At 49.0% G+C, this 71,835-nt stretch overlaps 1 protein-coding gene across 1 annotated transcript; it reads left to right on the forward strand.

Annotated features, from left to right (window-relative positions):
* Positions 1-10,893: 10,893 nt before the first annotated feature.
* Positions 10,894-44,662, forward strand: LOC130023312 (patatin-like phospholipase domain-containing protein 4). The gene is made up of 5 exons (XM_056113787.1): positions 10,894-11,076; positions 11,938-12,032; positions 12,152-12,287; positions 13,613-13,678; positions 44,486-44,662. Exons 1-5 carry the CDS (start codon positions 10,894-10,896, stop codon positions 44,660-44,662), a joined length of 657 nt encoding a protein of 218 aa, XP_055969762.1.
* Positions 44,663-71,835: the final 27,173 nt, after the last annotated feature.

The following is a 71,835-nucleotide window of genomic DNA, read 5'->3' on the forward strand; positions in this document are numbered from 1 at the left end:
TATGTCTGTGTCTGTGTGCATATGTTTATCTGCAAGTTTGTGTATCTGTCTATATGTCTGTGTCAGTGTGTGTGCATGTGTTTCTGTGTGTGCCTGTGTATGTCTGTGCATTTCTGTGTGTCTATGCATATATCTGTGTGTCTGTGTGTGCATGTTTATGTCTGTGTATGTCTTTGTGTCTGTGTGTATATACGTCTGTGTCTGAAAATTTTGTCTGTGTCTATATCTCCGTGTGTATCTGTGTGCATGTGCATGTGGATGTTTGTCTGTCTCGATGTATATCTGCATCTGTCTGTGTGGGAATATGTCTGTGTATCTGTATCAGCATGTGTGTTTGTATCTGGGTATCTTTCTGTGTGTTTGTGTGTATCTATGTATGTGCATATGTCTGTGGGTCTCTGTCTAAATGTGTATTTGTGTCTGGGCATATTTGTATCTCTCTGTGTGTATGTGTCTACTTGTATGTTTATGTCTCTGTGTGTGCATGTGTGAATGTCTGTGTGTTTGCATGTGTTGTTGTAAGGCCGGAGATAGAAATGTAAGGGTCGCCCGGGCTAATAGTCATGAAAGAGTTAAGTGGTAGGAAAGAGTTAACCAGAAAACTGTAAAAGCTGTGAAAGCTAGAGTTGCAAAAGCTGGCTCGAAAGGGTCACAATGCAGCTCCCAACTACACCCTGCTATAACCTTGTGGTTCGGCCAGATATGGGGACATGTGCTCAGATGTTCTGAAGAAGTTAATCTTGTGCAAGTGTTGTGCTGTTCTTGGTAAAGCTGCAGATTGCTGTACTGTAAGATTCCCTTGTTTATTCTTTGTTATAAAAACCCACCGTGCTTTGGTTCGGGGCTCTCTGCCTCTTTTCTGTTTTTGAGACATGTAGTGAGCCCCAGCATGCTCAGACAATAAACCCTGTGCGTGTTGCATGAGAAAGTCTCTTGGAGTCTTCCTTCATGGGCAGCGAGCGTCTTGACCCTAACATTGTGTCTATGTATGTCTCTGTGTCTGTTTGTATGTCTCTGTGTGTGCATTGTCTGCATGCGTGCATGTGTTTTTCTGTGCAAATGTCTGTATATGTCTAAATGCATGTCTGTATATATGTGTGTCTGTGTGTGCATATGTCTCTGTATAGATCTATGTCTCTCTGTGTGCATGAGTATCTGTATTTGTGTCTCTCTGTGTATGCATGTTTCATAGTGCATGTCTCTCTGTGGGCATAAGTGTTGCTGTGTGTGTATGTCTCTGTGTGTGCATGGATGTGTCTGGTGTGTGCATGTGTGTGCATCTGTGTGTTTATGTCTTGTGTATGCATGTGTAGGTGCCTCTATATATATATATCTGTGTGTCTCTGTGTGTATGCTATGTCTGTGCTTAAAGTCTGTGTATCTGAGTATGCATTTGTGTTTGTGTATATCTGTGTCTGCATGGTGTATTTGTGTTCTGTGTCTTGAGTGTATGTCTGTGTGTGTGTCTGCATATATGTCTGTGTGCATTTGGGAAGAGGGTGAGCAACTCTGTAAAATCTCTGCAGAAGAGTCCCAAGAGCAGGGCAGAGGTAGGTGTGGTCAGTGTGCTCCAGTCAGAGCTGCAAATGGACGGAGGGCACGGACACTGTCCCCCAGCTTACCAGCAGCAGACACACATGGACACACACAGACACACAGACACACACACATGTTCCAGGGCCGCTGTGGTGTTCCTCTGGATTATGACATCACAGCCTTCCTCACTGCTGCTCAGGAAACGCCGGCGCCTACATGCAGAGAGCAAGGCCCGAGGGGCTGTACCCCTTTCTCCCTGTATGGGCCAAACACAGCAACGGCCCTTGCAGGACAGAGACGCAGACCAGGGTCAACCCACTGACCTGGGCTCACACCCCGGCACCCGCCAAGATAACCTGAGCCCTGCCAGGGATGATCTATGAGCTCAGAGCCCATAATAAGCCCTGCGCAACACCAAATGTGACCCAGAACCACCCCCCTCCCCCCACACTTAAAGAAAACACAACCATCTCTTGAGGAAGAAGAGATGTTTCTACCTACCTTCTGAGTCAAGGCAGGAGAAGAAAGATTCCTTCAGGGGACCCAAAGGACCGGGGCTCCTGTGACAAGGAAACGGCTGCCTCTTTTCTAAACACACTGCCATGAGGTGTTCCTGCAGTCAGGGGAGAAAGCACAGAGACTCAGATGCAGTCAAGTGTACAGATCGGGACCAGGGCAAGAGCCAAAGTACAGTGGGGAAGGCGTCTGTCTGTCCTATATGCAACAGACCCAGGTTCAATCCCCAACACCCCCCCCAGGCCCCCTTCTTACCAGGAGTGTCTTCTGAGCAGAGCCAAGAGTAAGCCCTGAGCACCACCACAGGAGCCAAAAAACCTGAAATAATAGTAATATTAAAATGTGCAAATTATTCTTTAAAATCAATGTGCAAGACATGTGAGTGGAAAACGGAGCCAAAATTCAGACTAGAGATGCCAACGCGGAGTGAGAAAGAGAGAAGATTGCAGGACCCAGGAGACACACGTTGCTGTCAGCAGGGCAGACTGCCGGTTCTTCTGTGGAACGCTCCGGAACCCCAGTGGCAAGACACACTCCGGGCCTGCCCATGAGGCAGAGGGGAACTGGAAACCCAAGACTGGATGGCAGGGGAGTATAGACTCACGAGGGCACACACACACACACACAGTGACTGCCTCGAGGCTGCAAGGGTCCAAAACTCCGCTGTGTCACGGGCTGGTGTGGACACAGAAGGGACCACTAGAACAGTGACAGCTGGAAATGGTCACTCTGGACAAGAACTGAGTGCTGAAAGGAGGGAAAGGGATATGCCGACCTGGGAAAGGAGAAGGAAATAGGTGTGGGTGAGTCTCTGTCTTTGGGGGTTTGGTTTGCTTAGGAGGCCACACCCGGCAGTACTCAGGACTCACTCCTGGCAGGCTTGGGGGAGCACACGGGGTGCCAGGGATTGCACATCTGCAAAGCCTCCCCGTGTCCTACTGCTCTGGCCCCGGTGGCCTGTAGCACCCCCAGCAGTGAAGTCTGTTTGATCAGTTGCAATGAGAGCAGCAGCAAAGAGCTGGAGAGACCTGGGTTCATTTCCTTGTGACGTTCCATTTCCCCTTAAAATGTGTCACTATCTTCACTGTCTTCTCTGCACCTATGGTCCCCCGGGTCCTGCCTGTGGCCCTGAGTCCCTGCCTCCAAGTTCAAATAGTCACCGAAGAAGAAAGGAGCCACGATGAGAAGAAAAACATGCTCACACTGTGAGCAACAAGGAACGGTCAATCACAGCAAAACTGGGGGACAGTAAGCCTGAGAACAGTGTGAAAGCCTGCGGTGGCCAGGCACCGTGTGTCGGCCCTTCCTCTCACTCAGAGCCTGTGTGCCGAGTGCTGCCAGGAACGGCTGCAACTGAACACAGCCGCCTTCCCCACACTCCAGTCTGCAGGCAGCAGAGCTGCCCCCCAAGAAGCCCCCACCACGCATGGCGGTCGGGGCCAACAGGCATCTCTCCTCGCAGCCTCAGCGTCTTCCCTCCTCTCGTTTCCGCTTGGTCGTGGTGTGGCTCTTGGACGCAAGCCCTGTTCACATTCCCTGCCCTCCCCGCCCTGGCCCCGGGAGTCCCCCGGCCGCACCTGTGTTTACCTTCGCGTGGATTAATATTTGCCAGGGACCTGTTTGTGTGCCACACACAGAAAGCTCCGTTTCTCAACTAGGAACCAAGGCGGGATATTTTTTTTATGAGCCAAGTTCATAGGAATGTTGCTGGGAGAATTTGGATGAGAAGAGTTCAAGCAAGTCTCGGGGGTGAAAACTTTAAAATAATAATCTTTAAAAAAATGCTGAGCTCATGTATTTTCTTTAACAGGACAGGATCTTGGTGACGGACTTTGTCATGATCTATTGTCCCCTACACAGATGTTCCCAAGGACCCAGAACTGTCCGTCATCAGGAGACAATCTGCCTGCACCTGGGAGATGAGGTCTGGGCGTGTGCTGGCTGGGACGTTGCGCTCAGTTGCCGACGGAAACCTGGGATGCTCTCGCAGCGGGAAGTATGGGGCCTGTGTCTGCACTGCAGCGCCGATGAATGAGCCGACAGACAGACGGGGCACACACCTGGCAAGGCCTGCAGACAGCCAACGGGGCGTGTGGCCATTCCGGAGCAGCTGCTCTGCCCACAGCCACCCAGGCCTTCCTACACCCCGCGCCGAGACACCAAAGGCCCCTGCCAACATGAGCTCAGTCCCCAGAGCCGCCACTGTAGCTGGGATACAGAGAGAAGGACAGACACACACAGGGCAGCTGCGCTGCCATAGGATCCCCCCGCCGCACTCGGTGGCCACCTCCTCACTGCAGTGTCGGGAGTGGGCCAGCAGTATGCGTGGGCATAGCAGCGCCGGCGGGTCTAGTCAGGCCAGTCTCCCATTTGATGCTGGCCCCTGCTGCCCTGAACACCTGCCATACTGCTGCTGGCCGTGTTTGTGGTTCTCTGTGCTCGACTTCTGTCCTTCCTGCGATCTATCTGTCCCCAGGGCCCGGGACCCCAAGGACGACTGTACTGAAAGTCTTTCGCCCAGGAGACTCTACATTCTGGGGCAGAGCAGAGAGAGCGGAGACAGAATGGAAGCAGACAGAGCTTGACTGAGAGAAGAGAAGCTGAGAGAGAGCAAAGCAAACAGGAGGACAGAGATAGGAGACAGGAGAGAGAGATGAAGAGAAGAGAGGAGAAAGAGGAGAATGGGAGAACACAGAGTCTAAGAGAAAATACAGAGAGGAGAGAGAGCTCAAAAGACTAGACAGGAGAGAGAGGGAGAGAAAGGAGAGAGCACAAGAGACTAGGGAGAAGAGAGAGGAGAGACAGGAGAGAGGTACATAGGAGACAGCATGAGAGAATAGAGAGACGGAAGAGAGGAAAAGAGAGTGCAAGAAAACAGAGAGGAACGGGGAGAGAGGAATAGAGACAGGAGAGCGTGAGAGCAGAGAGACTGTGTGGTGGCGAGTGAGCCCGGAGCGAGCCCACAGGAGCAGTGCTGAGTAGCAGCCCGCATTACGGCCAGCCGACACAGTGCCAATCTTGCCCCAGTGAGCAGCAGAAAGACCAGCTCTGTTCCTGGCAGGGCAGGGCAGGCTGTTGGGCAGGGCAGCTCCTTTCCTGGGAGCATGGCGCCCCCTGACGGCACCGCACACACCTGGGTCAGGCACAGAGGGGAGGACTCAAACAGGCATGGGGAGCTGTTGCCTTTTACACACACAGCTCTGCCCATCCCTGGCCCAGCAGGAAGCCGGGGGCCTGGAGGTGGACAGGGCTGGACAGGCACAGTCAGGATGCTGAGGACAGTCCCAGGCGGTCCGACCACCCCGGTAGGCTCTGTGGGGAGCCCGCAGAACACGTAGAGCTTCCCACACGCAACCCAACGCCCACTTATACCCTAGTGCAGAAAGAAGTAACTACATATACATGTACGTGGGTACACACATGCATGTACATGGGTATGAATATCTACACACATATAATATGTGTATGCATGCATGTGTACATGTGTATATGTTTGTATATGTGTGTTTATGTAATTCTTAAATTTTGGATCCTGAGAGGCTATTACATCATGATTTCCTAAAATGGTACTTATTTGGAAAAATGTTGTTGCAGAGTTACACGAGAGAACCGAGTTAAATGTATTTCTTGAAGAGTGCCTTTGACACAAAGCCCAGAAAAAGTGATTATGGATCATATTCTATTCATGGTATCTCTGTTTTGCAAATTAAATTTGTGATGGCACGTTAGCTCAGAGATATGAATATTTTAATAACGCCAGATGCATAAATTGCAAGGAAAATGAATTAGGGTTCAAAAATGTATTCAGTTCCAAGGAATTGGATTTCACGTAGATCTATTTTTCCTCCACAGACAGGAGAGATGTTCTAGTTTACTGCAGTTCTACTTTAACCACTTAGTGTTCTTATTTTGGCAAATTGTAGTTCCAACACATTTAAGATATTAAAAATCATCTGAAGTGTTGCACTACCTCGGAAACTATTTTCACGCAGAAGAGGACCTACCTTGAGATGTCAATCTGACTAGGTTGATTCAGGCTCTGTTAGGAATGAAATAGGCAAGCAGGGAACAAACACTCTTCTTTGGGTTTTGCATATATATGCATACACACATATACACACACATATACCTATGTCTACATTATTTGGCCTCAGCATGGGCCGTGTGCACAGCAGGTGCTGACTTTCCGAGTCCCTGCTCCGTGTGGTGATCGCCGGTGTACTCACCTGGCCAGAGTCCCAGCCGAGGTCTCCACGCGGTGTTCACCCGGCCTGTCCCCAGGGTGAGTCTCAGGATGGTGCTGGAGGCCACCGAGCCCAGAACCTGGTGCCTGGCACGCTGACGACGCAAGCAGCAAGCAAGGAAGCCAGCAGCTTCCAGGAAGCCACAGAGAACAGCATTAGTGAAGCAAGCCTCCTAACCCTGGCCACCACTCCCAGTCCTACAAACAGCTGCTATGACAGGCAGGGCTGGGCGTATCCCCTTCTGCTTGGGGTCAATCCCCCCCCCCCCCCCCCCCGCACTGTCTTTGCATATGGATTTCCTGATGGAATATCCTGAGCACAGAGCCAAGAGTAAGCCTCAGGCACACAGCCCCCAAAGAAATTTTAAAACTGTAGGGCTTCCAGACAGTGCCCTGAGATGGGAATCTGGTGGGAATCTTGCGGGGGTCGTCACTTACCAGCAGGTAGACAAGGGGGCTCTGCCTGAGGCCAGGACCCACATTGGCCCTGTCTTCGCTCCTTCTGTGTTCCAAGATTTGTGCACGCCATGAAGACCCGGCACCTGGAACATGAAGGAAAGGGCTCAGGGGTGAGTGCAAGAGAAAGCCTCCGTTTCCTGTCTTCAGCAGCTGCATTTTAGCTATCTCCGCTCCACATACTTTTAAAAAATAATTTTCTATGAAAAACACCCTGATTTGTGAAGTTGTTCATCATACAGCTGTTCCAGCACCAGCAGAAGGACCTTCCCTTCACCGAGATCCCTAGTTTCCCTCCCCACACAGAGCTGCTGAGAGAGCCTCCCTTTCAGCTCCAGCCCCAGGGAGCAGGCTCATCCTACATTCTTGACTTCCTGCAAATTCCACACCCTTTTCTAATGAACAGGGAGTTAGCCACTGTCCACGCAAATATTCTGCCCTAGAGCATGGGCTCATGGAGGGCTGAGAAAATGGGCAATACCTAGGGCAAATAGCCAGACAGGCACCTGCCAAGAACCCAATTTCCATTTGAAAGGGTCTGCAGGAAACCCTGCTTACCTTGAAAGTCTGCAGCCCCCGTAAAACAAAGAGTGGTTTCCCTATGAACCCCCCCACCAAATAAACTACATTCCTTCCCACTTGGGGACTTTCTTTTGTCTTTCTCTGCTACTTTTTTTTCCTTTGGTACTTATGCTTTACTTTAAAATGGTTTAATTGAAATTCTGTGGCTTGCCATACTATGAATAATGTGGAGATATGCACATAATTCCAACACCACATAACTCATCACCAGTGCAATCCTTCCCTATCTCTTTTTTCTTTCCGTCCCTAGTTTCTAGTAAATGAGCCTATTAGCTAGTAGGCTAACAAACTGAGACTCTCTACTTTCCAACAATGAGTCTGAGCGTCCTCAGGACTCCCAATTTCCATTCATGAAAATACTGGAAAGCTGGGAGAGACCCTCCGTCCTGCCTCATCTGCCTCACAGCCCCCCTAGGCACAGTGAGAAATGGGGTTCCCTCTGGCTTGTGCCAACCAAACTTTAAGAACTGGCAAAAGGTTAATGCTCAGAAAATGCTAAGAGCCAGTACAATGATCACTCTACCCCGTTTTGCCATCAGAAAATTAACCCCCCGGAATAGGACAAAATAGATTCAAACGCCCCTCCTCGTTTCCATGTAGAATAAAACACAATCGACCAACCCCTCTCGTTTTCCTCTATGCCTTTTGACCTCAGGAGCCCGAAGTGCATTGCGCTTTCGGCTCTGCTTGGGACCTGCGTGGGCTAGCGCCCGGGGTGGGATGAGGGGATGTGGGGATGCTGCCGGGCGGCCTCCCCAGAGCATCCCGCCCCGCGTCCGCCCTCCTCCCGGGCTCCGAAGTCACAGGCGCGGAGCAGGACCTGGGCCCAGGGCCAAGCCGACAGCCACAGAGGCACCAGGCCAGCAGCTGGCGGGCGGGCGGTGCGAGCTCACCCTCCGGCAGGGGGCGCAGCCGCTCAGTGTTTGCCCCCGCTGCCAGGGGCAACGCGAAAGCCGGCCACAGAGAAGCACTTCCAGGGTCGCCAGGCAGCGGGAAGAACCACTTCCGGGGTGCAGCCCAGGAGCGGCGTTCGGGATCAGCCGGCTTGCCAAGGGAGGACCGAAACGTGGCCCTTCGGTTTCCGGATACACAAAAGGGCTGGGACGAGTCTAGTACAAAGCGCTGGCTGATCCTTTATCAAACACCCACGTGACAGGGGGCGTGGGCACGCTTGGTCCAGCGACCGAGCCCCCTACCACCAGGCGAGCGGGCTGGGCCGCCAGTCGCAATGACGTCACACAAACGCGACCCCAGCGACCACTCTTCCCTTCCAGGGCGGGCCGCGCAGCTTTAACTCGTCACAAAGTCTCGCAGGCGGCCTCTCCTGGCCACGCCCCCTCCGCCACACCTTTCCCCTTCTGGACCTATTGGAGGAGGCGCACGGCGCGGGGAGGCGGAGTCGGCCTGGCCCCGCCTTCCGGGTCCGGGCACTAGGCCGGCTGCAAGGCGGCGGGCGGTACGGAAGGGGTCCGCGCTCCGATTGGCCGGGCGGAGCGCGGGAGAGGCGGGCCTTGCCGGGTCCGGGGGCTGCGATAGGCGGGGCGCGCTTGAGTGGCGGCCCGGCGGCCCCGCGCTGGAAGCCAGGCCGTGTTCGTTGCGGAAAGGGACTCGGGCCCCCCAGGGGTAGGGCTTAAAGCGCGGCCCGGGTGGGCTCCGGGCGGCCGGGGGAAGGCGGGCACGGCGCCCCCAGCCCCAGGGCCCCCAGACCTGGTTCTCCTTGAACATGTCACCCCGACCCGGGAGTCAGCGACACGGCCGGGGACTTAGGGCGCACACCCCAAAGGTTCCGCCCCGAACCCAGGGGCTCCGCAGAGGCCGGCGGCCCCTGCACCCCGGGGAGCCCCAGGCACCTGCTCTGGGCGCGCGGCTACAACGGCACACTGGCACCCAGCGGAGTGTGTGTGTGTGTGTGTGTACACGTATGCACAATGGAAAGAGCTCAGAATTGTTGCAGGATGGCAGTTTGCAGGATTGCATGGTGAAGTGCCCTGGGGAGAGGGGTGTGTGTGTGTGTGTGTGTGCGCGCGTGTGTGCGTATGTGCACAATGGAAAGAGTTCAGGATTGGGGGGGTGTGTATGCATGTATGCACAATGAAAAGAGTTCGGAATGGTTGCAGGATGGCAATTGCAGAGTTGCATGGTGAAGCACCCTGCGGAGAGGTGTGCGTGTGTGTGCGCGCGCGCGTACATGTGTGCGTGCATGTGCACGTATGCACAATGGAAAGAGTTCAGGATTGTTGCAGGATGGCAGTTTGCAGGATTGTGTGGTGAAGCGCCCCAGGGAGAGGGGTGTGCACACAATGGAAAGAGTTCAGGATTGGGGGGGGGGGGGTGTATGTGTGCACGTGTGCACAATGGAAAGAGTTCAGAATGTTTGCAGGATTGCATGGTGCAGCGCCGTGGGGAGAGTATGTGCGTGTGCACGTGCATGTGCACGTATGCACAATGGAAAAAGTTCCGGATTGTTGCAACATGGTGGTTTGCAGGATTGAGTGATGCAGCACCCCAAGGAGGGGTGTGTATATGTGTGTGTGTTTGTGTGTACATGTCCACACTGGAAAGAGTTCAGGATTCGGGTGTGTGTGTGTGTGCATGTATGCACAATGGAAAGTGTTCAAGATAGTTGCAGGATGGCAGTCTGCAGGATAGCATGGTACAGAACCGCAGGGAGGGGTGTGTGTGTGTATGTGTGTGCACAATGGAAAGAGTTCAGGAATGGTGTGTGTGTGTGTATGTGTGTGTGTGTGTGTACAATGGAAAGGGTTCAGGATTGTCCCAGGATGGCAGTTTGCAGGATTGCATGGTGAAGTGCCCTGGAAACAGTGTGTGTGTGTGTGTGTGTGTGTGTGTGTGTGCGCATGTAAACACAATGGAAAGAGTTCAGGATTGCTGCAGATGGGCAGTTTGCAGGGTTGCATGGTGAAGCACCGCTGGGAGAGGGTTATATCGATTATGTAGATACAGCCTCACCCTGGCCAGGCCTGGGGGTTAGGGGCCGCTGTTTTAAATCTGCTAAAGCATCACGTTGCTATCGAGACAGTAACATTGAGCTTTAGGACTGTGGCCCCCACCGACCCCTGTGCTGTTGGCAAACTGGGATGCATTCCATTGGGATCCTCGGGAATTCGGATCTCTGCAGATGTTACATTTTTTAGCATCTGGAATTCTGATCTCAGCAGATGTTATTTTTCTCTACTCTCTCTCCAACCCCCCCCCCCCAAAGTTCCATAAAAATCTAGGGAAAATAATAAAATCAGAACAGGGAGGGGGGGAAAATATCTTGGGCCTTATCCGTGTTTCTGGTCAAGGAATAAAGAATACAAAAATTAGCACCAATATAGCCATAGCAGATGCATCCTCAGGGGTCAGTTATGGGTCTGTTGTAGCTTTGTGTCTCTCCTGACACTACTGGGTCCAGGTGAGAGAGGAGAAAGAAAATGTTCCCTGCAAAGGTGTGTGTGTGTGTGTGTGTGTGGAGGGGGCAGGGAGTTGGCAGCTGGGGGCTTCCCAGAGAGTCTTAGTTATTAATTGGGTAGCCTGGGGATGACATTCCCCTGGGTATGACAGCTTGTAGCAAAAGATCCCAGTTTCACAGTGGGGTCCTGGGCATCTACCACTTGGGGGCAGCGTCTGCCCTTTGCAAGCACGGCAGGAAGCTGCTGAAGGACGTGAAGGCCTTTGCAGGCGCCTCTGCGGGCTCCTTGGTGGCCAAGGTCCTGCTGACAGCACCGCAGAAATTGGAGGTAATTCAGTGAGAACGAAGGCCGCTCCTGGCCTGGCCATTCAGAAGGGAGGACAGAAACCTCCTCTTGCAGGAAAACCGGCCAGCAAACCTCCCCCCCCACCCCACCCCCCACCCCCGGGCTGGGCATCAGGCTCAGCCGCAGAGTGTTTGGATTACATGCAGACGCTCCGGATTCAGTTCCTGCCCACAGCCCCCCCCACACACACACACAGAAACACAAAGATACACATAGGCACACACACATAGACATACACACAGACACACACATAGAAGTGCACAGAGTTACAGACACACATAGAAATACACAGAGACATCTACACAGACTCGCACACAGACACATATGTAGAAATACACAGTCACACACTAATACAGAGACACACAGATGTACACCCAGAGACAGACACAGCATATAGAAATGCACAGACACATACACAGACAATACAGCGACACATACTTAGAAATACACAGAGGCACATACACAGATTCACACAGACACATAGAAATACACACACACACATCGTCCCCATCCCTTATCAGGGTGGCGAGGATGAGGGAGAAAGCAGAAGAAAGTTCTAGATTAGACATGAGATGTTTCCCAGGTTCCCCACGTGTGAGCCAGCCAGGGCCAGGACAGTTTCAGAACCCAGGGGGTGAGGGGTAGAGACTGGAAGTCAGAGAAGCCTTCTTGCCTGGGTCCAGAGTGGGGTGGCAGAGAGTCAGAAGTTGGGGCTCCAGCCAGATGGGGGTGGGGGCAGAGTGCAGGTGCTTTTCACAGAGAACACGACTGCGTCCAGAATCCAACGCATCCGTCTGGACACCCCCGCCCCGCGGGCAGTCACTCTTCATGGGTCCCTCTCAGGAATGTAAAGCATTCACCTACACGTTTGCTGAAGAAATCCACGGGCAGTTCTTTGGGGCCATGACGCCCTGCTACGACTTCATGGCCCGACTCAGGTCAGTGGCCCCCACAGCCAGCCCCGCCCCGCCCCCTCCAGCCCACTTTCTGCCAAGGCCCTGCCTCAGGCCTGCGGGCATGCGGGGGGGCTCACGCAGCACCCATTTGTGCCCTGCAGGTGTGGGATGGAGTCCATCCTCCCCGCCAATGCCCACCAGCTGGCCCACCGCCGACTTCATGTGTCCATCACTAACACCAGGACCAGGCAGAACTACTTGGTGTTCAGCTTCAGCTCCTGGGAGGACCTCATCAAGGTACGGTGGTGCCCGCACTGGCTCCTGACACCTCTGCCCGGCGCTCGGCCACCCTCCCTGTGCCCTGGCCTCACTCGGGTCCTGTTGGCTCACTGTCCCCACGTGTGTGGGACACACCGTCCTGCTATAGCTCACTGGCCCCATGTGCATGGGACACACCGTCGTGCTATAGCTCACTGTCCCCCCATGTGTGGTACACACTGTCCTGCTATAGTTTACTGTCCCCACGTGTGTGTATACGCCATCCTGCTATAGCTCACTGTCCCCATGTGCGTGGTACACACAGTCCACATACGCACGGAGACATGCAGGCAAGGGCACGCACGGAGAGTTTGTCTGGGAAGAGCTGCGGGGGATAGGCCGAGATGATTGGGTACAGCAGACGCTTGGATGTGGCACTTGGATGTCACCTGCAGCTGCCCCTGTGCACGAAGGCTATGACCACAGCTTCCCGAGGAAACGGACCCCCAGGAGAAATAAGTCCATGGCTTCCTAGGTTCCAGCATCACTCGGCGCCCCTCAGGCCCAGGCTCCTTCTACTCTGGCACCCCGCCTTAGAGAAAAACGTTTCCCCATCCTCTTCTTACCGTCAGCCGTGGACTAGCAAACTGCAAAGGGAGAAGCTGCCCAGCCATGCCCGATTCGTCCCTGCAGAGCAGAACTCAGAATGGGGGATGAGCCCCCGGAGGGACGGTCAGTGTGGCTCCTCTGAGCTCGGGGACAGCCGCTGAATTTCCTGGGGTCCAGGGGATGCCCATGGGTGGCTGGGAGCATGTCCAGCTGCTGGAGTGGCCTGCGCAGTCTCTCCATCCCAGGCAGAGCTCAGGCCTTTTGGCCACCACACCCCGCATTTCCTGGCCCCCACCAGAAGCTCTTCGCTGCACCTGTGGCTCATTGTGCCAGCGAAGGGTTACACACAGCCAGTGTGCGTCAGCCACGGCCGTCTTGGGACCCCGGGGAGATGTTCCAATGTGCTGCCAACTTGGCTCAAGAGGTGCCAGGGGCTCCAGATCTACCAGCCCGCATGAGATGAACAGGGCCCGGAGTGATGGTCCAGCGGGGAGGGCCTGTGCCTTGCACGAGGCACCCGGGTTCTATTCCCAGGGCCCCATAGTGTACCCGAAGCCCACCGGGAGTCATTCCCGAGTGCCTCTTCGGGCAGGTGACATTGCAGTGCTCGCTTTTAGTCCAGTTCCTTTTGCCTCCATGTGGCACGCCACCTTCCTGCTCCCAAGTGCCAGCTCCCACTGGCTGGCCTGAGGTCAGAGAGCAAGGGCGTGTGCGGGCCCCGAGGCTCACCCGCCGTCTCTTCTCCGCCCACCTAGGTGCTGCTGGCTAGCAGCTTTGTGCCCATCTACACTGGGCTGACACTGGTTAAGTACAAAGGGCAGGTAGGTGCTTCCCTGGCAAGGACTGGGAGGTCCCGACAGTTCGTGGCCTTGGGAAGTCATGCACGAGAAGTATTTGCACAAGAAGTCAGCCAGCGGTATGCGGTTTCCTCCAGGAATAGTGTGGTTTTTGTTTGATCACTTGATCACTTGACTTCCCGTTAATCATCGATTTGCTCGAGCGGGCACCAGTGACATCTCCATTTGTCCCTGTCGCGTGCTACTGTAGCCCAATGGTGTCTGTTCATTCTAGGAACACGAAGAGCCTCAAACAGATCGTTCAGGATCTTGATGAAGAAGTCTGACCATCTGGTAGGTGGGCAGCCATGTGGTCTTTTGACTAATGGCTCTAGTCCAGCAGTCATCTCCAAATCTCCTTACGTGTCCAGCCCATCTGATTTTTGACGCCTTGGCAAATGAGACAGCGTCCCTGATTCCTGATTGTCGACTGAGGTCAGAACTCTGGATTCTTTCCCTCATTTGAGTGAAATGTGATACTCCATGCATAGCTCTTTCGATTCCTCTTTGGGAGACCCGAAGAGCGTTCTCATCCTGTTTGCATAGGGCCCAGGTCTCTGAGGCGTATGTTAATGCAGGAAGAACAGTGGAATCAAAGAGATGTGCCCGGAGCCGGAGGTTCTTTGTCCTCTTAGCTATTTCTTTGATGCTTTTGAAGGCGTTCCAAGTCGCTCTCTTCCTCCTGCGCAACTCAGGTGCCAGGTCATTTGGCATGTTGACTTCTTCACCTAGGTACACGTAACTGTTGCATTCAGAGATGGACGTTCTATTGAGAGTGAATGGAGTGTCAGGAACGAGGATGTTTCTCATAAACATTGTCTTTGTAAGATTCAGCTATAGTCCGACCTTTCTACACTACGGTACAAGTCCTCCTCTACCTCCACTACCCAGCCGCCACCACGCTCCAGGATGCTTTCTGGACCGCGCAGCCGCGAAGCGGCCATGTGACACATTATAAGACACTTAATATCCATCTTCCAGAATTGCCGTACCATATTTGATAGGGTTCAATTATGGTTTGAACCATGGGAACACCTAAAAGGGTGATAAGAGGCCACCCCCAAAGCCTCTATCCCTCTCGGAGAGCCTGGCAAGTTACCGAGAGTGTTCCGCCCGCACGGCAGAGCCTCGCAAGCTATCCGTTGTATATTTGATATGCCAATACCAGTAATTACAATGGGATTCATTCCCCTGACCCTGAAGGCATCACCAATATGGCAGTCTTGAGAAGGTTGAAGAAGGAAAGGCTGATAAAATCTCAAGGCCAAACTAGGCTGCCAAAACGAAGGAAGACAAAAATGATTGTCTGTACTTTCAATGCACGTATGCTAGCATCAGATGCATCCATTGAGGACCTGATGGTAAAAGCGCAAAAGATCAAGTACGACAACATTGGTCTGACTGAGACAAGAAGGCATCAATCACATCACGCCATTTTCGACACTGGAGAAGAATTATTCCTCAGAACTTGTGATAAAAGAGGCGTTAGAGGCGTTGATGTCCTTGGCAACAAGAACTTGGCCATAAGCATTGATTCATTCAAATGCCTAACAACCCGAATCGGACATTTACACTTGAATAGATGTGGCTCACTGCTGGCAGTTTCTATCTTCATTATCTATGCACCAACATCCAATTATGATGAAGGAGAAAATGAGAAGTTCTACATGGAGCTGGAGAAGTTCTATAAAGAAGACCACACCTTCTACAAGATCACTGTCGGTGATTTTAATGCCAAGATAGGACTGAGAAGATCAGCCAAAGAACTCCACATCGGGACCCATGGCCTAGAATGGAACGAACAGGGTGAGAGACTGTCTGAGTTCATCATGTCAACCAAGACCATCCATGGTAACTCACAGTTCCAGAAGGCCGAATCTAAACGTTGGACATGGGAGTCTCCCAGTGGACGGTTCCACAACGAAATAGACCACATCATATTCAATCAACGGTTTTCCCTGACTGATGTTGCTGTTGTCCCAAAATTCCAAATAGGATTGGACCACCATCTCCTTCATGCAAAATTCTACTTTACAGAGCGGGGGAAAGGGCTAAAAATGTTTAAGAAGAGAACACCCAGAACGACCACCAACTAGAAGGAAGCTCTTTGGCACTAATTCTGCCACATGGGAAGATGCCATTGTTGAACAAAATTGACAAGGAATAAGATCAACTGGTTCAGCGCCTCCATGATTGTGCGAGGAATGCCAAGAGACAGATAGCCACAAAAAGATGACTGTCTTCGAAAACTCTTGAACTTATTCACCAATGTGTTTTGGCGCATGCCTCAAGCAACCGCAAGCGAATGTCTGAGCTCGCAAAGCAGTGCAGAGATGCGATCAAGGAAGACCTCAAAGAGAGAGCAGAAGTACTGGTAGATGCGGCAGAAGCCAGGAAAAGCATTTGTAACACCCGCCTGTCCTTTGCCAACTACAAGATCAAGATGACTACCTTACGACGTCTTGATGGATCTATCACATCTTCCAGAAGGCAATGGAGAAGATTATCCATGACTTCTACTCAGATCTCTTCGATAGCCATGTCCACCTGCCCACATACCAAATTCCACAGGATGGATATGTCATTCCCAATATTTTCCCTTCCGAAATCTGACACGCCATTTCGTCGGTAAAGAAACGAACAGCACCCGGCCCAGACAAGGTCAGACCTGAACACCTGAAGAACTTGCCGTCAGAACTCATCAATACGCTGGCTTGGCTCTTTACACGCTACCTGTCTGAATGCAAGTTTCCGTCCCAATGAAAAACCAGCAGGACTGTACTACTGTACAAGAAGGGAGACATCTATGACATTGGCAACTATCACCCGATCTGCCTATTTTCCATCATCTACAAGCTGTTCACTCGAGTCATCCTGAATAGGATTGGCAGAACACTAGATGAAGGACAACCATGCGAGCAAGCTGGGTTCCGCAAAGGATACAGTACCATTGACCATATCTACACATTAACCAAGCTCATTGAGGTTTCTCGGGAGTTCAAGATGCCGCTCTGTCTAATGTTCATTGATTTAAAGAAGGCCTTTGATTCTGTTGAGATGGAAGCAGTCATTGAAGCCCTATTCAATCAGGGCATTCAAACTCAATACATCAGGATCCTCCGTGAGCTGTATTACAGATTCACTACCAGGATCTCAAAGAAGTAATCATCGATGTCAAGAGAAGGGTTTGGCAGGGTGGCACCATTTCACCAAAACTCTTCAGTCCCACCCTCGAGAACATCATACGACAACTGGAATGTATTTCATTGTGTCTATAGATCATGGAACTTCTTTATCCGTTCCTCTGTGCGTTGGGAAGACAATTCCCCAAAGAAGGCATACAGGTGGCCAACAGGCACATGCTTGCGTACTGGGGAGTTCTGGGACACAGCACCAGAATCGCGTTTCTGATGTAGTCGGACCCAGTCTTTCTGCCTACAGGATCCAGAGCTTTCCCCTCTCATGACGAGAATGAGCTATCACAGCATGACTGAAGCCAAGACACGATCTTTCCTTCTACGTCACATCCCATCCGATCTGCTATGCCCTTACTGATTTTCTTCCCATCATTTCACTTGTTACTTCTTCAAGTTTTGTTGGAACAAGCAATATAAAGTCAATTTGGTATGTGCTCGCGGGGAGAGCTTGGGACCGGGAGGCAAAGTGGGATTATTGATGGAAGGAAGGTCACACTGGTGGGGTTGGAACACCAAATGCTGGAAACAATTGTACAATGAGCAACTTTATAAATCACAATGTTTTTAATGAAAATCAATAATAATAATAAAAGACACATTCTTTCTTACTCTCTGAGCTGTTGCATGGGGACAAGGTGTTATCCCATGATTTACAGAGGACAGACAGGGACATTCTGCCCCCAGAACCACGGTGCTATGATTACTTGTGACCGAGTGGAGACATTACTAGTGCCCACTCGAGCAAATCCATGAACAAGTGACAAGTGAATCCCCTCCCTAAAGAAGGGGATTACAATTTTTTTTTAAAATCCCAATGTTTGGATAGCCCGTGTTCTCTCTTGAGTATGTTTCTCTCTCTCTCTCTCTCTCTCTCTCTCTCTCTCTCTCTCTCTCTCTCTCCCCTTCTTCCTCCGTTCTTTTCCCTCCGTCCTCTCTGCTTCTCTCCCTCCTCCCCCTCTCTGTTTCTCTGTGTCTCTCTCTTCTTCCCCTCTCTGTCTCCTTCTTCATTCCCCTCTCTGCCTCTCCCTCCCTCTCGTTCTGTCTCTTTCTCCCTCTCCTTCCCCTCTATCTCCTCCCTCGCCCCTCTCTCTCAGTCTCTTTCTGTCTCTCTTTCCCTGCTTCATCCTCCCCCCTCTATCTGTCTCTCTGTCTCTCTCTATCTCTCTCTCCCTCTTTCTCTCTTCCCTCCCTCCCCTTCCTTAAAACCTCCCAACACCATCTATTTTTTCGCTTGACTGCTGTGTCCTTCTGGAATCCCTTAGAGCAGAGAGGCCTGGGGGAGCTTGAGGACTTACTTCCTTTGCTGTAGAGCTGTGGCTGGCTGCAGCCTGAGCCCGTGGCCCCCGAGAAATTGGGTGCTGGGAGTAACTCCCATGCAGCAACCAACAAGGAGATGTCAGGTGTAGTCAGTGTCTGCCTAGCGGGGCTGGCAGGACGTAAGGTGAGTGCCATGCAGGGGCTCATCGCAGACGTCACCAGTTGGAGTCTTCCCAGCTGGTCCCAGGGTGGCAGAGGCTAATGGGGAGAAAGTGGCAGGTCCCCTTCTCAAGGCTGTCGTCTGTCTTCTCCAATGGATATAAGTCACCTGGGCACCCCATTGGCATCATAATCATGGGATTCTGCATCCAGCTGGGTGGACACTGGCCTGGAGAGTGTGCACTCTGGCCAGCTGATACTTCGGCCAACCTCAAAGTCCACAGGAAGTTGCTGGGCCACAAACAAAGGATCTTGCTGAGCAGAGAAGATTCCAGCAAACTTGAGCAACGTCGTGCGAGATCAAAAGCTCCTTGCTCAGGTCCAGAAGCTCCGTGGGCAAAGAGGCTTCCAGATATTCCAAAGTGGTTGTCTTGGCAGCTGATAAACCCGAGACGGGTTGCCATCTTCACACAGAACCGCTGAGCTCACCATGGCCAGGCCATGGTGTTGACACATCACTTAATCACTTAATCACTTAACTTCCCGTTAGTCGTCGATTTGCTCGAGTGGGCGCCAGTAACGTCTCCATTTGTCCCTGTCGCGTGCTAGTGTAGCCCAATGGCATCTGTTCGCTCTGGGATCATGAAGAGCCTCAAACCGATCGTTCATGATCTTGACGAAGAAGTCTGACCATCTGGTAGGTGGGCGGCCACGCGGTCTCTTGACATCCCGTGGAATCCAATCAGTAACAGCTCTAGTCCAACGGTCGTCTTTAAATCTCATTAAGTGACCAGCCCATCTGATTTTCGACACCTTGGCAAATGAGACAGCGTCCCTGATCTTTGATCGTCGACGGATGTCAGAACTCCGGATTCGTTCTCTCATTTGAGTGAAACGTGATATTCCAAGCATAGCTCTTTCTATTCTTCTTTGGGAGACCTGAATGGCGTTCTCATCTTGTTTACGTAGGGCCCAGGTCTCTGAGGCATATGTTAATGCAGGAAGAACAGGTTGACACATCAACAGAAAAAAATCCAGAAGATTCAAAGCAGAAGGGGAGAAAACGGGTGAAGAGTTAAATGTTAATGCTGACATTGAAAAACAAAATCCCTCAAATAAAATTGCATTCCACGTTATTAACATGCCATGCACCATTAATCCTGTGGAATACACAGGAAAACCTGCTTCCTTCAGTGAGGACTGACCTTGCATCCGGGGCAGCAAGTGAGTGTGCAGGAAAGACTTCAACTATCTTGTGCCATGCTCAGAGGGCACTGCTGAGGTAAAGGGGCAGGAATACATGGTAAGAAATAATGACTCTTCAAGTGCAGTCTCCCTGCCTTCTCCAGATGGAATCCCGGTGATCATGAGCTTCTACAAGCAAGGCTCCCGTATGTGGGTTTCAGGACTAACTCTCCAAACCACATGGCAGCACTGGAACCAGGCAATTTCATCCTGGCTTCCTGTTCGCTCCCGATGCCTGGAGTCATGCCCTCAACCTGCCTCCAGGAACCATCTTGCCGCACATAGCAGTGACGATCCCAGAAGGCATCACATCCCTGGAGATTTCTCCAGACCCGATACCAAGCTGACTTCACCGGGATGTCCCAGATGGAGCAGGTGCAGTCTCCTGCCTTCTCTAGGTGGAATCCCAGCGACTATGAGCATACAAGCAACACTCTGGTATGCAACTGTCGGGACTAATTCTCCAAACCACATTGGAATAGCTCCCTATAGCAATGTCTCTGGAACCAACCAATTATAATTTAGAATCTTAGAAGCACACAGTCACTTATGCAGCCACATGATCTTTCATGATACATAAAATGTGCAAGGGAAAATAAATGATCTAGTACACACAAATAAATCTCACATCCAAGCGACTTGCTGCAGAGATGGCTCTGGATGTTGCTATTGCAGAGTTTTTTGCCGGGCCACTCCAGTTGGGGGCAAGTGCCGTCCCTCCACCTGCCCTCTAGGAACCCCAGCAGACACCATCTTCTAGAACACAGCGAAAACCTCCAGGTATGGGTGGTGGTGGCAGGAAACGCCAGGCTTCACAGGATCGGAGAGGAGTCGGTCCTTCTCCTTCTCCCCGCCCCCATGGAACTCTGAGAATACGTCCACACACACAGCCACCATCTACTTAAGCTCCCACACGGCCATGATCCAGAGACACAAAAATGAATCTTGGACCTGAGCAACTTGCTGCAGCGATCCTCCAGAACCTAATTATTAAAATGTTGGAACTGCGAGAGTGCATGGCTGCAAGAGTAGCTGCATGGCATTATATTGTATCCATAGCAAGCAATACAAAACACATTGTCTAGCATTATATTTTTGGCAAGAATGAGTGGTGCTGGAACTAGACACAAATATCGAAGTTAACCAAAGTAGAGAAAGACAGTTGATAGTTGTAAATGGTCTGCCACACAGGCGGGGTAGGTGGTGAATGTGGGGACGGGGTTGGGGAGATACCAGGGACTTTGGTGGTGGAAAACGTGCACTCTTTTTTTTTGTATTAGAGAACCAGCAAGAGGTGCAGTTGTAGACTTACAAACTTTCATGCTTGGGTTTCAGTTATACAATGATCAAGTACCCATCCCTCCACCAGTGCCCATTGTCCACCACCAATGATCCCAGTTGCCCTCCCATCTCAACCGCCCCGCCTTTGTGGCAGGTCATTCCCTTTTGCTCTTTCTTTCCTTTAGGTTGTTGTGGTTTGCAATAGAGGTATTGAATGGCCATCATGTTCAGTCTATAGTCTACTTTCAGCACGCATCTCGCATCCCGAGCGAATCCTCCAAACATCCTTTACTTGGTGTTCCCTTCTCTATCTGAGCTGCCTTTTACCCCCAGCATGTGCTGCCAGCTTCCAAGCTATGGAGCAGACATCCTGGTACTTATCTCAACTATTCTTGAGTGTTCGTCTCCCATTCTGTTACTTTATATTCCCGAGATAAGTGCACACTTTCTATGTCTGTCCCTCTCTCATTTCACTTAGCATGATACTTTCCATGTAGAACCACTCGTATGTAAATTTCATGACTTCATCTTTTCTAACAGTTAACCAGTATTCCATTGTGTAGATATACCAAAGTTTCTTTAACCAGTAATCTGTTCTTGGGCACTCGGGTTTTTTTTCCAAATTTTGGCTATTGTGAACAGTGCAGCAATGAACATACAAGTGCAGATGTCATTTCAACTGTACTTTTTTGCCTCTCTGGGATATATTCCCAGGAGTGGTACTGCTGGGTCAAATTGGAGCTCAATTTCTAATTTTTTGAGAAGCGTCCATACTGTTTTCCAAAAGGGCTGAACCAGTTGTCATTCCCACCAGCAGTGAAGGAGGGTCCCTTTCTCACCACATCTGCACCAACACCCGTTGCTTTTGTTCTTTTGAATGTAGGCCAGTCTCTGTGGTGTGAGATGATATCTCATTGTTGTTTTGATCTCAGCTCTCTGATGATTAGTGATATAGAGCATTTCCTCATGTGCCTTTTAGCCATTCGGATTTTTTCTTTGGAAAAGTTTCTGTTCACTTCATCACCCCATTTTTTGTTGGGGTTGGATATTTTCTTCTTATGGAGTTCAACCAGTGCTTTGTATATCCTTGATATCGACCCCTTATCGGATGGGTATTGGGTGAATATCCTTTCCCATTCTGTCGACTGTCTTTGTATAAAGTATACAGGACTTTATATCCCTCCAAAAAAGAATACACATTCTTTTCCAGTGCACATGGAACATTTTCTAGAATAGACCATGTGCTGGGCCACAAAGCATACCTCAACAGAATCAGGAAGATAGACATTGTATCAACTATCTTTTCAGACCATGATGCACTGAATATAGAAGTTAATCATATACAGACGCAGAAAACCAAATCAAACACCTGGAAATTAAACAACTCAATGTTGAACAAGGAGTGGGGCAGGAAAGAAATCCAGGAAGAAATCAAAAGATACCTGGAAACAAATGAGAATGAAGACACAAGCTACCAGAACCTGTGGGATGCAACTAAAGCCATGTTAAGGGGAAATTTTACATCTCTGCAAGCATTTCTCACGAAGGAAGAAAGGGCCCACATAAACAACTTGACTTCACAGCTAAAGGTCTTAGAAAAGGACAAACAAAAGGAGCCCAAACCAGGCAGAAGGAAAGAGATCATAAAAGTTAGAGCAGAAATCAACTACATGGAAAGCCAAAAAAAAAAAAAAATCAGAAAGATCAATGAAACCAAAAGCTTGTTCTTTGAGAAAATAAACAAAATTAATAAAACACTAGCAAAACTCACAAAGAAAGAGAGAGAACTCTAATAAACCAAATCAGAAATGAAAAGGGGGACATAACAACGGAAACCAAAGAAATTCAGAAGATCATCAAAGACTGTATGCCACAAAACAAGAGACCCTAGAAAAAAATAGATAAATTCCTGGATTCCTGTAATCTCCCAAAGTTGAACCAAGAAGATCTGGAATACCTGAATAGACCTATTAATATCAAGGAAATTGAAACTGTAATCAAAAGTCATCCCAAAAACCAAATCCCAGGTCCAGATGGATTCACTAGCGAATTTTTCCAAACATTTAAAGAAGACCTATTGCCAGTTCTTCTCAAGCTTTTACAGGAAATTGAAGAAACAGAAACTCTCCCAGACAGTTTCTATGAGGCTCATATCTCTCTAGTACCAAAAGGAAACAAAGACACCACAAGAAAAGAAAACTACAGGCCGATCTCCCTGATGAACACGGATGTAAAGATTCTCAACAAAATACTAGCAAATAGAATTCAACAACTCATGAAAAAGATCATACACCACAACCAAGTGGGATTCATCCCAGGGATACAAGGATGGTTTCACATTCGGAAATCAATCAACATAATCCATCATATCAACAAAAGAAAAGATAAAAACCATGTGATCATATCAATAGATGCAGAGAAAGCATTTGACAAGATCTAGCACCCATTTATGATGAAAACCCTCGCCAAAATGGGTATAGAAGGGACTTCCCTCAATACAGTAAAATCCATCTACCACAAGCCTATGGAAAGCATCAGCCTCAATGGGGAAAATCTAAGAGCCTTCCGTCTAAGATCAGGGATGAGACATGGATGCCCACTCTCTCCACTGCTGTTCAATATAGTACTGGAAGTACTTGCAATAGCAGTTGGGCAAGAAAACGATATTAAGAGCATTCAGTTAGGAAAGGAAGACATCAAGCTCTCACTGTTATCAGATGATCTGATACTATACTTAGAGAACCCTAAAACCTCTACCAAGAAAACCCTAGAAACAATAGACTTGTATAGTAAAGATGCAGGCTATAAAATCAATATCCAAAAGTTCGTGGCTTTCCTATATGCAAATAATGAGAGAGAAGAAAGTGACATGGTAAAAACAATCCCATTCACAATTGTGCCTCAGAATATCAAGTTCCTAGGAATCAGCTTAACTAAGGATGTAAAAGACCTCTACAAAGAAAACTACAAAACGCTACTTCAGGAACTAAAACAGAACACGGGGAAATGGAAAGATATCCCCTGCTCATGGATGGGAGAATTAGCATTGTTAAAATGGCAATACACACCAAAGCACTGTACAAAATTAAATGTGATTCCTATAAGGATACCCATGACATTCTTCAAAGAAATGGAGCAAACACTCCGGAAATTCATATGGAACAATAAACCCCCACGAATAGGTAAAGCAATTCTTGGGAAAAAGAAAATGGGTGGAATCAACCTCCCCAACCTCAAACTCAACTACAAAGCAGTAATAATTAAAACAGCATGGTACTGGAACAAAGTTAGAACCGCAGACCAATACAACAGGGTTGAATATACTGACTCCCCCCCCCCCCAATATATGATCAGCTAATCTTTGATAAGGGAACAAGAAATGTGAAGTGGAGCCAGGAAAGCCTCTTTAACAAATGGTGCTGGCAAAACTGGACAGCTACATGAAAAAAAAATGGGCTCATACCTCTACCTAACATCATGTACAAAAGTAAGATCAAAATGGATTAAAGACCTCAACATCAGACCGGAATCCATAATGAACACTGAAGACAAGGTTGGCAAAACCCTCCATGACATTGAAGCTAATGGTATCTTCAAGATGACGCGCCACTGGCCAAGCAAGTGAAAACAGAGATAGACAAATGGGACTATCTTAAACTAAGAAGCTTCTGCACCTCAAAAGAAACAGTGACCAAAATACGAAAATGTGTCCTCTTGAAAGGATGGGTGTTTGATGATTGTATGATCGAAGCTCAAACATGAAAGCTTTGTTACTACACCTCACGGTGAATCAGTAAAGAAAAAAAAAACAGTTGGGGAAGAGGGCAGCTGGGTTAGAGAAGGAACCTCTATGACAAGGATAACTGGAGGAATCGTTCGGGATGGGAGATGTGTGCTGAAAGTGTTTGGTAAAAGACCAAACGTGATGACTCTTGGTGTTTGTATTGCAAACCATAATGCACAAATGGGGGTGGGGGGGTGGAGAAAGACATACAGACAGAGACAGAGACAGACAAAAGAGACAGAGCAGAAGAGTGCCTGCCATAGAGGCAGGCTGGGGCAGAGAGGGGATGGCAGGAGGGAAGCTGAGGACACTGGTGAAGGGACGGTTGTTGGAGCATTGTATGACTGAAACCCGATCATAAACAGCTTTGTAACTGTATCTCATGGTAATTCAATATAGTAATAAGAAAAATTAAAATAAAACACAATGACGTTGGGCCTGGAGCAACAGTCCACTGGAGAGAACACTTGTCATGCGTGTGGCTGCTCTGGACATCCCCGGGACCCAGCAGGTTCCCCCAAGCCTCGCCCATGAGTGTAGAGACAGGAGTAAACCCTGAACACCACCGGGTGTGGCCTCCAACAAATCTGGCATGTTGGGGCCAAGAGGGACGGTGCAGGGCCTAAGGCAACGCCTTGCCCATGGCTGCGTCCCTGATTCAGTCTCAGGCTTCTCATGGTCCCTGAGCATCACAGCGACTCTGTTCCACACTTCACTTAATCACTTAACTTCCCGTTAGTCGTCGATTTGCTCGAGCGGGCGCCAGTAACGTCTCCATTTGTCCCTGTCGCGTGCTAGTGTAGCCCAATGGCATCTGTTCGCTCCGGGAACATGAAGGGCCTCAAACCGATCGTTCATGATCTTGACGAAGAAGTCTGACCATCTGGCAGGTGGGCGGCCACGCGGTCTTTTGACATCCCGTGGAATCCAATCAGTAACAGCTCTAGTCCAACGGTCGTCTTTAAATCTCATTACGTGACCAGCCCATCTGATTTTCGACACCTTGGCATATGAGACAGCGTCCCTGATCCTTGATCGTCGACGGATGTCAGAACTCCGGATTCGTTCTCTCATTTGAGTGAAACGTGATATTCCAAGCATAGCTCTTTCTATTCTTCTTTGGGAGACCTGAATGGCGTTCTCATCTTGTTTGCGTAGGGCCCAGGTCTCCGAGGCATATGTTAATGCAGGAAGAACAGTGGAATCAAAGAGATGTGCCCGGAGCCGGAGGTTCTTCGTCCTCTTAGCTATTTCTTCGACATTCTTGAAGGCGTTCCAAGCCACTCTCTTCCTCCTGCGCAGCTCGGGTGCCAGGTCATTTGTCATGTTGACCTCTCGACCTAGGTACACATAGCTGTTGCATTCGGAGATGGTCGTTCCATTGAGAGCGAATGGGGCATCAGGAACAAGGCTGTTTCTCATAAACATTGTCTTCGTAAGATTCAGCTGTAGTCCTACCTTTCCACACTCACGGTCAAAGTCGGCCAGCATTTGTGCTGCTTGGCTGATGTTTGGTGTTATTAAAACAATGTCATCAGCAAAGCGGAGGTGGTGTAGTTGCCGGCCATCTATCTTCACTCCCATTCCTTCCCATTCCAGTCGTTGCATGATGTTCTCGAGGGTGGCACTGAAGAGTTTCGGTGAAATGGTATCACCCTGCCGCACCCCTCTCTTGACATCAACGAACACTTCTTTGTAGAATGGTGAGATCCTGGTAGTGAATCCGCAATACAGCTCACGGAGGATCCTGATGTACTGGGCTTGAATGCCCTGATTGGCTAGGGCTTCAATGACCGCTTCCATCTCAACAGAATCAAAGGCCTTCTTTAAATCAATGAACGTTAAACAGAGCGGCATCTTGAACTCCCGAGAAACCTCAATGAGCTTGGTTATCGTGTGGATATGGTCGATGGTGCTGAATCCTTTGCGGAACCCAGCTTGCTCGCATGGTTGTCCTTCATCTAGTGTTTTGCCAATCCTATTTAGGATGACTCGAGTGAACAACTTGTAGATGACAGACAATAGGCAGATCGGGCGATAGTTGCCAATGTCATGGATGTCTCCCTTCTTGAACAGTAGTATGGTCCTGCTGGTTTTCCATTGGGACGGAACCTTGCATTCAGACAGGTAGCGTGTGAAGAGCCGAGCCAGTGTATTGATGAGTACTGACGGCAGGTTCTTCAGGTGTTCAGGTCTGACCTTGTCTGGGCTGGGTGCTGTTTGTTTCTTTACCGACGAAATGGCATGTCAGATTTCGGAAGGGAGAACGTTGGGAATGACATATCCATCCTGTGGAATTTGGTATGTCGGCAAGTGGACATGGCTATCGAAGAGATTTGAGTAGAAGTTATGGATAATCTTCTCCATTGCCGTTCTGGAGGATGTGATGGATCCATCAGGACGTCGGAGGGCAGTCATCTTGGTCTTATAGTTGGCGAAGGACAGGCAGGCGTTACGAATACTTTTCCCGGCTTCTGCCGCATCTACCAGTACTTCTGCTCTTCTCTCTTTAAGGTCTTCCTTGATCGCATCTCTGCACTGCTTTGCGAGCTCGGACATTAGCTTGCGGTTGCCTGAGGCATGCGCCAAACCACGCTGGCGAATTAGCTCAAGAGTTTTCGAAGATAGGCGATTTTTTCTGGCTATCTCTCTCTTGGCGTTCCTCGCACATTCATGGAGGTGCTGAACCAGTCGATCGTATTCCTCGTCAATGTTGTCAACAATGGCATCTTCCCATGTTACCGCAATAGTACCAAAGAGTTCCCAGTTGGTGGTCATTCTGGGAGTTCTCTTTTTGAACTTTGCAGCCCTTTCTCCCCGCTCTGTGAAGTAGAATTTTGCACGAAGGAGACGGTGGTCCGATCCCTTTTGGAATTTTGGGACAACAGCGACATCAGTCAGGCAAAACCGTCGATTGAATATGATGTGGTCTATTTCGTTGTGGAATCGTCCACCGGGAGACTCCCATGTCCATCGTTTAGATTCTGCCTTCTGGAACTGTGAGCTACCATGAATGGTCTTGGTCGACATGATGAACTCAGACAGTCTCTCACCCTGTTCGTTCCATTCTAGGCCATGGGTCCCGATGTGAAGTTCTTCAGCTGATCTTCTCGGTCCTATCTTGGCATTAAAATCACCCACAATGATCTTGTAGAAGATGTGGTCTTCTTTATAGAACTTCTCGATTTCTCTTTCATTATAATGAGATGTTGGTGCGTAGACAACGAAGATAGAAACTGCAGGCAGTGAGCCACATCTTAATCACTTAATCACTTAACTTCCCGTTAGTCGTCGATTTGCTCGAGCGGGCGCCAGTAACGTCTCCATTTGTCCCTGTCGCGTGCTAGTGTAGCCCAATGGCATCTGTTCGCTCCGGGAACATGAAGGGCCTCAAACCGATCGTTCATGATCTTGACGAAGAAGTCTGACCATCTGGCAGGTGGGCGGCCACACGGTCTTTTGACATCCCATGGAATCCAATCAGTAACAGCTCTAGTCCAACGGTCGTCTTTAAATCTCATTACGTGACCAGCCCATCTGATTTTCGACACCTTGGCAAATGAGACAGCGTCCCTGATCCTTGATCGTCGACGGATGTCAGAACTCCGGATTCGTTCTCTCATTTGAGTGAAACGTGATATTCCAAGCATAGCTCTTTCTATTCTTCTCTGGGAGACCTGAATGGCGTTCTCATCTTGTTTGCGTAGGGCCCAGGTCTCTGAGGCATATGTTAATGCAGGAAGAACAGTGGAATCAAAGAGATGTGCCCGGAGCCGGAGGTTCTTCGTCCTCTTAGCTATTTCTTCGATGTTCGTAACTACAACTGGTCTCATTCACCTGATTGAGCCACATCTATTCAAATGTAAACGTCCGATTCGGGTTGTTAGGCATTCGAATGAATCAATGCTCTTCGCCAAATTTGTGTTGACAAGGACACCGACGCCTTGTTCCACACTTTATTTTATTTGTTTATTTATTTGGTTTTTTGGGTAACACCCAGTAACGCTCAGGGGTTACTCCTGGCTTTGCACTCAGGAATTACACCTGGCGGTGCTTGGGGGAACACATAGGATGCCGAGGATTGAACCCGGGTCAGCCGCATGCAAGGCAAACGCCCTACCCGCTATGCTATCGCTTCGGCCACTGTTCCACACTTTAATGCCACGGCTGGTACCCTCTTGGCTCCCACGAGAGTATGGAATGCTAATCACAGCACCGGCGTCATGTGCTCAGGATGGACACAGCTGCAAAGCCAGCAGCGAGAGGCACTCTCTGCTCCCGCTGAACCCTGAGCCACACACAGACGCCCCTCAGCCCCCCTGAAGCACAAGAGCCCCAGCACTCGTGACGCAGAACTGAGCCGGAGAGGAGTTCCCAGTGCCTGTGCCTTAACCTTCTGCCAGCATGCGTGCCTCCTCATAATGTTTTCCATTACCAGTTGGAAAACAAAAGTTCTATGGGGTATGGTCGTCTATTTGTCTCAGAGTGACAAAGAAACAAAACTGGGAAACAAACACGGAGTGTGTGGGACAGAGAGCAGAGGGTGGGTGGAGAAGAGGGCAGGTCTAGGAGCTTGCTTGCAAAGAGTGCAAATGCACCGGCCGGTCCCGGATGGCCACAGCCCCTGGAAAGACATCTGCATGAGCAGGGGCTCAAGTCATGAAGGTGCAGCCACGCAACCCCATGCAATATTTCTGAGATGTGGAGGTGCACAGTTAATTAGCCTGCAGAGTTGCGTGGCTCTCTCAAAAGATTCTAGCAAGGGATTATTTCTGCGCCCAGAGCGGAAGAGAATAGAGGCGGCCACGCTGGCCCGCAATGGGAATTCCGCAGACAACGTGCTCAGTGAACCAGAGAAAGCGAATTTAAAGAAGCATTTAGGGTTTCAGGATGCCACCCCTGGCAAGGACCTTTTTGTAGAAGGATTTAGGAGGAGAGGAAGGGTGAGCCTCAGTGCAGGCATTATTTCCTGATACAAAAAGGGAAAATGTGCATACAGTTTGTTGTATGCACGCTGAAAGTAGACTAAGGACCAAACATAATAGCCTCTTAGTACATGTATTGCAAAACATAACACCCAAAGGGAGAGAGAGAGTGGGAGGAAATGTGCCTGCCACAGAGGCAGGGGTTAGGAAAGGGTGGGGGTGGCAGGAGGGATACTGGGATCATTGGGGGTGGAAAATGGGAACTGGTGGAGGGATGAGTACTTGTCCATTGTATGACTGAAATGTAATCATGAAAGTTTGTAAGTCTGTACCTATATCTCACAGTGATTCGATTAAAAAAAATGAAAAAGACACTCTCAACACCTAAGAGAATAACAACTGTAATGGAACACAGAAATAAATCAGAAAAAAAATGGCAAAACACTGTGCACTGTGTACCCAGGTCCAGGAGGCCAGGGGAGAGGGAGAGGGAGAGAGAGAGATGGAGAGGGAGAGGGCGGGGTGGGGGAGTGCCTACCACAGAGGCAGAGTAGGGGGTGGCAGGCAGGAGGGAAACTGGGGACACTGAAATGTACCCTGGTGGAGGGACGGGAGTTGGAACACTGTATGACTGAAACCCAATCATGAACAACTTTGTGAGGGTCCATCTCACAGTGATTCAATAAAAAAAAGATTGTAAAAATAAAGTGATGTTGGTTAGGGCTGGAATGAAAGCCCAAGGGGTAAGAGGTGTCCTAGACTCCCCTCTAAATTCCTGAATTTTGTACCCGAGCATTGCCACGGGAGATGTCTGAGCAGTGCTAAGCCGGCCTAGGCACAGCCGCTTGTGGCCCTCAAGCCCCGTCATAAAAGCAGGTGATATGTTGTTCACAATGCATTACTGTTTTCACAGATGCTCCATTGGGAACCAGCTCACCATTTGAATGTCTGGTGTGTGTAAACTGGACCCGGGCAAGCCAACCGTGTAAGCAGTTGGGTCATGACTAACCATTATTTAAGATATCCATGTTTGTCCAAATGATACCCACACTGTCCTCCCTTCATACTAGGGACAACAATAACAGAGTGGGCTGACCTTGTTGCCAATAAATACAAATAGGGTCAACTCATATTATTCGACGGGAGGGACCCCAACTGGATGCAAACAAAACTCCCAGGCCCGTGCGGTGCACCCTTCAGCAGCATCTCAGGCCTAGAGTCCCTGCCTGGTCCCCACCTCCCCCGATGCACCCCGAGTCTCCATTGCGCCCCGTTCCCATTGGGCCTCACCCACAACCCAACCTCCGAGTGGGTGGGGCGCTCTGGGGAGGCTCAATTCTGCGGGACCCTGTGCCCAGGCACTCCATGGACGCGCCCAAGCCCACGCGCCCTCCACTCCGTGCACCCGATGGTCCCATGCGCGCACATGGGGGGGACGCAGGGAGGTTCCACCGCACGGGACCCCCAAACCCCAAGTTCTGAGGCCACACGCCACGTCACTATGGGTATCCTGGAAAGAACGCTAGTTCCTAGGGACGCACCACACCAGCACACTCCTGCTGGGAAGCTAGTTGCCAGCACAGGACGTGAATTCCCGCGACAGACCAGGCCCAGCTTGGTGCCTAGCGCCTGGCGCTGCCTGATGGCTGTTTCGCCTCAGACCCGCCACCCACCCGCAGCTTGATCACCCCCTTTCCAACCCCTCCGCCCACGGTGAGTGCCCGCGAGGGGGTGGCAGAGACCTGCTGCAGCGGGGATGGGGACCCCAGGATACAGGGAGGGGGACCAGGGGTCAGGGAAACAGGGTGAGCCGGAGGGAGGGAAGGAGACCCAAGGGGGGCGTGGTAGCCCAGGGGAGGGGGCGTGGCAGTCCCAGGACGGAAAGAGGGGGACCCTAAACCATATCAGGACCCAGAGAGATCCCTCTATGCTGCGGACCCCTGAGTATCTCCGCCCAAACCCCGCCCCAAATCCTAAGAGGGAATCCAAGAGACCCTACTTCAAGGACTCCTGTCTTAAATACGTGCATCCCTTGGGTGCACCCCGCATTGCTCGGAGGATGCCCAAGAGTGCGCAGAGGTGGCCGCAGAGCGCCAGGGCACAAAGTTCTGAGTTGGGGGGGCGGTGGTTAGAGGCGAAGGCCCGGCACGTGCAGGACCAACAGGCCGAAGCCTGACCCAGTACCAAGCATGTGAGGCTACTGGGGAGGTTCAAATTCTGCGGAACCCCTGCCTGGGCACTCCTTGGACGAGCCCAAGCCCACGTGCCCTCCGCTCCGTGCTCCCGACGGTCCCATTCGCGCACATGGCGGGGGGGGAGCACGGGGAAGTTCCACCGCACGGGACCCCCGAATCCCTCCCGAGTTCTGAGGCCACGCCCTACATCACTAAGGGTATCCCGGAAGGAACACTGGTTCCTAGGGACACGCCCTACTGGCACAGTCCCGCTGGGACACTGGTCGCCAACACGGGACGTGAATTCCCATGACAGACCAGGCCCAGCTTGGTGCCCAGAGCCTGGGCCTGCCCGCTGACTGTTCCACAACAGACCCGCACCTGCCCACAGCTTGATCACCCCCTTTGTGACCCTTCTGCCCACGGTGAGTGCCCAAAGGGGGGGGCAGCGACCTGGGGCTGCAGGGATGGGGAACCAGGGGTCAGGGAAACAGGGCCAGCCTGAGGGAGGGAGACCCCTGGGGAGGGGGTGTGACAGTCCCTGGACAGGAGGGGGGACCCCAAGGGAGGAGGGTGGGGAGCCACAAGGGAGGAGGGTGGGGAGCCCCTAGGAAAATGATGAGACTCCCCAGAGAGAATGGGGAATAGCTAGGGAGGAGGTTGAGAGTCCCCAGGGAGGAGTGCGGGGAGCACCTAGGGAGGAGGATGAGAGTCACTAGGAAGGAGGGTGGGAGTCCCCAGGGAAGACGGCTGGGAGTCGCTAGGGAGGAGAGTGGGAGTCCTGAGGGAGGAGGGAGGGGAGCTCCTAGAGGGGGGTGGGAGTCCCCAGAGGAGGTTGGGAGTCCAGATGGAGCCCCTAGGGAGGAGGGTGGGAGACCAGAGAGAGAACTCCAAGGAGTCCCTAGGGAGGAGAGTGGGAGTCTCGAGGAAGGAGGGAGGGAAACCCAAGGGTAGGAAGGTGGGAGTCCAGAGGGGAGAGTCCAAGGAGTCACTAGGGAGGAGGCTGGGAGTCCAAGAGGCGGGTAGAGAATCCCATAGGGAGGATGGTGGGAGTCCCCAGGAAGGAGGGAGGGAAATCCCAAGGGAGGAGGGGGGAAGCCCAGAGGGAGGAGTCCAGGGAGCCCGTAGGGAGGAGGATGGGAGTCCCCAGATACGAGGTGTCTTCTAGGCTGGCAGAACTTGACTTGCATGACCCGAACTCGCTCCTGGGCTCCAGAGATGGGCCCCCAGACCCACCAGGAGGGACCCCTGAGGCAGACCTGGAGTCAGCCCTGGGCACCATGGGGCGTAGCCCCAAAGTCGACCAAACAATAAAATGGTTTTTGTGTGACTCCTGGGGACCCCAAAGGTGGAGGAAGGGCCCCACTGGCAGGGAGGGAGTGTGCATCTCTGGGCTGCCAGGGTCTGAGTGTGGCCTGTGATCTGCAGAGCCCTGACCCGGGATGACGCAGAGACCATCTGACATGTGGTTCCACTAGGACCTGGGGACGCCGCGACCAGTCCAGGCGCCATGCACACGAGGCTACTGTGGGCCCAGCTCTCCGGGGCAGCCTCAGCCCCACGGCCCTTATCCCTACAACCCGGGGCCTTATCTCCACGGTCCACCAACTTACTACTCACGGCCGGGGCCCAGTGGCCAGCCCACGGGGGCCTATGGGCAGGGGCCTATCTCCCATAGCCAGCTAGGCCTGTGCTCTGGCCAGGGCCACTATGGCCAGCGGGCTCGCCCCCAGGGCCCGCAGTTAGTCCCCTCTGACCAGCACGGATGGCCATTCGCCACGAGGAGGACTGGGGCGAGGCAGTGGTCTACTGTCCACGGAAAGCCCCCTGCTTCCAGAGGGGCACGCATCACTGTCAGGCTCTGCTAGGCCAGAAGACCCCTCATGGCCGGGCGGTGACCCCCGCCCCAGCCCAGAAGGGGGTCCCAGCACCCCAGAAGGAGGCCCCTCTGTCTCCGCCCCCGGCAGCAGTGCCCGCCCCAGCTGCACCCGCAGCCATAGGGGGGCCACAAGCCCCTGCCGATGGCTAGGTTGTGTCCACCAAGGACATGCAGGCCTGTCTTAGTGACATGGAATCAATGGAAGTTGTGTCCTGCGGGAGCAGCATTCAGTCTATGGAAGCGGAATCCCAAGAGGAACCACTCAGCGACATGGACGCTGAATCCCAAGGGGAACCACTCAGCGAAATGGAGGTGGATCCACCCAGTGTCCCCATGACCCAGCCACGCGCTTCGATGGCTGCACCCCAGGGCCAGATGAACCGTGTACAGGCTGCAGGGACAGCGCAACAGCCCTCGAAGAGGAAGTGGAACCACCTTATGAAGCTGCAAGGCCCAGAGAGTAAGAGAAACCAGCCGGGCACTGGACTGGGCCCAACTGGCACCCAGGGTGCCCCTGTGCCTGCCATGCAGTTCCCATTGGCGCTGCAGCCCGTGCCCCCTAATGTGCCAAAGCCAAGTGGCACCCAGGGTGCCCCTGTGCACGTGCCAATCTTTCAATTCGTACCTCGTGGCAGCCCGTGCCTCCCAAGGCACCAGGGCCAAGCGGTACCCAGGGGGCACCTGTGCCTGCTATTCAATTCCCATCAGTGCTGCAGCCCATGCCCCATAATATGCCAGGCCAAATGGCACCCAGGTTGCCCCTGTGCCCATGCCAGCTTTTCAATTCATACCTCCTCGGCAGCTCATGCCCCACAATGTGCCTGGGGCAAGTGGCACCTAGGGTGCTCGTGTGCCTGTGCCAGCCTTTCAGTCTGCACTGCCACAGCAGCTCAGGCCTCCCAACGTGCCGGGGCCAAGTGGCCCCCACAGCGGGCCTGTGTCTGTGCCAGCCTTCCCGTTTGCACCCCTGAGGCAGTTCGTGCCTCCCAAGGTGCTGGGGCCAAGCGGTACCCAGGGGGCACCTGTGCCTGCACCCGCCACCCAGATCCCACAGGTGCCACACCCTATGCCCCGCCATGTGCCTGCACCGCAGCAGGGCTTGAAATGTGGTGCCACCCAGCAGGGGTGGTACCAGCGGCCACTTGTGGCTCCTGCTACTCTGAAGCAGCCTGTGCCTGCAGCCCAGCAGAGCTCAGCCAGTGGTGCCACCGGCTGATGTGGTATCAGCAGCCACTTGTGGCTCCCCACAACCAGGTCCCACCTGCAGGGGAGCCTGTGGACCCCTATGTGCCCACACCCCCACAGGGCTCAACAAGGAGTGCCACCCAACACGCATTGTACCAGCAGCCACTTATCAAGCATGCCAACCAGGTCCCATCTGAGTGGCACCGTGTGCCCCCCTATGTGCCCGCACCCCAGCGGGGCCTGACCAGCAGTGCCATGGGTCGAGTGTGGCACCAGGGGGCACAAATAGGTCGCGCTAACCAGGTCCCACCTGCATGGCAGCGTGTGCCCCCACACGTGACCGCACCCCAGCAGGGTTCGAGTGGTGGTACCACCCGCCTGGCGTGGAACCGGCGACCACTTGTTGCCCCCGATGGGCAGCAGGATCAGGGTGCCCCAGCCCGGAAGTTTAGGCCCTAGGGGACACAGGGCTCAGGGTCTACTGCCCCATGGGGCCCTTCTGGCCTGAGGCCTCACGGACATACACCCCCCACTCAGACACCCTGGGGCCCCCCAGTCTGAAAGGTTTCTCAGAACCTCCCATTACCATCCATATTGTTCCAGAAATGTCTCCCCATGACCATCTGGTACCCATCTCTGCTGCCCACCATGGACATGTGCTTTGCCCGACACTATCTGGGCACCCACTCCACCCTGTCCTCCCGACCCATCTCCCCGCTGCCCCAGAGTTTTCTCCCCTGGTTAACATTGGAACATTGGTCCTACAACGTCCCCAGAAGGGTACTGGAACTGTCATCACCATAAGATCAATAGCTGAGGATACTCAAGTTACCTTAGATCAACTCCTCTGTATGATTCACACAATGAAATATGTTCGCCTATAGTTTAACTTAGAAAATACGATAGCATAATGTTTGTTCTATAATAAAGTTGTTGCAACCTCTGTGGCGCCTGCACTGTGCATTTCTCTCCAAGAAGGTGAGTGGGCATCGCCCCGTCAGGGTGAGGGAGGGCAGGGAGGAGCCGGGTGCTCTGCAGTGCTCCCCATGCTGAGCGCTGAGATGCTCAGCGCGGCTCCCCTCTCCTCCATGCTGAGGGCCCTTGCCCATCGGGGGGAACCTCAGCTCCACTCAGCCCTGCCCAAGGCCAGGCCCCTCCCCTATCTGAAGCACCATCGTGCCCTCCAGACAAGCAGCTGAACGGCTGAGGACAGGGGAAGAGATGGGATGGGGGGCTCGGCGGAGGCACCTGCATGGCAGAGATAGCCCTGGACTTGCTCTCCATGAGGCCAAACTCCAAACACCTCCAATACTGGGATTGAGACTACAGGGGCGGGGCTGGTGCCCGAGAACAGTGGTCGGGCACAAGGTTCCATCCTGACATCCCGTACCTGCCTCCAGCCCCCAGGGGTAACTCCTGAGAGCAGAGTCAGAGGTGACCCTGAGCATCACTGGGGCTGGTGCAAAACTTGAAAGTACTTTAATCAACTCATAGGGGAGGGGTAGGGAGAGGAAGGATCAGTAGCTGTTTTAAAACCTCTAGGCTGCAGGCAGCGGACTCCAGGGCCCCCCGCCTCTCCCCGAGGACTGCACAGATTATTGCCCGATGTCAGCAGCCCACACTGCAGGGGCGGGGCTGACTGGGACTCGGGGGCCGTAGTTGGCGTGGAGAAATCAAACCCAGGGGCTGGGAGGGACTCAAGGGGGTGACTGAGCCCGGCACAGCCACGGCTCATCCTGACCTTGACGGAACCTGAGCATCACCTGCGGACAGGACACTCGCCTCCTCCTGATGTGGTCTGCTCCTCTGGAACAAGTGGCTGGTGGGCCACGGTCCTGCCCTCCCGGACCCGGGCAGGGTCACGGCTCTGAGGTGCGGTCACACGGGAAGGGACATGGGCTCAGACGTGGGGTGACACAAATGTGGACACGGGGGCCCTGAGTGGGCTCACACAGGGAGGGATACAGGGCCCTGAGGAGGGGTCGCACAAGTAGGTACAGAGGCCTCTGAGGTGGGGTCACATAGGAAGGGACACAGGGCTCTGTGGAGGGGTCACACAAGTCGGGACATGGTGCTTTGACATGCGGTCACAAGGGAGGGATAGAGGTTCTGAAGAGGGCTCACACAAGTAGGTACTTGGACCTCTCAGGGGGGTTACAGAGTTCTGAGGAGGGGATCACAAAATTAGGTACACGGACCTCTGAGATTGGGTCACACAGGGAGCATCACAGGGCTTTCAAGGGGGTATTACTAGGGATGGACAGGAGGCTCTGAGGAAGGGTAAAACAAGGAGGTACACATGCCTCTTAAGAGGGGTCACATAAGTAGGTACATGGGTCTCTGAGGTGTGGTGACAGGGGAGGGATATAAAGCAGAGGGTCACAAAGGGATGGTCACACGGGGTGTCACAGGGTAGGGACACAGGGCTCTTAGGTGGGTCACACGAATAGGACTCGGTGCTCAGAGGAGAGGTCACCCAGGGAGAGACAAGGAGTTAGGATAACAGGTCACACAAGCAGGAACATGGGACTCTGAGGTGTGGTGACAGGGGAGGGACACAGAGCTCTGAAATATGGTCAAAGAGGACAAACCTGGGCTTCTGAGGAGGGGTCACACAGGGAGGGTCACAGAGTCTGAGAAGGGGTCACACGGTGAAGGACAGTCTCTGAGAAGGTGTCACAAGCAGGGACATGGGGCTCTGAGAAAGAGGGACATGGGCACAGGGGTCACACGAGCAGGGACAGGGGTTCAGAGGTGAGGTCACACAAGTAGGGGTACGGGTCTCTGAAGAGGGGGCATATAGGGAGGGACATGGGTTCTGTAGTGGGGGTCACACAAGCAGGGACACAGGGCTCTAAGATGGAATCACTCGGCAAGGAAAAGAACTTGGGGGGGGTCACATGATGAGTACATGGGGCTCTGAGGTTGGAGGGTTTATGAGTAGAGTAAGAGGCTCTCAGTTGAAGTCACACAATCAGGGACTCTGGGCTCTGAGGAAGGGTCACACGAGCAGGAAGAGAGGGTTCTGGGAACAGGTCACAGGGCCAGGGCTAGGGGTTCTGAGGAAGGATCACATTAGCAGGGCCAAACGACTCAGGTGGGGTCAGTTGTCAGGGAAACAGGGCATCGAGGTAGCCTCACAGAACAGATCCATCGGACACTTGTGGGTCACACAAGCAGGAATGTGGCTCTCTGAAGTAGGGACACTCAAGCAGGGTACATGGCTCTGAAGTGTGGTTGCACATGAAGGGTCATGGGAATCTGAGGTGTGGTCACACAGGCAGGGACACGGGCTTCTGAGATGTGCTCAAGTTTGGAGGGACACAGGGCTCTGAGGAAGGGTCACACACACTGGAACATAGGGCTCTGAGGTTGGATCACATGGTTGGGGACTCATGATCTGTGGAGGGGGCACACAAGTAAGAACAAGTGTCTCTGAGGAGTGGTCACATTTGTGGGACATAGGGCACTGACATCAGCTCTGACACAGAGATCTAAGCTGAGATCACACAGGTAGGGACACAGAACACAGGGGTGGTTACATGTCTAGGATGTGGGACTCTAAGTGGGGGGTCACACAAGCAGGGACATGCGTTCTGATTATGGACACAGAGCAGGGTACGTAGTTGTGAGGCAGGGTCTCTTATGAAGAGTCATGGGAATCTGAGGTCACATGGGCAGGGACACAGGGCTCTGAGGTCGGTCAAAGTAGCAGAGACATGAAACTCTGGGATGGGGGGGTCACAAAAGCAAGGCTCTGAGGTGAGGTGACACAAATTGGGACAGGGCTCTAAGGAGATGTCACACAAGCAGGGACATGGGGCACTACAGTGGGATCACACGGGCAGGGGCAAATGACTCAGGTGGGCCACATGGCAGGAATATGCGCACTGAGGTGTATTCGCAGAACAGGGACGTCAAACACAAGCAGGGACGGGGTACTCTAAAGTGGGGGTAAACAAGCAGGGCACATAGCTCTGAGGTGAGGTGATACAAGCAGGGACATACAACTCTGAGGTGAGGTCATAAAAGCAGGGACATGGGATGCTCAGTTGTGGTTTCACAGGCAAGGCTGTGGGGATCGTGGGTGGCATTGACTGGATCTGAGGTGGATGATCACACTAGTAAGAACATGAGGTTCGAGTTCTGATCACAAAGGCACCATACAAGGCTCTGATATGGGGACACAACTGCAAGATACGAGGCTCTGAGGTGGGAGGTCACAAGAGAAGGGACAAGGTTCTCTGAGGTAGGATCACATGGGAAGGGCACTGGGCTCTGAGGTGAGGTCCCACAAGCAGAGATAAGAAGGTCTGAGGTGGGGTCACACAAGCAGGGTCATGAGGATCTGAAGTGTGTTCCCAAAGGTAATGCTCAAAGGTCAGTGTGGAGGTCACACAGGCAAAAACATGGAGTCTGATGGGTTGTCACAAAGGTAAGGGCACGGGTTTCTGAGGTAAGGTCAGGTAAGGGACTGCAAGGGTCACAGTTCTCCTCTGGGCATCACAGGTGAAAACAAACTCTAAATGGACAAAGAAGCCAGGAGAAGCAACACTGATTGAATCACAAACATAAGGGACAGTGGGCTGTGACGTGAGGTCACACAGCAGGGATGAAGGGGACTGTAAGGTGATGTTATACAGAGGATTCTGAGGTGAGGTCACACAGGCAGAAATCTGGGTTCTGAGGTGAAGTCACACACGCAAGGAGAGGGGGACACGAGGTGAGGTCACACTGGCAAGGACCAGATCTCTGAAGCAAGTCGGTGCAAGAAACAATGGCCCTCATGTGGGGGGTCTTTGTGCTGTCACAGAGTCAGAAACAAGTAGCTCTTAAGTGAGGTCACAAATGCATGCACCAGGACATCTGAGGTGGGGTCCCATGGACTCAGGTGGGGGGCGCTGAGGTCAGCTCATGCAGGCAAGAGTAGTGAATCTGTTGTGGCAGGGATTGGGACACTGTTGTGGGGTCAAAGAGGCAGGACAGGGAGCTTTTAGTTGAGGTCACACAGGCAGGGAAAAGGGGCTGTGACATGGGGCCACACAGCAAGGACATGGGTGTCTGAGGTGGGGAAGCACACTGGGCTTGATGTGGTTCCCAAGACAAGGGAACACAGTCCTGGGGCTGCTCCACACAAGGCAAGCGCCAGCCTTCCATGCAGTCACTTCAGCCAGCCCCTGAGCACCGCCAGGAGTAGCTCCTAGGCACAGAGTCAGGACTCCAGAGCACTGGCAGGCATGGCCCAAGCCATTAACCCTCCAATACAAAGCAACAACAAGCTGTGTGATGCAGCAAACAGTAGGGAGCATGTGAGGTGTGTGTGACGCCTTGGTTCTGGTCCTTGGCACATTTGAATTCCTTTTAAGAACCCAAAAACAACAACAGCAATAATAATAAAATAATAATAATAATGATGGGCTCAGGGGACCATATAGAGTGCTAGACTCGAACCTACCACCAGCAAGCATAACTTCCGGGCCCCCACTGAGTCAGCTTCTGGCCTGCAATATTTTACTTAGCACTTTCACTTTCCTCCCGTTATTTATACACCATGGTTTACAGAGCTGTTCATGAGGCATTGGTTATGGGCATTCAATAATCCAATCCCACTACTTCCCTTCCCCATTGTGCTCCTTTTCCCAAACACCCCCTTTCGAGATTTAATCATAAAGCTGGGCAGTTGAATGATTCTACCTGGTGGTGGTTGTGGGATCACGTTCACTTTTTTTTCCCCTTGAATTTCCACCTACACTGGAGCGACAGCTCTGCGGTAGGGAGTTTGCCTTGCATATGGCTGGCCTGTTCTCCACCCCTCTCGGAGAGCCAGGCAAGCTACTGAGAGTATCTTGCCGGCACGGCAAAGTCTGGCAAGCTACCCATGACATATTCGATATGCCAAAGACAGTAACAACAAGTCTTAGAATAAAGATGTTGCTGGGCCTGCTTGAGCAAATCGATGAACAATGGGAGGATAGTGCTACAGCGCTACTGCTGAATTCACAACCAAGGGATCACTTGAGTGACTTTTTCTCCCTCCTGCCCATCTGATTCTGGAAACGGTCTGTCTGCGGAAGAGACTCAGGCACTGGCCAAGACACACGGTGCTGGTCGCCAATGTGAAGGGACTGGGCTGGCCCTGAGCCCGTGCTGTCCAGACCCCTGCCTCAACCAAGCACAACCTGGACAGGATGCCCCAGACTCCAATGTCCACTGCTAAAGCTGGTGTGCAGCCTAGAAGCTTCCAGCATCTCCAGGCCCCGAGTAGGTCTGAGATACAGCAGAACTGTCACTAAGGGACCCTACAGAACTCACCCCTACTGCTGCACCCCTGCCACTTTTACCACCGATGGTCACTCCTCAGTGGCCACCACTCAGCTCCCAGCCAACAGAAGCACAGATGAGATGCTGCTCCTGGTTGGGAAGGGGAGCAGAGGGGGAGAGGGAGACCGCCCTCGGACAGCTGGCTGCTGAAGTGCCCAGGGGGCAGAAAGCCGAGGGCAGGGCTTGGGGTAGGGATGGGGAGACTGCCCTCATAGACCAGAGTGCTGCAGTGCACAGGGGGTAGGGGGCAGAGGGCAGAGGGCGCGGTGGGGGTGAGAGGAGTCAGCCCTCATACAACTGAGGGTGACAGTGCACAGGTATCTATTACTCAACTCCTGGAGGAGAGACTCATGTCCCTGTGATTCGCAATCCACTCCCCGCCCCTCTTTTAAACCCACTCTCCACTTCTTTTTTTTAATTATATTTATTTATTTTTTAATAGTGAGGCACCATGAGGTACAGTTGTAGACTTACACATTTTTGTGATTGGATTTCGATTATACAATGATCAAACACCCATCCCTCCACCAATGCGCATTTCCCACCACCATGGATCCCAGCATCCCCTCCCCCCCCAGCCCCCATCCCACCCTGCCTCTGTGGCAGGGCATTTCCCTCTCTCTCCTTTTGAGTGCCATGGTCTGCAAAAGAGGCATTGAGTGGCAATCATGCTGGTCGACAGTCTACCCTCAGCATGCTCTCCCATCGTGGGCGGATCCTCCCAACACCCTTTATTTGGTGTTCCCTTCTCTTTCTGAGCTCCCCCTTCCCCTAACATGTGTGGTTGTCCTCCGGGTCATTGAGTAAAATTCCTGGTACTAATCTCTGCCATACTTGGGTGTTAGTTTCCTATTTTGTTACTTTATGTTCCCCAGGGGCTGGTGCGATAGCACAGCGGGTAGGGCGTTCGCCTTACAAGCGGCCAACATGGCCGACCCGAGTTCGATTCTTCCGCCCCTCTCGGAGAGCCCGGCAAGCTACCGAGAGTATTCGATATGCCAAACACAGTAACAACAGTCTCCAATGGAGACGTTACTGGGCCCGCTCGAGCAAATATTCCCCAGATGGATGCAATCTTTCTATGTCTATCCCTTTCTTTCTGAGTCATTTCACTTAACATGATACTTTCCATATAGTACCACTTGTATGTAAACTTCATGACTTCATCTTTTCTAACAGCTACATAGTACTCCATTGTGTAAACAGGCTTCCTGGACGTGGCAGGTCCCCAGGGAAGTGAGGATCAGAATAGTTTCGAGGGGCCCACAGCGATAGGACAGCGGGTAGGATGCTTGCCGTGCACGTGACCAACCTGAGTTCCATCCCCTGCATCATGCACTGTCCCCCAAGTCCACCAGGAGTGATCCCTGAGCACAGAGGCTGAAGTAAGCAAGCCCTGAGCATCGCCAGGGATGACCCAAAAACAAAAGCAAGAAAGAAGTGTGAGACAAAGGTGCTGTCTGAGCCCACAGCCCCTCCTCCTCCTCCTGGCTCCCCTTCTCCATCAGTGCTGAGTGTTCCACCCCACCCCTGTGGTCCATTTGTCACTCCCGACCCACATCTGCCCAGGAACTCCGCCCTGCCGGGCTCCCTCCTGCACAGCCTTCTGTTTCTTTGGAATGTTGCTCCTTGGCCCCATCTCTCAGCTTTGTCACTGTCACCAGAGAAAGCAGAAACCATCCAGGATGCAGCTTGTGGTCGTTGTTGCCAACTGTGCACACCCCTGAGCCCGCCCTATTCTCCCGATACACACACACACAAACACATACTGAAATGTCCTGGTCCCCTGGTGCCTACCCTACATGACAATATCTGGGCTCTGGGCCTTCACCGTGGAGATGCGTATTTCTTTGGTCTGGGATGTGGATACACAGCACAGTTTAAAAGCTCCCGGGGATTTTAACATGCAGTGAAGATGAAGAACCAAACTGTACCCCCATAGACATTGCAAACACCCCATTTCTTTTTTCTTCTCCTTTTATGGAACCTCAAAGAAGTCAATGTTTTGACTCCATTCATAAACAAATCCGTAGTGGATGTAGTGCTAGTCCAGTGGGGAGGGTCCTTGCCTTGCACTAGCCACCGTGAGTTCGACCCCCAGCATCTCATCTGCTGCCCTGAGCCAAGTAGGTTGATCCCTAAACACACAGCCAGGAATAAGCCCTGAGGATGGAGCCAAGAGGAAATCCTGAGCAGCGCCAGCTGTGACCCAAATATCCAAACCTACAAGCATACACACACCCATTATCACCTTGGGGGCGCTGTTCTCCCCTGACAAATACTCTAAACTGGAACACAGGGGAGCGTCTCCTTGGGAAGAAATCACGCCACATGATTCTGGCTGTGGAGTGGAACTGGGGGCAGGGGGAGATACAAATTTGGGTTTTTTGCGGCTCTTCCAGTGCAAAGGGATGCACCTGGGATCCAGGCCAAAGCCCCTCCAGCCCTCGCTTTCCCCTTTTCCGTGCAGATCCCCCAACACAGGTGTTCCATGAGGCAGCAAGGCTGGGGACTCAGACTCCTCCCCCTGGTGCTGCTGGGAGCTCCCAGGCGCCCTGAGTCTGAAGGCCCAACAAAGGGGCTCCTTTCTCTTTGCGCCCCCTCGTAGGCAGCCCTGTAGGCACATCTGCCAGCTACAGAGGGACCCCGACTGGCATCTCCTTTCTCGTGGAGAATGGGGAGTTGGGCCAAATCCGGTGGCTCTCGGGGCTTTCGGAGGCTCTCCTGGCTCTGACAGCCCACTTTCTGACACGGCTGACCCCCACTCCCTGACGGAGCCCGCGACCCCTGACGCACTCTGCGGCCCCGTGTTCCGACACCCCTGATGGGGGACACGTGACAGGCGACACGTTCTGACGCCCCGTTTCCTGACAGACCCTGCGCCCCTGACACACCTGATGTCCCGCGCCCTGACAGACCCCGCGCCCCGTACAGGGTCTCACACCCCTGAGGGCCCGCGCCCTAACAGACCCCGCGCCCGTGACGCACTCTGGCGCCCTTGACGCCCCATTTCCTGACAGACCCCGCGTCCCCTGACACGCTCTGCGCCCCGGGTTTCAACGCACCTGACGTCCCGTTTCCTGACAGACCCCCCGCCCCTGACAGGGTCTCACACACCTGATGTCCGGCTCCCTGACAGGTTCCGACGTCCCTGACAGGTTCTCACACCCCTGACGCCCCACGCCTTGCCAGACCCCGCGCCCCTGACACGTTCCGATGCTCCTGACAGGGTCTCACACACCTGATGACCCTGGCCCTGACAGACCCAGCGTCCTTGACAGGGTCTCACACACCTGATGTCCCCCTCCCTGACAGGCCCCGCGTCCTTGACAGGGTCTCACACACCTGATGCCCCGCGCCCTGACAGACTCCGCGCCCCTCACAGGCTCTCAACCCCCCTGACGATCCACGCCCTGACAGGCCCCGCATACCATCCCCGATGCTCCGCGCGGCGGTTTTAACGCACCTGCTGTCCCGCCTCGCGTCCCTCGTCGGCGCCCGCACCTGCTCGGGCTCCCACAACGCATGCGCAGGTGATGGCACTAACGGCCAGCGGAAGTGACATCACGAGCCGCCCGGAGGCCGAGCCCAGGGCTGTGTGGCCGGGCCCTGGGGGCAAGGGGGACACCAGGGCACCCAGCCGCACAGCCTTCAACTTCGTCTCTCTTCCCTGTTCCCCCCTGCTCCTTCTCCCCGCAGGCTCCTTCTTGCAGTGCTCCGTTAGCAGAGGCCCAGCTGTAGAATCCTCCCGCAGGCCCTCCCTCCCCAGCCCTGCCAGCTCACTGCTTACACCCAGTCCAGAGAACAGCGGGCCTGGAGGAAATCGGGGACGGAAGGGGGTTTGAGGAGCCCACCCAAGTCTATGCATGGAAATATAGGTCTCTGGGAGCATGCAAGCAAACTCAAGCGGCTACCCGGGGCTTGCCTCCAGGTGGGGACTTTGCTTGCCCCGGAGCACAGGAGACTTGCTCTTTCCCACTATTTGGATATTTTAGATTTTGCTCTTTTTCAATATTTTAGATATTTTAGACCTGTATGTATGCCTAGTTAAAAAAAAATCCGTTGTGGGCCAGGGGTCCAACGGGTAGGACACTTGCTTTGCATGCCACTGACCTGGGTTCCATCCCCAATATCCTACATGAACCCCCAGCCCAGCAGGATTCTTTAGTGCAGAGCAGGAGGTAAACCCTGAGTACCACTGCGTGTGCCCTCCCCACCCCGCCTCCCAAAAGACTAGAATTCAAAATCAAAGCCCAGCTGTGCCCAGGGCTTCCTCCTGGCTCTGCACTCTGGGATCATTCCTGGGGTGTTCAGGGGACTGTATCGGGTGCAGGGATTGAACGGGATCAGCCACATACAACACAAAAGCCCTATCTGCTGTAGAAAACTCGCTAGCCCAACCCCAGGATCCTTCAGAACATTTCTTTTCAGTGTAAGAGGTTTTACACCAAGAAATAGGCAAGAACTTCAAATAATCTGCATTGAGGGACCGTAGCAATAGTACAGTGGATAGGGCATTTGCCTTGCATGTAGCTCATCTGGGTTTGATCCCTGGCACCCTGTAAGGTTTGATCCTTGGCACCCCATCATTCAAAACATGAGTGCAGGGTGAATGTTCGACTGCTGAGTTGCAATCCCAACCCCCCCAACCCCCCCCAAAAAATCAGATTCTTTATCTTGTGGCAGTTGTCAGAGTCTGCTCCAGGGCACATCCAATGCTGAGCAGCCAGAAGCAAGCCCAGAAAAATTTCACAGTGGTCCTCTGAGCCTGCAGGCAATTCCTGCTCTTTTAATTCATAAATAATGTATTGAGTGCTTTCCATTGGATTAGCTGCGTGGGGGAGGGGAGCAAAGTTAGGGGAGGACATAAAAGCCCTTTCCCCTGTGGAGACAATAATGCACCAGCAACAGTCACCATAACTGAAATAAGAAATAAATACTGGGGGTAGAGGGCAGGAATCCTCCAGATTCACTGCTCAATACAGATGTACTTATACCCCTGGAATCCGGGTGTTTATGGAGCACGCAAGCACAGCAAGAAACGCTGTGTCTCTTTGTTAGGGCGTGGATAGTGATCTTCCCTTAACGACAAAGAGACTCCAGAGACTGCAAACAGCAAGCAAGGCTTATTGTAAGACTGGCCAGCCAGGGTCGAGCCGCCTACACAGACACGCAGGTCAGTTAGGTGAGGCAAGACCCCGAACTTCTTCAAAGGGGCGCTTATATAGGCCTTCACTGGCCATTACAGCAAAGCCCGCGCATTTCATAGCCAATAGATTTGTAACAACATACACTTTCTTAACCAATCCATTTAAAAGTACATCACTCCTTAGCCTATAGATTCAAAGATCAGCATTTATGTACATAGGCATTGTGGCTAGTGGGCATCTGGTAACTGGGACATTTGGTTATCACCTGGCTTCCTTTGATTCTCAGCCCTGCATTCCCGAGGTGGATAAGGGAAGAGTTCCTAAGGGAGGTAACAGATAAGGAGGGCCCAACAAATGGTTCCCGAATTTACATTCCAACAGGGAAGAGTTTCACTCTAAAGCTCTGCTAGGGAGGGGCAGGAAAGGGAGAGTTACTAATTTATAGAGTTTTAACTCTGGAATCTCCCTCAGGGTCCCTAGGGACCTAACAGAGGAAGCCTCAGTTTCGGTTGCGAGTGGCTGTATTTTAGCTATCTCTGCTCCACATATTTTTTAAAAATAATTTTCTATGGACTTGGGCTTAGTCCATAGAAAATTATTGGGCTATGAAGGGCTGGAGCGATAGCACAGCGGTAGGGCGTTTGCCTTGCACGCAGCCAACATGGCCGACCCGAGTTCCATGCCTCGGCCCCTCTCGGAGAGCCCGGCAAGCTACCGAGAGTATCTCGCCCGCATGGCAGAGCCTGGCAAACTACCCGTGAGGTATTCGATATGCCAAACACAGTAACAACAAAGTCTCCAATGGAGACATTACTGGGCCCGCTCGAGCAAATTGACGAACAACAGGAGGGCCTTTACTTACTTTACTAATTTTCTATGAAAAACACCCTGATTTGCCAAATTGTTCATCATACAGCTGTTCCAGCACCACCAGAATGACATCCCTCCACTGAGATCCCCAGTTTTTTCCCTCCCAAAGCAGAGCTGCTGAGAGAGCCTCCCTTTCAGCTCCAGCCCCAGGGAGCAGGCTCATCCTACATTTTTGACTTCTGGCAAATTCCACACCTTTTTCTAATGAACAGGGAATTAGCCTTAGTCCATGCAAATATTCTGCCCTAGAGCTTGGGCTCAAGGAGGGCTGAGAAAACGGGCAATACCTAGGGCAAATAGCCAGACAGGCACCTGCCAAGAACCCAATTTCCATTTGAAAGGGTCTGCAGGAAGCCCTGCTTACCTTGAAAGTCTGCAGCCCCAGTAAAACAAAGAGTGGTTTCCCCACATTCCTTCCCACTTGCAGACTTCCTTTTGTTTTCTCTGCTACTTTTTTTTCTTTGGTACTTATGCTTTACTTTGAAATTGTTTAATTGAAATTCTGTGGCTTGCCATACTATGAATAATGTGGAGATATGCACATAATTCCAACACCACACAACTCATCACCAGTGCAATCCTTCCCTATCTCTCTTTTTTCTTCCCCCCTAGTTTCTAATAAATGAGCCTATTAGCTAGTAGGCTAACAAACTGAGACTCTACTTTTCCAACAATGAGTCTGAGCGTCCTCAGGACTCCCAATTTCCATTCATGAAAATACTGGAAAGCTGGGAGAGACCCTCCGTCCTGCCTCATCTGCCTCACTGCCCCCCTAGGCACAGTGAGAAATGGGGTTCCCTCTGGCTTGTTCCAACCAAACTTTAAGAACTGGCAAATGGTCAATGCTCAGAAAACGCTAAGAGCCAGTACAATGATCACTCTACCCCGTTTTGCCATCAGAAAATTAACCCCCCTGAATAGGACAAAATAGATTCAAACGCCCCTCCTCGTTTCCATGTAGAATAAAACAGAATTGACCAGCCCTTCTTGTTTTCCTCTATGCCGTTTGACCTCAGGAGCCCGAAGTGCATTGCGCTTTCGGCTCTGCTTGGGACCTGCGTGGGCTAGCGCCCGGGGTGGGATGCAGGGATGCAGGGATGCGGGGATGCGGGGATGCTGCCGGGCGGCCTCCCCAGAGCATCCCGCCCCGCCGCCACCCGCCTCCCGGGCTCCGACGTCACAGGCGCGGGGCAGTACCTGGGCCCGGGGCCAAGCCGACAGCCGCAGAGGCACCGCGCCAGCAGCCGGAGAACGGACGGGGCGCGCTCACCCTCCGGCAGGGGGCGCAGCCGCTCAGTGTTTGCCCCCGCTGCCAGGGGCAACGCGAAAGCCAGCCGCAGGGAATCACTTCCGCGGTCGCCGGGCAGCGGGAACAAGTTCTTCCGGGGCGTGGCTCAGGAGGGGCGTTTGCGCTCAGCCGGTTCGCTGAGGGGTGACCGAAACTGGGCCCTTCGATTTCCGGATACACATAAGGGCTAGGGCGAGTCTTGTACAAAGCCCCGGCTACTCCCTTATCAACCACCCGCGCGCCAGGGGCCGTGGGCACGCTGGATCAAGCGGCCACTGCCACCACCACGAGCACGCTGCGGCTGCCAGTCGCAATGACGTCACAAACGCGACCCCAGGTGACTGTGCTTCCCTTCCAGGGCTGGGCCGCGCAACGTGAACTTGTCACAAAGTCTCACGGGGCGGCCCTTGCTAGCCACGCCCCCCGCCACCACCTCTTTTCCCTCCTGGACCTATCCGAGGCGCGTGGCGTGAAGAGGCGGGGCCTCGCGGAGGGTCGGCCGGGCCCGCCTTCCGGGTCCGGTGACAGAGGCAGGCCGCTAGGGGGCAGGCGGTAGGGAAGGGGTCCGCGCTCCTATTGGCCGGGCGGAGCGCGGGAGAGGCGAACCGTGCTGGGCCCGGGGGCTGCGATAGGCGGGGCGCGTTTGAGTGGCGGCCCGGCGGCCCCGCCTGGAAGCCAGGGCGTGTTTGGCGCGGAAACGTCGGCCCCCCAGGGGTAGGGCTTAGAGCGAGGCTAGGGAGGCTGGACCGGGCCGCGTGGTGGGCTCCGGGCGGTCGCGGGAAGGCGGGCATGGCGCCCCCAGCCCCGGTTCCCCTTGAACATGTCAGCCCGGCTCGGGAGTCGGCGACCGGCCGGGGGCTTACGGCGCTCGCCCCAAAGGTTCCGCCCCGGACCCTGGGGCTCCGCAGACGGGCCGGCGGCCCCTGCACCCCTGGGAGCCCCAGGCGCCAGCTCTGGGTGCGCGGCTACAGCGGCACACTGGCACCCAGTGGGGGGTGTGTGTGTGTGTGTGTGTGTGTGTGTGTGTGTGTACACGTATGCAAAATGGAAAAAGTTCAGGATTGTTGCAGGATGGCAGCTTGCAGGACTGCATGGTGAAGCACCCTGGAGAGAGGGATGTGTGTGTGTGTGCACAACGGAAAGAGTTCAGGATTGGGGTGTGTGTGTATGTGTGCATATATGCACAATGGATAGAATTCGGAATGGTTGCAGGATGGCAGTTTGCAGAGTTGCATGGTGAAGCACTCCGGGGAGAGGGGTGTGTGTGTGTGTGTGTGTGTGTACACAATGGAAAGAGTTCAGGATTGGGGGTGTGTGTATGCACACATACACAAAGGAAAGAGTTCAGGATGTTTGCAAGATTGTGTGGTGCAGCGCCCTAGTGAGTGTGTGTGTGTTTGTGTGTCTGTGTGTGTGCTCGCGCGCGTGCGCATGCACATATGCACAATGGAAAGAGTTCGGGATTGTTGCAGCATGGCGGTTAGCAGGATTGCGTGGTGCAGTGCCCCGGGGAGGGATGTGTGTGTGCGTGTGTGCGCACAATGGAAAGAGTTCAGGATTGGGTGTGTGTGTGTGTGTGTGTGTGTGTGCGCGCACGTATGCACAAAGGAAAGAGTTCAGGATGTTTGCAGGATTGCATGGTGCAGCGCCCTGTTGGGTGTGTGTGTGTGTGCGTGTGTATGCACAATGGAAAGATTTCAAGATTGTTGCAGGATGGCAGTCTGCAGGATAGCATGGTACAGAGCCCCAGGGAGGGGTGTGTGTGTGTGTGTGTGTGTGTGTGTGTGTGTACAATGGAAAGAGTTCAGGATTGTCCCAGGATGGCAGTTTGCAGGATTACATGGTGAAGCGCCCTGAGGAGGGGGTGTGTGTTTGTGTGTGCATGTATGCACAATGGAATGAGTTCAGGATTGCTGCAGATGGGCAGTTTGCAGGGTTGCATGGTGCAGCACCGCTGGGAGAGGCTTATATCGATTATATACATGCAGCCTCGCCCCGGCCAGGCCTGGGGATCAGGGGCCGCTGTTTCAAATCTGCTAAAGCATCGATGTTGCTATCGAGACAGTAACATGGAGCTTTAGGACTGTGGCCCCCACCGACCCCTGTGATGTTAGCAAACTGGGATGCATTCCATGGGGATCCTCGGGAATTCGGATCTCTGCAGATGTTACTCTTTTTTGGCATCGGGAATTCTGATCTCAGCAGATGTTATTTTTCTCTACCCTCTCTCCAACCCCCCCCACCAAAGCTCCATAAAAATCTAGGGAAAATAATAAAATAAGAACGGGCGGGGGGGGAATACCTTGGGCCTTATCCGTGTTTCCAGTCAAGGAATAAAGATATATGATGTGTTGTTTGTGTGGTATCTGTGTGTCTGTGTATGTCTGTGTTAGACATGTGTGTGTCTGTATGTGTCAGTGTCACTATGCATTTGGCTGTGTGTCTGTATATATCTGTGGGAAGCTGGCCCTTTAACTGACCAAGGGCCTACGTGCCTGTGCTAGGTATGGCTATCTTGACCTACGTGACCCTCAGCAGGTAAAGCCTGTGCTAGGTAGGGCTATCCTGACCTATGTGACCCTCGGCAGGTAAAGCCTGTGCTTTGTATGGTTATCCCAAGAAAACAATTGTCATGGCTGTAACTGATTAACTTAGTATAAGCTTTGTAATGCATGGTAGGTTAAACTTATAGACTCTGTAACTTTCCTAACCACATTTTGAGCACGACCCTTTGTGTAGCTGCCTCACTAATATATACCCCCATCACCCTCAATAAAGCCTGTCCCTTTTTCTCTTTGTTTCTAAGCTGCATTCTGTCTCTCGTGTCTTGTGTTCATTCGGTCAGTCCTTCCCTGCACCTATGGATCCTAGGGCCATCTCCGCGGGCCGGAGAGTGGTTTTGCGGGCCCCCCGCATATATCAGTTGTCACTCTGTGATTGTGGCTGTGTGTCTGTTTATATAACTATGTCTATCTATATTTCTGTGTGTGTTCATGTGTCTGTGAGAATGTGTCAATGTATGTTTGTTTCTCTGTGTGTCTGTGTACATGTTTGTGTATGCGCATATGTCCATGTGTCTGTAAATGACTGTGTGGATATGTGTTTGCAGGGTGCATGGTGCAGCACCGCTGGGAGAGGCTTATATCGATTATCGATTATATAGATGCAGCCTCGCCCCGGCCAGGCCTGGGGATCAGGGGCCGCTGTTTCAAATCTGCTAAAGCATCGATGTTGCTATCCAGACAGTAACATGGAGCTTTAGGACTGTGGCCCCCACCGACCCCTGTGATGTTAGCAAACTGGGATGCATTCCATGGGGATCCTCGGGAATTCGGATCTCTGCAGATGTTACTTTTTTTGGCATCGGGAATTCTGATCTCAGCAGATGTTATTTTTCTCTACCCTCTCTCCACCCCCCAAAGCTCCATAAAAATCTAGGGAAAATAATAAAATAAGAACGGGGGGGGGAATACCTTGGGCCTTATCCGTGTTTCCAGTCAAGGAATAAAGAGATATGATGTGTTGTTTGTGTGGTATCTGTGTGTCTGTGTATGTCTGTGTTAGACATGTGTGTCAGTGTCACTATGCATTTGGCTGTGTGCCTGTATCAGTTGTCACTCTGTGCATGTGGCTGTGTGTCAGTTTATCTATGTCTGTCTATATTTCTGTGTGTGTTCATGTGTCTGTGAGAATGTGTCAATGTATGTTTGTTTCTCTGTGTGTCTGTGTACATGTTTGTGTATGTGCATATGTCCATGTGTCTGTAAATGACTGTGTGTGTGGATATGTGTGGCGCATGAGTGTGCTATTGTGTGTGTTTTTCTCAGTGTGTCTTGTGATTATGCCTATTTATATATCTGTGGCTCTATGTGTCAGTATATATGTTAGTGTGCATTTTGATGGTGTCTCTCTATATCTGTGTCTCTGTGTGCATGTGTCCGTATATATGTCTGTGTGTTTCTGTGTCTCTGTGTGTATGTTTCTCTGTGTGAATGTGTGTGCCCACATGTGGCTGTGTATGTCTCTGTATTGTCTGTGGGTCTACATGTTGAAATGTTTCTGTGTATGACTGTGTGACTCTCAGTTTGTGTAAGTCTATGTCTGCATGTTCATGTCTGTGTATATGTATGTCTCTGTGTGCATATGTTTGTATCTGTGTGTCTGCATGTGTGTCAGTGTATGTGTCTGTGTGTACACACCTATTTCTATGGTCATTTTTCTGTGTGTGGCTGTAAATATGTCTGTGTGTCTGTGTATATGGCTGTGCTTGCATTTGTGTGTCTGTGTGTCCCCGTATATATATATCTGTGTCTCTGTGTTTATATGTCTGTGTGTGGTGTATGTCTGCTATCTGTGTGTGTACTTATAAATGTATGTTTGTGTTTACCTGTGTGTACTGTCTGCATATGTCTGTGCTGGACACATGTCTGTGTTTTGTATATGGGTATATATCTGTGTTGACTGTGAATGTCTCTGTTTTTGTGTGCATGTGTGTATGTGTCTTGTATATATGTGTGTCTCTGAGTGTCTGTGTATATATCTGAGTATGTGTGTTCACATGTGTTTCTGTGTACATGTCTGTCTCTGTGTATATTTTTCTTGCTTCTGTGTGTGCATGTTTTTGTGTGTTTCTGTGTATATGTCTGTGTTTCTATGTATAAAAATATCTGTATTTCTGTGTGTGGAGGTGTCTATGTCTATGCGAGTCTACATGTGTGTATATTTCTTTTATGTGTGCATGCTTACATGCCTGTGTTTCTGTGTGTGTTTCTATGTTTGCGTATGTATGTGTCAGTATATATGTCAGTGTATATGTGCCTATGTGTATGCATTTGTGTATATGCAGGTATATATCTGTGTGTTTGTGCATCTGCCTCTGTGTACACTGTATCTACCTGTGCATGCTGTATATATGTCTGTGTCATTGTGTGCATGTGTGTCTACTTCTGTGAGTGTCTATATATTTGGGTGTCTGTGAGCATGTGTATCTATTGTATATGTCAGTGAATACGTATTTTGGTGTATGGATATGTGTGTAACTGTCATGTGTATGTCTATGTGTGCATGGGTGTCTCTATGTCTATAAATATGTCTGTGTTTGTGTGCATGTTTCTGTGTGTCTGCATGTGTGTTCATCTGTGTATATGTCTGTATGTATATGTGTATCTATGTGTGCACCTATGTGTGTCTCTGGATGTTGATGTATTTATAATTTTGTGTCTGTGAATACATCTTTTGTGTTTCTGTGTGCGCATTTGTGTATCTGTGTCTGACTGTGTATATGTATGTGACTGCATATGTCTCTGTGTGTGGATGTGTGTGTTTCTGTCTACGTATTTCTGTGTGTGAGCAAATGTGTCTGTGTATATGTCTGTATGTGTATGTTTAATTGTGTGCTTGTGTGTGACTTTGTATTTGTGTGTAAGCATGTGTGTCTATGTATGTTTATTTGTGTGTGTATATGTCTATGGGTGCATGTGTCTGTATATTTCTGTGGATATGTCTGTTTCTATGTGTGCATATGAGTTCGTATGTATTTATGTCTGTCTTTGTATATCTGTGTGTGCGAATGTGTCTGTGTATATGTCTATGTGTTCATGTGTGTATCTGGATACGTTTCCATGTGTTTGTGTACACATGTTGCATTTGGGTGCATGTGCATTTGTATTTAAGTCTGTGTGTGTTGATATAGCTTATGCATGTGTTTATGTGTGTCTCTGTGTTTATGTGCGCCTCTCTGTGTGCATGTGTTTGTATATAGGTCTGTGAGTTCACATGTGTCTCTGAATATGCGTGTGTGCATCAGTGTGTCTGAGTGTTTTTGTGTATATGGCTGTGTTTCTGTGTATATGCATGTGTATGTGTCTTTGAATATGTCTGCTGTGTCTGTGTGTTCATGTGGGTACGTGTCTGTGTATCTGTGTGTCTCTGTGTATGTGCATGTGTATGTATCTGTGTAAATGTGTGTATCATGTGTGTGCATGTCTGAGTGTATATGCCTATGTATCTGTGTTTGTGTTTAGTGTATCTGTATGTCTGTGTGCATCTCTCTATATCTCTGTGTATCTCTGTGCACGTGTGTCTGTGTGTATCTCTGTGTCTGTATGTCTGTGTTGCAGGTGTGCATATGTGTATTTGTGTGTACATGTATGTTTATCTATATATGTCTGTGTGTCTCTGGTGCATGCTTGTGTCTGTGTATGTCTCTGTGTATATATGCCTATGTTGTGTTGCACATGTGTGTGTATTTGAGAATACATGTGTGTCTATATGTTTGTGGGTGTCTATTTGCACATTAGTGTGTCCATATTTGTGTGTGTCTGTGTATACGTCCTGTGTGAGTGCATATTGGTTTGTGTGTGTCTGTGTATATATCTACTTATATGTCTCTGTGTGAATGTGTGTGTCTATGGATATACCTGTGTCTGTGTATCTGTTTGTGTCTCTGTTGTCTTTGTGTGTACATATTTGTGTGTCGGTTTATATGTTGGTGTGTCTGTCTGTGTATCTATGTCTCTCTCCATGACTGTTTTGTGTCTTGTGTATAAATGTGGGTGTATTTATGAGTAAACATTTGTGTGAATACTTGCATATGTCTCTGTGTATATGGTTCTGTCTGTGTATACGTCTGTGTGTGTGTATGTCTCAGTGTGCGCATTGTGTATCCATATCTGTTTGTGTCTCTGTACATATTACTGTGTCTGTATGTGATGTGTTTTTCCATATATATGTTTCTGTGTCTCTTGTGTGTATGTGGGTGTCTATCTGTGTATATGTCTCAGTGTGTATCACTCTGTGCAAATCTGTATGTATATACATTTGAATTGTGTGCAAGAGTACGTCTGAGTATATTTGTGTCTCTGTTGTGCATGTGTCCACCTTTATATATCTGTGTGTGAATGTGTGATTCTGTGTGTGCATGTGTGCCTGACCATATGTGAGTATCCAGTGTATGTGTCTGTGTTCTGTGTGTGCAGGTGTGTTTATGTGTCTCTGTGTATGTCTGTGTGTGCATGTGTTTGTGTCTATATATATTTGTCTTTATGCATATTTATGTGTTGTGTGTCTATGTCATATGTTTGTGTGTATACACCTTTGTGTGTGTGTACAAACTGTGCTTCTGTATGTTTTATCTTCTGTGTGCATGTATGTCCACATGTGTGTATATGCCTGTGTCTGTGTTGTGTATATGAGCATGTATGTATCTGTGGGTATATATCTGTGTATTTATGCCTGTGTGCATGTGTGTCTGAGCATATGCCCATATATGTCTGTTGTGTGCTTGTGTCTTTGTGTATGTCTTTGTGTGTCTGTGTGTACATGTCTGTGTCTGTGTATGTTTATGTGCTCATGCATTGTGTCTTTGTATATATCTGTGTGTATATATGTGTGTATATGTGCGTGTCTTTATGTTTGTATGTGTCTTATGTCCTTGTGGATGCCTCTTTGTATATGTTTGTGTCTCTCTATGTGCACCTGTATATGCATTTGTGTATATCTCTCTGTGTCTGTGATCAGGTCTATGTGTCTATGTATATATCTGCGTGGCTATGAGTCTCTGTTTATATATGTGTGCGTCTCTGTGCATGTGTTGTCTGTGAATATGTCTTATTTTGTGTGTGTCTAACTATATGTCTGTGCATATGGGTATACTGTCTATGTGGGCAGTCTGTGTCGCTGAATGAATGTATATCTGTGTATAAACATCTGTGTGTATCTGCATGTGTCTGTGTGTCCATATAAATATCTCTGTCTGTGTTTCTTTGTGTACGTCTGTAGGTCTTTGTATGTGTGTGTCTGTGTAAATGTCAGTGTGTATGTCTATGTTTCTATGTTTTCTATGGTTAGCTCTATGTGTCAGTGTATATGTCTGTGTGTATATTTGTGTGTGTCAGAGTCCGTGTGTATGCATGTCTGATGTCTATGCTAATGTGTCTGTGTGTGCATGTAGGTGTGCTGTGTATATGTTTATTTCTCTGTGTATAAATGTATGTGTGTCTGTGTATGTTTGTGCATATATCTGTGTATTGTGTTTACACTATGTGTGTCTGTGTGTATATCGGAATGTCTCTGTATGTGTGCATGTGTGTCTGAGTCTGTGTATTTATCTCTTGTATGTGTGTCTAAATTTGTAAATGTATGTTTCTGTGTTTACATTTGTTTATGCATTTGTTTTGTGTGTCTGTGTTTGTGTGCATCCGTGTATAAGGCGTGCATGGTGTATGTGTCTAGTTGATAGTGTCTGTGTTTCTATGTATATATATGTGTGTCTCTGTATATGACTGTTTGCATAAGTGTCTGTGTCTGTATGTGTTTGTGAATATCTCAGTGTATAACACAGCGGGTAGGGCGTTTGCCTTGCACGCAGCCGACCCAGGTTTGATTCCTTTGCCCCTCTTGGAGAGCGTGGCAAGCTACTGAGAGTATCTCACCTGCACGGCAAAGCCTGGCAAGCTGCTCGTGACATATTCGATATGCCAAGACAGTAATGACAGGTCTCACAATGGAGGCGTTACTGATGCCCGCTCAAGCAAATCGATGAACAATGGGAGGACAGTGCAGTGCTGTGTGTGTGCACATGTGTGTGTCTGTGCATGTGTGGATGTGCATCTGTGTGTGTCTGAGTGTGCTATTGATGTCTGTATTTCATGTCTGGGCACATGTGTATCTATATCTATATGTGTGTTTCTTTGTGTGTACATGGGTGTGAGTCTGTGTATATGTCTGTGTTGGGTGTGAATATGTGTCTGTTATAAGTCTGAGTTTGCCTATGTCTGTGTGCATATATTTGTGTCTGTGTGTATGTATGTGTGTGTTGGTGTAACTGTGTGTGCGTGTGTTTTTGTGTCTCTGTATTTATGTTTCTCTCTGTGTGCATGCGTTTGTATATATTCTGTGTGTACATGTCTGTGTTCACATGTGTGTGCCGCTGAATATGTATTGTATGAGTGTGTCTATGATATACTTGTGCATATGCCTCTGTGTGTCTGTGTGTGCGTGTACCTGCTTATATATCCATATGTCTGTGTGAGTCTCTGTGTGTACAAGTGTGTATGTCTGTGTATATTTCCGTGTGTCTCTGTGTGCATGTATGTGTCTACGTCTATTTGTGTGTCTACGTCTATTTGTGTGTCTACGTCTATTTGTGTGTCTGTGTGTATCTCTGTATGTGTCTCTTTTGTGTGCAGGTGCATTTTTTATATGTCAGCATTATTGTGTGCATACAGTATCCATGAGTTTATGTATGTATCTGTGTCTCTCTTCACATATGCATCTGTGTGTATGTCTGTGTGGGTGTCTGTATGTCTGTGCATGAGTGTATGTCTGTGTATACGTGTCTCATTGGGTGTGGGACTGTACAGCTGTGTGTGCATATATGTGTGTGTTTCTGTGTGTCTGTATGTGCATCATGTGTCTCTGTGTGTCTACCTATATGTCTATGGGTTCATGTGTCTATGCTCCTGTGTCTCTGTTTATGTTTGTGTCTCTGTATGTCAGTGTGCACATACGTCCGCATGTCTGTGTTATATATCTGTTTCTCTGTGTCTGTGTCTATGTCTCTCTGTATATGCGCATGTGTGTGAGTTTATGTAGACATCTTTGTTGTGTCTGTGCGTGTATGTATATGTTTGTGCCTGTATGTCTGTGTGTCTCTGTGAATGTGTCTATGTTTGTGCCAGTGTATGTCTGTGTGTATTTGTGTGCATGTGTATCTGTGTTGTGTATATACTGTGTGTGACTGTGTGTATTTGTCTATATGTCTGTGTGTGTCTGTTTATGTCTGTGTATGTCTGAGTGAGCATGTGTGTATGCACTGAGTGTGTTTATATATGTCTGTATCGTCTCTTTGTGCTCATGTATTATACGTGAAAGTCTGTCTCTGGATGTGTGTGTGCAATGTGTTTCTGTGTATATGTCTGTGTGACTACTTGTTTGTGTGTCTGTGTACATAAGTGTATGAGTCTGTGTGTGTGTCTGTGTGCACTTGTGTATTTGTAACTTTGAATGTCTAGAAGCATGTGTGTTGATGTGTGTGTCTGAGTGTCTGTAATTCTGTATTTATGTCGGTGTAAGTGTATATACGTGTCTGTGTGTGCATGTCTATGTCTCTTTGTGTGCACGCATGTTCCAGGTGTGTCTGAGGATGTCTGTGTCTCTGTGTGTGAGCGTGTCTGTATGTGACTGTGTCTGTGTCTACCTCATGTCTATTCATGTCTACCAATTATGTCTACCTTATGTCTATTCATGTCTTAGCGTATGTTGTATGTCTGTGTATACATTTATATGTGTCTATGTGTGATTGTGTCTGCGCGTGTTATGTATATATTATGTGTCTCTTTGTATCTGTGTATATGTTTGTGTTGTGTGTCTGTGTATGTCAGTGTGTGTATATGTCTGTGTGTATATATGTCTTTATGTCCGTGTGCATGTGTATACGCCTGTTTGTGTCTTTGTGTTGCACTAGATGTGTCCTGTGTATGTTTGTGTATCTATCTCTGTGTATATTTGTGTGTATATGTGTGTCTATATGTGCATGTCTGAGCCTGTCTGTACATCTGTATGTCTTTGTGTGCACAGGTAGATCAGAGTCTATATCTGTGTATGTATCTGTCTGCATTTGTGTAAATGTCTGTTTGTGTATCTTCGTGTCTTTATGTACATGTCTGAGCATGTCTGTGTGTATATATATATCTGTGTCTATTTCTGTGTGCACATGTGTATATGTCGTCCATGTCTGTCTGTGTGCATAGGGGTTTGTGCTTGTTGTCTGTATCTGTGAATACAGTCCATGTCTGTATGTACAAGTGTTTGTGTATATATCCTTTAGTGTCTGTGTGTGCATTTGGGTGACTGTGTATGTCTCTGTGTGTCTGTGTGTATACATATGTATGTGTCTTTGTATGTTTGCTGTGTCTGTGTGTTCTGGGTATATGTCTGTGTGTTTCTGTGTATGTGTATGTATCTGTGTATATGTCTATGTGTATTATATGTGCATGTCTGAGTGTATGTTTGCCTGTGTTCATGTGTTTAGTATATGTGTATGTCTATATGCGTCTCTCCACGTCTGTGTATCTCTGTGTGTGCACATGTGTCTGTGTGTCTCTCAGTGTGTGCATGTGTGTCGGTGTGTATTTCTGTGTGTATGTATGTCTCTGCATGTCTTTATATGTCTCCATTTATGTGTATTTGATTTGTGTCTGTGCATATATCTGTGCGTATCTCTGTGCGTCAGTGTGTATACGTCTATGTGTCTCTGTATATGTATTTGTGTGTCAGTGTGTGCGTGTGTGTTGGTATTTGTGTGTATGTGTGTCTGTGCATGTCGTTGTGTGTCTCCGTTTATGTGTGATTTCTGTCTGTGCATATACCTGTGTGTATCTCTGTGTGTCAGTGTGTATACGTCTATGTGTCTCTGTGTATGTATTTGTGTGTCTGTGTACATGTCTGTGTGTGTCTGCCTATAGATCTGTGTTGTCCCTTTGTATGTCTGTACACACGTGTATATGCACAAGAGTGTGTCCTCATATGGATGTCTGTATATGCCTGTTTGTACCTATGTCTTCAGATGCTTGTGCAAATGTGAGTATATTTATGTGCATGTGCGTGTCTATATGTCTGTGTCTCTCTTTTGTGTATGTCCGTGTTGTGTATGTGCATGTTTGTGTTTTGTGTTCATGTTTGCATGTATGTCTGTGTCTATTTGATTCTGCCTATGTGTGCATGTCTATGTATCTGTGAGTCTCTGTGTCTCTGTCTCTCTGTGTCTCTGTGTGTGCATGTCTGTGTGTTTGTGTTTCTCTGTATGCATGTGTGACCCAGAACCACTCCCTCCCACCCTCCCACTAAAAGAAAATACAATCATCTCTTGAGGAAAAAGAGACGTTTCTACCTACCTTCTGAGTCAAGGCAGGAGAAGAGAGATTCATCCAGGGGACCCAAAGGACCGGGGCTCCCGTGACAAGGGAACGGCTGCCTCTTTTCTAAACACTCCGGCATGAGTGAGCCTGTAGTCGCGGGAGAATGCACAGAGACTCTGGCGCACAGACCCCACTGCAAGGAAGGGACACTCAGCACACAGCTTACAGAGCAGCTTAGAAGACGCAGTCAAGTGTACAAATCGGAACCAGGGCCGGAGCCGCAGGAGAGAGGGGAAGGCGTCTGTCTGTCCTACATGCAACGGATCCAGGTTGAATCCCCGACACTCCCCAGGCCCCCTTCTTACCAGGAGTGTCTTCTGAGCAGAGCCAAGAGTTAAGCCCTGAGCACCACCTCAGGAGCCAAAAAACTTGAAAGAATAATAATCATGTAAAAATGTGTAGATTATTCTTTAAAACCAATGTGGAAGACTTTTAAAATGGAGCCTAAATTCCGACTAGTCTCTCTTGTTTGTATGTCTATGTGTGCATGTGTATACACCTCAGTACGTGTTTGTGTATGTTTGTGTTTGTGTCTGTGTGTACGTGTGTGTGTGCCTGTGTGAGTCTCTCTGTGTGTTCATATGTATCTCTGTGTATATGTGTTTTGTCTGTGTGTATGTCTCTGTGTCTGTCTATGTGTGTCAGACTCTGTATATATCTGGTGTCTGTATATTTGTGTGTGTCTGTATTATATGTGTGCATGTGTGTGTTTCTATATGTCTTTCTATGAGCATGGTGTCTGTATATGTATTTATGTCTATGTGTTTACAGTATTTGTGTATATGTCTGCATGTATGTGCATATGTCTGTGTGTATCTGTGTTTGTGTATACGTTTATGACTATTGTGCCGCATGTGTATGACTATGTATATGTCCATATGTTTCTGTGTTTACATCTGTCTGTGTAGATATCTCTTTGTGTCTGTTTGCAGTCCGTCTGTGTATGTCTGTGTGTTTGTGCATGTCTGTGTGCCTGTGTGTTTGTGTGTGCCTGCGTGCAACACATGTGTGTGACTGTGTATCTATTTATATGTCCATTCGTCTGTGTGTATGTCTATTTGTAAATGTGTGTTTCTGTGCTTACAGTTGTGTATCTATGTGTTCGTGTGGGTGTTTGTGCATGTATCTCATGTGTCTGTGTATATGTTTGTGTGTTTGCCTCTTGTGCATGAAGGTGTTTGTGTATATCTGTCGGTGCACGCACACGTGTGTTTGTGCTTCTGTGTGTACATCTTTGTATTTGTGTGTTGTATGTAGGAGTGGGGGGTCATGTCTGTATATATCTCTGTGAATGTGTCTGTGACATGCCTCTGTGTGTCTTTGTGTGTGTGTTTATGTCTGAGTATCCGTGTATGTGCACGTATGTGTATCTGTGTCTGTATAAGTTTGTGTATGTCTCTGTGAGTGCATGTGTCTGTGTGTCTATGCATATATCTGTGTGTAAACAGAAACTCTCTTTATTTTTCTGTGTGGCTCTGCTTGAGCACTGTATCTGTGTATGTCTATGTCTCTGTGTTTCTGTGTGTATATATATATGTTTGTCTATGTGTGTGTACGTCTGTGTATATATCTGTTATAGGTCTGTGTCTGTGTCTATATCTCTGTGTGTGTTTATGTATCTGTGTCTGCATTTATCTGTGTGTCTCTGTATATATGATTCTGTTTCTATGTGCATGTGTGTATTCCTGTGTGTGTCAATAAATCTGTGTGTCTGTGTGTGCATGTGTATTGACTCATATGTGTCTGTGTATATATTTATGTCTGTGTATATATGCACATGCAAGTGTATCTGTCTGTATGTGTGTCTGTACATTTATGTGTGTATGTGTGTTTGTAGATCTGTGTATAAGTATGTCTATATGTCTGTGTGTCTCTATATATGTCCGTTTGTATCTCCATGTCTTTGTATGTGTCTGTGTATATTTTTGTGTATGTCTATATGTCTGTGTCTGTGTACTTGCTTGTGAGTGTTTGTCTATGTCTGTTATATGTGTGTGCATGTGTATGCGCACACGTGTGTCTGTGTGCCTGCATATGAACAGTGTTTGTGTCTGTGTGTATGTCTGTTTGTCTGTATTTGCATTTGTGTATATGTCCATGTGTGTCTGTGTGTGCATCTGTATATCTATGCTTGTGCATGTGTCTGTTTTTGCATGTGGATGAGTGTCTGTATGTTTGTGTATGTCTGTGTCTGTATATCCATTCTTGTGTATGTCTCCCTGTCTGTGTTTGCATGTGGGTATCTGTATTTATGTCTGTGTGTTCGTCTCTGTATATGTGTATATGTCTCTGTGTGTATGTCTGTATATCTGTGTTCATCTGAGTATATGTCTTTATGTCTATGTAGGTGCATTATGTGTGCCTGTGTGTCTGTGTATGCATATGTTTGTGTGTGTGCAAGTGAGTCAGTCTGTTTTTATGTCTGTAAGTGTGCTATTTGGGTATGCCTGCATCTGTGTTCATGTGTGTGTCTGTGTCTCTGTGTATAGGCATGTGAATGTGCCTGTGTATATGATTGTGTGTCGGTATGTGTCTGTCTTTGTGGGCATATGTGTTCATGTTTCTGCGTGTGTGGGTTTTTGTGTATACATCTGTGTCGATATATCTCTGTGTGCATGTGGATATATGTGTATATTGTGTATATTTTGTGTATATATTTTTGTGTATATTTTTTCCTGTGACTGTGTGCATGTGTTTGTTTATATCTTTGTGCGCGTGTGTCAAGGTTTATGTGTTTGCATATGTGTACGTCTGTGTATATACCTGTGTGTAGCAATCTGTGTCTGTGAATATGCCAGTGTGTGTGTCTGTGTGTGCATGTGACAGTGTGTTGGGATACAGGTCTGTATGTGCCTGTGTGTCTATCTTTATGCTATGTTTGTCTTAATGTCTGTGTATATGTCCATGCATCTGTGCATATGTACATGAGTTTTTGTGTGATTGTGTGTATACTTGTGTCTTTGTTTATGTGCATATGTTTGTGTGTACATTGTGTATCCTGTGTCGGCATTTCTCTGTGTGCCTGTGTATATATTTGTACATTGTGTATTCTATGTGAACATTTCTCTGTGTGTCTGTGCATATGTGTGTGTTTGAGAGTGTGCATGTGTCTGTGTTTAAGTCTGCATGTGTGGAATTGGTTGTGTGTTTGTGCGTGTCTATTTTTGTTCAGGTGTGCAGGTGTGTGTCTGTGTGTCTGTCTGTGATCATGTATGTGTCTGTGTATATATGTGTTTCTTTGTATACGTCTATGTCTGTGTGTCTCTGTGTTTAGATGTGTCTGTATATGTCTGGGTAAGTGTGTGTATCCTGAACTGTGTGTCTGTTTATACGTGTGTGTATATGTGTCTGCGTGTGCATTTGTGTGTCTGTATGTCTGCTATGTGTATACATGCATATCTTTCTGTCCGTGTATGCATATTTGTGTGTCTTTGTATGTATCTCTGTCAGAGTGTGCCTGTGTACATGTCTGCGTATATGTTTCTTCCGAATATGTGTCTTTCTCTCTGCTCTGTGAATCTATGTGCACGTGTGTGTATCTGTGTATATGTTTGTGTTAGTATGTTGAGTGTGCATTGGGTACGAGTCTGTGTATATATCTGTATCTCTGTGTGTCTTAGTGTGTGTATGTCTGTGTCTCTGTCTGTGCTGTGTGTATGTCTCTGAGTGTGCCTGACTGTCTTTGTGTATATCTTTCTGTGTGCATGAAAATATGTGCATGTGTGCTTCTCTGTGTATATCTATACGTCACTATGTCTGTGTGTGCATGTGTGTGTCTGAATATGTCTGTGTCTCCTTGTGTGTATATGTATCTGTGTGTATGTTTATATGTATCTGTGTGTATGCATGTGTGTCTGTGCATGTCAGTGTGTGTACATTTCAGTGAGTATATGTCTATGTGCTTATGGAAATATGTGTATATTTGTGTGTGCATTTGTGTATATCTTGTGTGTACACGTGTGCAGTTCTCTGTTGTGTATATGTCTGTGTGTATATGTCTCTGCATCTCTGTGTCTATATGTGTACGTGTGTGTACATGTGTGTCTGTGTGTGCATTTGTCTGTGTTTTTGTGCATTTGTGTGTCTATTTATATATATATATATCTGTGTATGTATGTCTATCTGCATGTCGTGTGCTTCTATATATTGTAAACATCTGTTTCTCTATATGTGTGTCTGTGCCTGTGTTTATGTCTATGTTTGCATGTCTGCATGTTTGTGTGTCTGTGTATATGAATGTGTGTGCATGTGTATGTCTATGTATATATCTCTGAATATATGTCTGTGTCTCTGTGATTGTTTCTGTGTGTGTGCCTGTATATGTCTGTGATTATCTGTATGTATATGTGTGCATGCATGTGCATCTATGTGTCTGAGTATGTCTGTGTATATCTATCTGTGTCTATATCGGTCTGTCAATGTGTGTCTGTGTTCTATGCATAATCGGCGTCTCTGTATGTGTGTGTGTGTCTGTATGCCGATTCTGTGTGTTTATGTATATGCCTGTGTGCTTGTGTGTGTGTTGTGTGTATCTGTGTAGAAGCCTGTGTCTCTGTATCATTGTATCTCTATATTTTTCTGTGTCTTTGTGTCTGTGTATATGTCTGTGTGAGTCTGTGTCTGTATCTCCCTGTGATTCTGCATGTGTCTTGGTATATGCCTGGATGTGTGCGTGCATTGGTTTGCCTGTGTATATATGTTTGTGTGTCTTTGTGTGTCTACCTATATGTCTGTGTGTCTATGTATTTGTAGATTTCTCACTGTGTCTGTCTTTTATGTCTGTGTGTGCATACATATGTCTCTGTACATGTCTTTGAACCTATGTATAAATCTGTGTATCTATGTGTGAGTCTGTGTCTCTATTTCTGTGTCTCAGTGTGTGCGCATGTGTGTGACCCTGTGTGTATATGTCTATTGACTGTGCTTATGTATGTCTGCTGTCTTTGTAAACATGCGTATCTGTATGTTTGTGCACATCTCTCTGCATCTCCGTATGTGTCTGTGCATGTGTGTCTGTTTATAGATCTGTGTGTCTGAGTGTGAGACTCTTCATGTGCGTCTGTGTATATGTCTGTGTCTCTGTGTGTGGCTGAGCATATGTATATGTCTGTGTTGTGTGCGTGTGTGTTTCTGTGTGCCTGTATCTGTCTATACATCTGTCTGTATGTATGTGTATGTCTGTGTGCATATCTCTATGTATGCATGTGTCTGTGTATATGTCTGGGTGTGCATGTGTGTCTGTTTACACAGGTAAGTGGATAACTGCTGTCTGTGTTTGTATGTCTGTGTCTGAGTCTATATGCCTTGTGTGTGCATGCGTGTTTGTTTACACAGGTAAATGGATAACTGCTGTCTGTGTTTGTATGTCTGTGTCTGAGTCTGTATGCCTTGTGTGTGCATGTGTGTCTGTATATATGCCTATATGTCTCGCAGTGTGTGCATGTAGGTTTGTGTTGGTGTCTATATCTGTGTGTGCGCAAGTGTGTGTGTCTGAATATGTCTGCGTGCGTCTTCATGTCTGTCTGTGCATACTAACATATATGTCGGTCTGTGAATGTCTCCATGTGTGCATATGGTTGTTGTCTGTGTGCATGTATCTGTGTGTTTCTGTTTATATGTCTGTGGGTGTCTATGTGTGTGTCTGTCTGCTTGTGTGCATTGTGTGTCGGTGTATGGCTGTATCTATCTGTGTGTCTGTGTACATGCCTGTGCGTGTCTCTGTGTGTTTGTATATGCCTCTGAGTGCCTGTGTATGTGCATGTGTATCTGTTTGTGTCTGTGTGTTTGTATATGTCTGATTGTGTGAGCATGTGTCTGTATCTATAGATGTACCTTGTATGTCTGTTTGTATATTTCTATGTTTATTTGTGCTTGTGTGTATATGTCTGTGTCTCTCTGTGTGATATGTGTGTTTGTGTGTGCCTGTGTATATGTCTGTGATTACGTCTATGTGTTTGTGTATGTATTTCTGTGTGTCTGCGTGTTCATGTGTCTCGTTATGCATAAATCTGTGTCTCTTTGGGTTTGTATATGACTGTGTCTCTCTTTGTCTCTGTGTGCATGTGTGTATGCACATGTTCGTCTGGGTTTATGTCTGTTTGTTTCTATGTCTGTGTGTCTGTGTTTTTGTATATGTCTGTATGTTTGTGTGTCCATGGGTGTCTGTGTATATGGTGTGTGTGCATCTATGTATATGTCTGTGTGTGCACACATATGTGTCTATGTATATGTCTATGTGTACCTGTATATGCTTGTGTCTGTATATATCTTTATGTGTCTCTGTGTGCATTTGGGTGTGTGTCTGTGTTGTGCGTGCATCTGTGTCAGCGTATATGTCTTTGTTTGCATGTGTAATGAGTCCATGTGTATGCATGTGTGTCTGTGTATAGTCTTTGTGTGTTCTGTGTGTGGGGGTGCATGTACATGTGCCTGTGTATATGTCTATGTGTTGCATGTGTTGAGTGCATATGCCTTTATGACTATATCTGCATGTCTCTGTGAGCATGTGTGTGTATCTGTGTATATGTCCATTTCTGTGCATGTGCTTGTGTGTGCGTATGTCCGTGTGTTTGTGTGTGGCAAGGGTATGTTTGTGTGTGTCTCCGGGTATGTGTCTACATCTGTGTAGTGCATGTGTGTGTATTTGTATATATATCTGTGAATATGTGTGTGTGTTTTCATGTGTCTGTGTGCATGTCTGTGCTGTGTCTAAGTATATATCTGTGTGTCTGTGTCAGTGGTTGCACACATGGATGTGTATGTCTGTATATCTGATTCTGTATTTATGTCTGTCGTGTATGTGCATGTTTATGTGTCTGTGTCTATATATACCTGTGTCTGTATATGTTGATGTGTCTGTGTGTTTTTGTATATATCTGAGTGCAGTGTGTGATATTTATATGTCTGTGAGAGTGCACGTGCGTGAGTGGATATATGTCGTTTCTGTGAACGTATGTGTCTGTTTCTGTTGTCTCTTGTATGTGTGCATATGTGTGTGTCTGTGTATATTTCTATTGGTGTGTCTATGTGGGTGTGGCTATGTCCAAGTATTCTGGACATGTGTCTGTATGCCTGTGTGTGTCCATGTATGTGTCCTTGTAGTCTGTGTGTGTTCTGTGTCTCTGTATATGTACAGGTGTCTAAGTATATAGTCTGTGTCTCTGTGTGTCTGAGTATATGTCTGTGTGTCACTACGTGTGTCTGTATGGGTCTCTCTGTGTTTCTGGACATCTCTATTAGTGTGTGCACGTGTGTCTGGATATATGCCTGTGAATGTCTGTTTCTGTGTATATGTCTGCTCTGTGTATCTGCATGTGTCTCTGTCTATGTATACACATCTGTGTGTGGCTATGTGGGTCCCTATATATGTCTAGTTTGTTTGTGTTCATGGTTAAGTGTGTCTGTGTATGTATGTGTTTATCGGTATGTCTTTTTGCACATCCATCTATGTATAACTCTGTATGTGTATGTCTCTGTATATATCTGTGTATATTTGTCTGTGTATATGTCTGCATGCATGTATCTTGTGCATCTATGTGTAGCTCTCTATATATCTGTGTCTGTGTATATGTCAATTTTTGTCTCTGTGTGCATGTTGTGACTGTGCTGCATGTGGGACTGTGTCTGTCTATGTCTATGTGAGTCTGTCTGTATCTGTGACTGTGTGTGCATGTGTGTATACGTCTGCATGTGTCTGTGTGTCTGTCATGTCTATGAATGTGTATGTCTAGGTGTGTGCTTGTGTGTGTGCATGTATGTGTCTATGAAAGTATCTTCGTGTGTCTCTGTATATTTCTAAAAGTTTCTGTGTGCTTGTGTGTGAACTCTCTCTGAATGTCTGTGATCTCTGTATGCATGTGTCTGTTTGTCTTTGTGTGCCTTTGTATACGTCTGTGTTTCTGTGTATATGTCTGTGTGTGCATCTTTTTGTATATATCTGTGTCTGTGTCTATATGTCTGCATATGTCTATGCACCTGTACATGCTTCTGTGTGTCTATTCAAATATCTGTGTATGTCTCTGTGTGTATCTCGCTGTGTGCTTGTGTGCATATATACGTTGCCTGTATATGTCTCTGTGTGCATGTGGGTGTGTCTGTATACAGGTCTGTGTGTGTCTGTGTGTATGTCTGTACTTGCATGCATATGTTTGTCGGATTATGTCCTTGTCTGTGTGTCTGTCTTTTTTGTGTAAATGTATGTATTAGTATGTTTGTGTGTGCATGTGTGAATGTGTGTAGCTATGTGTATGTCTGTGTGTACGTGTATGCAACTGTCTGTATAGATCTCTATCTATGTCTCTGTCCTTGTGTATGTCTGCGTGTGCATGCATGTACTTGTGTCTGTGTATGTTTCTGTGTCTATATGTGAGTGTGAGCATTTGTGTCTGTGTGTAAGTCTGTGTGTCTTCTGTGTGTGTACGTTTGTGTGCGCATGTGTCTGTGTGACTATGGATATGACTGTATGTGCATGTGTGCGTTGTGTGTATCTGCCTGTGTGTCTATCTGTATATCTCTGTGAGCATGTGTGTGTCTGTGTATGTGTTTGCACAAGGGCATGTCTGTTTATGTGCGTCTCTGGGTGTGTGACTGTAAATCTGTGTGGTGCATATGTGTGCATCCGTGTATATATCTGTATGTGGTGTGTGCTTTGTGTATGTATCTGTTCTTGTGTCTGTGCACATGTGTAATGTGTCTGTATATACCTGTGTGTCTCTGTGTGTCTGTGTATATGTCTGTGCATATTTGTGTCTGTGCGTGCCTCCCTGTGTCAGTGGGTGAGCAAGTGTATGTGTTGTGTATATGTCTGTGTATCTCTGATTATGTATCTGTCTGTTGTGTATGTGAATGTTTGGTTCTCTGTACCTGTGTATACACCTGTGTGTAACTGTGTGACTGAATCTGTGTGTCTATATATATATATATATATATATATATATATATATATATCTGTGTGTAATGTGTGCTCTTGACATGCCTCCGTCAGTCTATGGATATATTGTGTGTGTGCGCACTTGTGTCTGTATATGTCGTGTGTCTGTGTGTGCATGTATGTGGCTGAGTATATGTCTGTTGTGTCTATATGTCTGGTATATTTATGCACATGTATGTGTCTGTGTGTGCCTGTCACTGTGTCTGTATACATATTTGTGTGTTTCTGGGTGTGTGTCTGTATGTCTATCTGTGCCTGTGTATATGTTGTCTCTGCATGTATGTGTGTGTCGGTGTCTATAATACATATCTACATACATGTGTATATATATAACTGTGTGTGTCTGTGTCTGTGTGTCAGTGTGTGCACATGTGTATGTGTTTGAATATATGTGTATGTCTGAATCTGTGTGTATGTCTGTTCTGTGTCTGCATCTACGTGTGTCTGTATATGTCTGTTGTCTTTGTGTGCATGTTTGTGTCTGTTTATATAGCGGTGTGTCTCTATGTCTTTTTGTGTGTAAGTGTAGGCATCTGTGTATAATTCTGTGTATTTGTGTGTCTGTATATGTTGTGTGTCAGTGTTTTTGTGTGTGCATCTATGTCTATGTATAAGTGTGTCTGTCTGTATATGCCTGTGTATGTGTGCACATGTGTGCATGGCTGTCTATATGTCTATGTTTGTCTGTGTATAAGTCAATTTTTATGTGTGCGAATGTTGTGAATGTGTATAAGTTCATGTTGTGATGCTGCTGCATGTGGGTGTGTCTACATACGTGTATATATGCCAGTGTGTCTGTGTGTATCTGTGTCTATGTATGCTAATGTATGTGCAAATATATGTGTCTGTGTACATGTCTTTGTGTCTGTGTCTCTGTGTTAGTGTGTGGATACGTATATGTGAATATGTGTCTGTGTATGCATGTGTTTGTATGTCTGTTTGCACATTTGTTTGTATGTCTGTTTGCACATTTGTAACATGTGTGGTTATGTATATGTCTGTGTGTCTGTGTGTATGTCTGTTTCTGTCTGTGCACATATTGTGAGCCTATATATGTGTGTGTCTTCACATATGACTGTATCTGTGTGCATTGGGTATTTCTGTGTGTATATATTTTTATGTCTGTGTGTCTGTCTATATCTGTGTATAGGTCTATGTGTGCTTGTGTGTTTGCATATGTGTGTTTGTGTATACACCTGTGTGAATATGTCAGTGTCATTGTGGTGTCTATGTATATGTGTATCTAGGTGTGTCTGTGTTTTTGTGTGTCTATATGAGTATCGGTCTCTGTGCATGTGTGTGTATATTTAGTCACTGTATATGTCTGTATGCACAAGTATCTATGCACAAGTATGTGGCTGTGTCTATGTCTTGTGTGTGTGCATGTTGTGATTGTGGTGTAAGTTCGTGCTGTGACTGTGTTGCATATATATGTGTCTGTGTATATGCCTATGTGAGTCTGTATCTTTGTGTGTGATTATGTGTGTCTTCGTATATGCCTGTGTGTGTATCTGTTTGCATTGGGTGTGTCTGTGTATATATTATATGTCTAAGTCTGTGGCTGGGTATATCTGTGTTCTTCTGTATATGCACATGTTTGTGTGTCTGTGTATTGCCTGTGTCTTTGTATATGCATCACTGTCTGTCAATATCTCTATGTGTCAATGTGTGTGCATGCATCGCATATATGTCTGTGTATGCAAATGTGTCTGTGCGCATATGTGCGGCTGTTTATATGTCTGTCTGTATCTATGTCTCTTTGTGTCTCTGTGTGTCCATGTTGTGATTCTGTGTATGTCCGTGTTGTGGCTGTGCTGCATGTGTGTCTGTGTATATGTCTATGTGAGTCTGTGTAAATCTCTGTGAGTGATTGTGTCTTGTTATATGCCTTTTTGTATCTGTATGCATGTTTTGGTTACGTTTGTGTATGTCTATTTGCATGTCTGTCTCTATGTCTGTGTGTGTCTGTGTATATATCTGTGTCATCGTATTTGTGTGTCTATGTATCTTTGTATATGTCTGTGTGACTTTGTGTGTTGCTGTGTCTGTAAGCATGTGTATGTATATATATATAGTCTGTAAGTATGTGTGTATGCAAGTGTCTGTGTGCATGTGTGCACCTATGTATATGTGTGTATGTGTTTATCTCTGCATGTGTCTGTGTGTGTCTTGGTATCTGCCTGTGTATCTGAGTGTGCATTGGGTGTGTCTGTGTATATACATTTGCATGTCTGTGTCTGTCTATATGTATTTGTTTATGCCTCTGTAGATATGTGCATATGCCTGTGTCACTGTGTCTGTGTGTCTATGTGTGTCTTTGTATCTTTGTATATATGTCTGTGTGATTTTGTGTGTTGCCGTGTCTGAGCACATGTGTGTATATAGTCTGTATGTATATGTGTATGCATGTGTCTACGTATGTATGCACTTATGTATATATCTGTGTGTATCTATGTATCAATGAATGTGTCTGTGTTTCTCTGAGTGCATGTGCATCTTGGTATATGCCTGTGTATCTGTGTGTGCAGTGGGTGTGTCTGTGTATATTTGTGTGTCTGTCTATATCTGTGTCTGTGTACG

This window comes from Sorex fumeus, unplaced genomic scaffold, assembly GCF_029834395.1.
Source record: "Sorex fumeus unplaced genomic scaffold, SorFum_2.1 ptg000023l, whole genome shotgun sequence".
NCBI lineage: Eukaryota > Metazoa > Chordata > Mammalia > Eulipotyphla > Soricidae > Sorex > Sorex fumeus.

What these genes read in the sequence shown, in the direction of transcription:
- LOC130023312 (XM_056113787.1), top strand. Translation starts at nt 10,894, where the DNA reads ATGACAGCTTGTAGCAAAAGATCCCAGTTTCACAGTGGGGTCCTGGGC. An exon ending in CAGCACCGCAGAAATTGGAG is followed by an intron (nt 11,077 to 11,937) that starts GTAATTCAGTGA and finishes GGTCCCTCTCAG; the next exon opens with GAATGTAAAGCATTCACCTA. An exon ending in CCTGGGAGGACCTCATCAAG is followed by an intron (nt 12,288 to 13,612) that starts GTACGGTGGTGC and finishes CCGCCCACCTAG; the next exon opens with GTGCTGCTGGCTAGCAGCTT.